This window comes from Amblyomma americanum, chromosome 4 (genome assembly GCF_052857255.1).
Source record: "Amblyomma americanum isolate KBUSLIRL-KWMA chromosome 4, ASM5285725v1, whole genome shotgun sequence".
Taxonomy (NCBI): Eukaryota; Metazoa; Arthropoda; class Arachnida; order Ixodida; family Ixodidae; genus Amblyomma; species Amblyomma americanum.
The window spans coordinates 76,360,661-76,432,163 of record NC_135500.1 but is presented as its reverse complement, the minus strand read 5'-3'; the positions used below and the strand labels follow the sequence as shown (position 1 = coordinate 76,432,163).

At 48.0% G+C, this 71,503-nt stretch overlaps 3 protein-coding genes and 1 non-coding gene across 4 annotated transcripts in view; all 4 read right to left on the bottom strand.

Annotated features, from left to right (window-relative positions):
• Nucleotides 1-10,000, bottom strand: part of LOC144128051 (uncharacterized protein KIAA0930) — a 19,368-nt gene extending 9,368 nt beyond the window's left edge. The window contains exons 1-4 of the mRNA XM_077661097.1: nucleotides 9,836-10,000; nucleotides 6,628-6,779; nucleotides 4,731-4,910; nucleotides 1,116-1,217 (exon numbers count right to left, since the gene is read on the bottom strand). Of these exons, the coding sequence (XP_077517223.1) occupies nucleotides 1,116-1,217; nucleotides 4,731-4,910; nucleotides 6,628-6,779; nucleotides 9,836-9,962 (561 nt within the window). The 5' untranslated portion in view covers nucleotides 9,963-10,000. The remainder of the gene's footprint in view (nucleotides 1-1,115; nucleotides 1,218-4,730; nucleotides 4,911-6,627; nucleotides 6,780-9,835) is intronic.
• A 1,437-nt stretch (nucleotides 10,001-11,437) lies between these two features.
• On the bottom strand, nucleotides 11,438-53,003 carry LOC144128050 (uncharacterized). The gene is made up of 8 exons (XM_077661096.1): nucleotides 52,812-53,003; nucleotides 52,238-52,300; nucleotides 47,424-47,510; nucleotides 45,825-46,152; nucleotides 37,486-37,724; nucleotides 33,103-33,775; nucleotides 25,697-25,804; nucleotides 11,438-12,073 (listed from the first exon to the last, which is right to left on the bottom strand). Exons 1-8 carry the CDS (start codon nucleotides 52,923-52,925, stop codon nucleotides 12,000-12,002), a joined length of 1,686 nt encoding a protein of 561 aa, XP_077517222.1. The 5' UTR covers nucleotides 52,926-53,003; the 3' UTR covers nucleotides 11,438-11,999.
• Nucleotides 40,917-42,982, bottom strand: LOC144128049 (uncharacterized). Its single transcript, XM_077661095.1, has one exon. The coding sequence runs from the start codon at nucleotides 42,928-42,930 to the stop codon at nucleotides 41,068-41,070; it is 1,863 nt and encodes a 620-aa protein (XP_077517221.1). The 5' UTR covers nucleotides 42,931-42,982; the 3' UTR covers nucleotides 40,917-41,067.
• Nucleotides 53,004-59,485: 6,482 nt separating the features above from the next.
• Nucleotides 59,486-59,556, bottom strand: TRNAG-GCC (transfer RNA glycine (anticodon GCC)). Its single transcript has one exon. It is a non-coding gene; the product is annotated as a tRNA-Gly (tRNA).
• Between the last annotated feature and the right edge of the window lie 11,947 nt (nucleotides 59,557-71,503).

Genomic DNA, 71,503 nt, shown 5'->3' with positions numbered 1-71,503 from the left:
CAGGTTGTCTACTGATGTGCTGCAAAGCACACAGCAGAAGCTGTGCAGTTTGCACAGGAAGTGGCAAAACAGACTCGATAGTTGCAGCTGAGCATCATCCCGAATTGTCCATCTTTGCAGGAGCTACGAATAAAGAGGCTCGCACTATCCATGGTTCAAACCTGGCTTAGCCCTCGCAGGCAGCTTTTGAAGCATATTTTGGTGCAAGGTCTAAAGCTTTATGCCGGCTTTAAGCCAGCTTGAGTCCGCAGATGTATGTTTTGAAGGAAAGGCTATAAATTACGCCTCAAAACAAAGAGCCAATGCCACAGAATAACCCACCTAATTAATATGATCAGCTGCTGTTTAATTAATGCTGCATAATTAACTTCATTCACTAGAACCTGAATAACAGTGCCAGCACAGAGACAATCACCAGAAGAATCATAAATGACAGACAGCAACAATGCAGCAGGAATCTACTCTTTGCATTTAATCACATGCTTAAAGGTGAACTAAAGAGGAATCTGAACTCATCTTATTACCGCGGGAACTCAAACTACACGTTCCGAGCATTCTTAGCAACTTCAAATTATTTCCCTGTGCGGCCGATTTCTCTAATTTAAATCAGATTAAATGTCCCTGCTCCCGCCTTTTTTTTAACTCAACACTCAAGGTAGGAGGAGTCGACGAACACGTGGAGCACCTTTCAGCCAGTGCAGTGGTGGCTCCGCTTTCACTTTTATTTTGTTTTTTAGGTTTCTGTGAATAAATAGTTTCAGTTGCAGACAATATAGCCGCAAATTAGGCCCACAGAAATAAAAATACACGTGGACTGTTCGATTTACGTATCGCTCCGCCGATGGCAGAGCGGCAAGCCACCACGGGACTGGCCGGAAGGCACTCCATGCGTTGGTTGACTCCTCCTACTTTCAGCATTGAGTTAAAGAAAAGATGGGAGCCAGGACGTTTACTCTGATTTAAATTAGAGAAATCGGCCGCACAGGACAATAATTCGAAGTTTCTAAGAATGCTCGGAACAAGGTCGAGCTCCCGCGGTAAAAAATCGAGTTCAGATTCCTCTTTAGTGCCCCTTTAAAACACAGGCCGATGCCTTCCAGTGCGAGGATGCCCACCTCCTCATAGTTGTCGACAGCAAAAAAGATGTCTGGATAGGCCACTTCCTCTGTGTCCCCTTTGTCCTCCATGCTGTGCCGCGTAGGAGAGGCGTACACCCGCTGCAAGGCACGCACCATCAACATAGTGCATCAACCCATTCACGACACAGCACCACTCAATGAACATGGCGCACCACCGCCCTTCTTCCCTGCCACCTCACTATTCGCACCACAGGCAGGGAATACATACACTGAAATGGCACACCGATGCACTTTAGAATGGTGCCCCCTTTTCTCTCTCAAGTTCTGACCAGCATGAAAGGGCTTGTCCGGCAGTCCAGAATAGTTAAACGCTTTTCTACTTTTACTGAATGGGCTTGTACCTAAATGTACTGCAATTCTTTGGGTCGTACAATATCATTAATGCCTAACTGTGATTGTATGTATTGAAGTCAGACTCACTGTAATGTCAGCAGGATACTGTTCAGTGAATGAAGGACGTTTACTGAGTCGAGCAAACGCTTCACTGGTGATTGGGTGAAGCCCATAAGTGAGGGCCCCTACAGAGACTGCAGAAGCTCTCGCCCGGTCCACCAGGCATCACTAGTCTTCCAGGTTTGAACTGGACAAAGTTTCTCACTGATCATGCGGTGCATTTTGTATATTAGTGTGAAAGCACTAATCTCCAAGCAAGAGCATAATGTGACTAAAAAAATAATAAATAAAATAAATATTGCCGCAACTGGGATTTGACCCCGTGGCAGCGTGAACAGATCAGCTTCGCTGGCCAGTGCACGAGAGCACCATGCTATCGCCACAGCCGATCACGCCTCGTGTTAAACTGCAACACACTCTCACGCTGTGCATTGCACACCGTCGTCTTCATTAACTTCCATCTGCGGTGCAAACATATCAGATCAGCTTAACCTTGATCAGAGCTTAACCTGAGTCTAAAATCGTCACCAGAAGTGCCGACGACCCAGCAAAACCATGAGCCAACAAGACTAAACACATGCTTTCGCACATCTACTCGGTTTGGCTACATTAAAACCCTACCATTTTTTGGAGACTGTCATGTTGCATGGCAGCCCACAATACCGTTGAAGGCTCAGGATTCCCACTCACAAAACTGTGTAGCCTTTTTCATTATTCTTATCTTTAAAATATTAGTGCTGTCTCCGCCACATAAATAAAGGCTACTTGATGCCCGTCATACTTTGTCTTTCATCAGGGTCAGTAAACTGCTGACATCAATGCGTTTACGGCTTCATGACACTCGTTTCCCCACAGCAAATTATACTCAACTTTCAATGAACTCAACCGAGCCCACTTCATTTACAGTTTGATGTAGCACCTAAAATCCTCACCTCATTCTGAGCCTGCCAGAAGTGCATCCCAGTAGACCACGATGCTATAGTCTATCATGTAAGTCAAAAAACAAACAATAGGAGCAGGCAGAATGCTCCAAGAATCAACACATGGCTGCCAACAGTCATTTCAAGTGCCTGATCATCATATCCACCAATCAGCATTTTCATGAGCGCATTTATTTTAATAAAAGCATTTTTCTCCAAAAAAGAAATGGAGCTTTTGGTTTGGTTCCTGGGGTTTAACATCCCAAAATGACTCATGTTATGAGGGACGCCATAGTGGCGGGCTCCGGACAATTTTGACCATTTGGGGTTTTTTAACATGCACTGATATTGCACTGACATTGCACACAGTACATGGGCCTCTAACTTTTTGCCTCCATCAAAATGCAACCGCCGTGGTCGGGATCGAACCCTCGTTTTTTGGGTCGGCAGCCAAGCACCGTACCCAATGAGCCACCGCGGCAGCTTAAGTGGAGCTTTTGCTCTATAAACAGGGTGTCTACCAAGTTGACGTTTCCAAATTCCCCGTGTTTTCCAGGCTTTCCCCTCAGTGCATTTGTAAAATTTCCTGAGTGACACAGTACTTTGCTTTATGCGAAAACAAGCTGACACAAATGCCTGGTGGTATCACTATCCAGTAAAATAAAAACAACGATTTAATCCTTTGAATAGTATGGAGTAGTGCTTATTTCATTTAAAAAAAGGGGAGAGATTAGCAAAATACATAACAAATCGAATATCTTCAAAAGAATGCTAAAACAAACATGCGAATAGAATTGAATATTTTCAAATACAAACTAAAAGGAAGATGCATGCGGAAACGAACATTTCCAAATGTGAGATATTTTTATCTACTGATAGTAACCACAATGGTGTGGGACCTGAACATTAGCGTCACAAGTGCGATTCTCTCTCAGCAAGTCTATTCAGACGAACTGCAGATTATAAAAACCGTAGTTTGTAGAAGTGAAAGTGCTATGAAGTGAAAAACTTCATAGGATAAATGTTGCTCCCGTTTATGCGTGCGTATTCAGCGTGTCAGGCAGGTACACATTTGAATAAGATGTACAAAGCATGAAGAAATTGCATGAGTTGCCAACCTGTTGCTGCGTGTCCGGTTTTGAAAGCACCGTTCACAACATGAAAGCCACAGCTGCCAACTTTGAGAATATGACGGCCGTCGCAGGATTCACAAAGTTCTTGTTTGATCTCACGGAGAAATTTTATATTTACATTTGGCCCATCCATTGAGATCTGAAGAATTTTTGATCGGGAGAGTCCATCTGTGGAAGTTTTAAAAGCGGACACCAATTCTTCCGCCCGCGTACACCACAGAAAGCATGACGTCAAGTAGCGCATTTTCACACTCTGCTCTGCATCCGACCAAAAGCGGACAAACACGACCATTTCCTCTTTTTGTGCAACTTTGTTTATTGATTCATCAAACGTCACGACGAGGTGGGCGGCTTGGCTTACTTCCGACACGAGGTTCTCCTTGAAGAAATTAAGGTGTGAGGCCACAGAGAATAGCATATCCTACCTTGTCTTTACACATAAGGACACATAACGCATAAGGACACATAAGGACACATAACGCCGCACTGGACAGTCCGTGCAATGCCAGTCTGCATTGTTTACACGAGGCAGCATTATCGCAATTTTAGTTCCTTTTATGTAAAACTGCAGCTAATTTTCCCTGATATAAGCACAAATCCCCTAAGTTTTCCCTGAGTTTTTTCCAGATTATCCAGATTCCCTGAGAATTCCCGGTTTTCACGGTTTTCCCGGTTGGCAGACACCCTGATAAATATGGCACACGTGTTGACTGAAATGTCTGCACGAAACTACCAGCCACATCACAAATAACTTCCACAGCAGAACTTACAAATGCGCACAAGAAATGTAATTTATGGGTGCTCTATTTTCTGCAAGGTCAGCCATCTACCCGAGAATGTTGCAAAGCATGATGCAAACACCCCAGTGTATATGGAGCGATTGCAATACCACAGCAGTGCCTCTGCAGCCTCTGTTTTAAGTTTATTAACTATGAGAAGTAAATGGGAGTCGAAAAAAAAGTAAAAAAAAACACCAGAAAAGGCAAAAAGCTTTTGAAAAAACAAGCTTTTCATGCCTTCTGTTTTCACACATCCTATTCCCCACACTGAAGAATCAACTCTGTCCTCAAATCAGAATCTAATGCTCTATGTTTCTGTGGACAGCAACAGAAAAAAAGTCTCCCTATGTGGAAACAGGGAATCACCTGCGAGCGTCGCCGCAACACCTGCAGATGTTGGTTCCCTGTGCGGAGGCATGCGGCTGCCGTGAGCGTGTACTCAAGCTGCTGCACTATGAGGTTGAGGTAGACGGTCTCCTCCCAGTGCAGGTCCAGGTCCGCTATGGGCAGCTTCTTGGAGTTGCGACGAAACACCTGCACGGTCGTCTGCACGTGCACAGCAGTGGGGTACGTGTTCACACCTTGGCAGGACAACCCACAGCACTTCAATTCATCATCGTCTTTGTCATCGTCAGTCTAAATTGCTTTCACTGCAGTACAAAGGCCTTTCCCATATCTCTACAATTAACCCTGTCCTGTGCTAGCTGCGGCCACCTTATCCCTGGAAACTTCCTAATGTTTTCCTCCCACTTGACTTTCTGCTGCCCCCTGCTACGCTTGCAATCTCCGGGAATCCACTCCGTCACCTTAAAGAATGACAACCGGTTATGTTGCCTTCGCATTACACGCCCTGCCCATGCCTATTTTTTCTTCTTCATTTCGAATAGGATGGCCGTAACTCGCATCTGTTCCATGACCCCCACTGCTCTCTTCCTCCCTATTAATGTTACACCTATCATTTGCCATTCCTTATCTCACTGCACCACCCTCAGTTCAATATCTAGCCTCTTCATAAGCTTCCAAATTTCTGTCCCATAAATGAGCCCTGACATGATACGATCAGGCACTCTTAAAATTCTGGCATAAAAATTTGGTCATTTTTGACATACAGTTTTGAGAGGATAGCCAACAGATGGAACAATCAGCAGTTTTGGCATCAGCTACTGGCAGTGACTCTCGCCACCTCTGGGCAGTCCTGAATGATTTGTTTCATAACCACAGATGCCGCAATAACCCGCAGGCCTCCATATTTTGGGCCAAATGGCATGACATATTTTCAAACACAGCCTAGGGGGAGATCAGCAATTCTTATGACAAAAAACCTCCGCATGCCGCTGCCAAAATAATGCCATAAACAGGAACCTTACTCAGGTTGCTCACAAGCAACAGAACTGACCGACTTCAGATTTATTCACAACTGTGCGCAAAAAATTCCAGTCAATTTCATACACAAAAATCCTACAGCTGAGATAAAATGAGTACACTATTGTTACAGATGCAATGTGTCTTTGTCCTGACATGTGTCCTCCAAGAGACAAAATAAGTGACTGGAATTCATAGAATTCTCTAAATTTAACTCAATATAATCTGAAGAAATTTTGATATATGAAACAATTATTGCACCATCAGTAAAGCTTGTATCTTAGCAGTGACGTAAGTCACATTTGTAAACATTCATAGCAGATGCACTTAAATTATAAGCTAGAAAACTTTGCTATTAAAAAAGGAATACTACCACACTCCCCAGATTCACTTTGCTATAACAATGCAACTATCTCTGCAAGCAAGCACCTGAGAGGTTAACTAAGAAGCACTATCTGAGCTTAACCGACAAGAAAAAACTAGCATAATTTAAAGATGCTTCACCCAGCATAGGATCATAATCAGCTTAATTGTAATTTTGTTTCTATTGTTTATATACGGTTTGTTGTGCCTTCTTCATTAAATTTTTCCTTCGATGATATAATATGTCTCTCCCACATATAAACAATGTCTTTTTATTGCATTCCTGCATTTAAATTAGATGGTATATTTTGTACTGTTTCTGTGTTGACAAAACAGGAATGCTGTCACAGTTCTTGCAACAGAAAATTAAGTTCTAATTCATAAAATTCAGCTGCGAAGCACACGCAGAAAAGCTGCTAAAGAAAGCAGAAGCGAAGTTCAGGAATCCTGCATCTCTGTTTGAGTCCTTGACTACACCTCAGTGATGAACATGACACGATGTTCAATAACACAGACCCCATATGCCTGTTTCCCTCACCTCCAGACGTGGGACATAGCGGCGAGTCGCCTTGCTGGTTGTCTTCTTAACAAAGAACACGAGGTCATCGTGCTGGTCTGAACATTCAGCACACAAAAAGTGTCGGATGAAGATGTCCATCCAGAAACTGGCACTCGTCACAACAACAAAGCCTGCACAGAGAGAAAAAAAAATGAAGCAAGGCACAATCACAGCTCTCCGGAACTTTCCCTCGAAGCTCGTCACAAATGCAGTGCCACTCAGCTCTTGTGTCTCATGTGCTGACACTGGCCATACAGGATTAGGAGCTACAATGTGGACACACTGCTCTAAGTATGGCCACACAAGAGAAAACAAGTGAATATGAGCTTATTCACATGCAAAAACGCTGCTCAGTGCAATGTGGCAAGGGAAGCACAAGAAAGCAGATTGGTATTCTGCCCATAGCTAGAAATGTTACAGTGTCTCACCATGCACAAAAATGTTCAACTCAGTGCAGTCCCACTTAGCTGTGGGACACTCCCCCAGTATAATATAACACCAATTCTGCTACTTCACCATCGTGAGTAGTACCTGGCCTTGACTCAGTCTCCCAGACTAGGGCATGGAAAGAAACTTTTTCGTTGCAAAGGCTCCTAACCTGGCAAAGGCACGCAATGACTGCACCACACAAGGACCACTTCCTGCATGTTACTTGGCATTTGACGTCAGCTGCATAAACTAAGCAGCAAAGCAAGTTGGTCATGCATCCCTATTTCGAACATTAGGCGAGGCAGATCGACAAACAAAAAGTGTCAGAAAAAGTGCATACCAGACATAACTCAGACTGACTTCACTTTCTCGCAGGTATAATCACCCATGCTCGCTCACCCAAATGACTCACTCAGGGTTTAAAAAAAAAAGTTCTAGGGTACACTTAACCTCCGCCTTAAGGGTATGGCGCGATAGCGTTAATGGGTTAATGCCCATATACGCGGAGTTGGCCATTCTTTACTTTGCATTCACTGATTGCTGGGAGTCCGTTACTCCTCCTGGTACAGTGGTGCAACGGTTAAGCAGTGCACCACAGCCCTGCGATGGCAGGTGCTGCCACAGGTGGGGCTTGTGTGACCCAGGTTGGTCTTCCCGAGCAACCTCTCATGACCAATCATTAATTTAACTGCCACTTGCCACAGCGGGCAGTTTTCTCACAATACAATGGGCAGGTTGTGATGTCACAAGGTTACGTGACCTAGATGACCCACCTAGGCTGCTTCCGTGGGGATTTTTCATGGTTTTTTTTCCTCACGGTCAACGACGCCGACATCTGCTTTTCTGCGGAACGTGCTCCTTAACACTATCACATGAATAATGTGAAGTATTAGCATCAGCCTGCAGGTCGCAGTCCCTAACTGTAAATTCCACAAGTTGATCTAGGTCATCGCAACGCCCTCTATGCTAGACTGCCAAGAATGCACATTTGTAAGGTTCACTTAGCACCAAATGCATTTCTCACCAACTGATTAAAAGAAAGTCCCTCATATCCACCAGAGACATGTAATCTTGCACTCAACAGAGAAACTGCAACGAGGATGATGTTGAGCAGCTACAGCGGCACAGTCTCAGCTAAAATGGAACTGCAAATCTACACCCAAAATTTCCCTGATAGCAAACCCAGCCATTTTGCTCAGTTCGGACAGTATATACTGCCCATTTTAGCATGCTGCGTTGCACTTTTGCACCTACAACCATGAAAAAGACTTGCACCCCGCAACAACTCTAGAGAAATTTAACAATTAAGCAGCAGTTCACATCACCCTCTCTTGCATTTGCTAAACTGGTGTAAAATACTACTTTGTTTCGCCAAGAAAAGAGCTGGCCAAATGAACTCAAGCTAAATTTTCATGAACAACTGTATGCTAAGGTGCTGGCAAACTCTCTGCATTCCAAAATGATAACTAAAAATACTACTGCAACATTAGCATGCGGGTGCAGACATTGCTGTTGATATAGGTGCGCATAAAAGCACAGGTGTATATCTAGTCATTAATAAGGCACGTACTACCTTAAGATCCTGTAAATCTATTCCCAATTAGCCAAACAATGTGTCTTAATACTTGAGTGTGAAATGTGACAGAATTGTAACAAGCACGCATGACCAAAGCGCATATTGTTGCACCTGTATGTGTTCTCTAACATCCAGCCTAGGATGGAAGAAGCAAAGCACTTGGGGGCACTGCACGTGTTGCACTGCAAGATATGAGAATGCACGGTAATTCTGTGTGATATCGGCTACACTGCTGCAAGCAGAAATGAGACACCAGGTTTCGCAATGATCGATGCAGAATCGGTGCACAGTTCGTCTTTTTTTTTTTCTAGTAAATACAGATGAAAACATTAACAAACTAAAACTCTTATGGTGAAACTCCTCTTTCCTTTCGGCTCAAAAGGAGCCTTCAACCAGGAATTGCAATATGGAATATGCACTTGGCCATCCTACTTTAACGTTTTTGATAACCCTGTGTGTGCACCACGGTATCTAAATGATTTTCCCAATTACTGAACAGAAGCGAAAACTCAGCTCGCAATAAATTGTCATGTTTCGCGAAAACTTTAGTCATGTGTTTGAAAACATGTCGCGTACGCTTTGGCGATGCATGCGCATTCTGCGCCAGTTAATTAGCTTCGGAGCTACTGCTTGCTTTATACCATTACAATAATTTCCTTCATAGCAAATTTCATATTCGAGGACCTATAGCAGCACCGATTACATAAGAACGCTGTTTTCAATTTTCGATCACGAGCTCCTGCTACCGCTCCGAACAATTTCGTCCGGACTACATGAGACGCTCGAGCGCCTTCCCTGGCTGCCGCGGAAAATAAGTTGAACTAATCGCCAGGAAAAACACAAAGCTGGTTTCGACATCGAATCTGCCTCCACAACAGCGATTGTGCAATCAAGCATGCAACTCGATCATTTCGCTTCCGATCCCATTCTTCACAAGAGCGCCGCGCAGTGGTTTCAGCTACAAGACCACTGCGGCGACCCTAGTTTGAAGGAACCTCGGCCCGGCACATGGACCCTGCAGCCTCCCACCAGCACAGCGGCAGTGCTGCACTCGAGCCGCGGCATGCGCGAGGCAGCGTCATCGCAGCAAGCCCCCTCAGTCATCGCGGCGGAAGGCGGGATGCTCGCGACGGGAGACGCCCACTTGTAGAACAACGACGCGTTTCTCAAGTTCATGCTTACCGGAAGGTGTGATGTCCGTGGCTTCCCGCGTGCGCAGCTGAGATATTTCTGCAAACACGCTCGACATCGCGGAGGAGCTGGACTTCCCATCTCGGGCGTCGTCTGCCATGACATTTGAAATGCTCATGTTTTGGCTTGTCTTGGATTCGTTCTCGACTTGATGTCCCAAAGACCGACGCCACAGCCAGGGTAGTAAAAAGCGTTGCCGGGCTCATAAAGTTCATATCACGAACGGCTGCGATTAGATGCGGACTCTTTAGTGGTCTGCAGCGATTGGAAATTACAGACGTCAAGGCAGTTGTGTCTTGGCCCAACATGCCCATGGTGCGGAGAGAGAGCCACACACTAATGAGGAAGCCAACACAACTTAGCAGTCCCAGACATACACAATGCCGCGCCGGAGCAGTGCGAGGTAGCGCTGTCCAGCTGGGAACCCGGAGATCAGCTTTCACGGGTCGAGCGGGCCCCAAGCTGCCGCAGGAGTCCTGGACTTGGGACTCCACGCATGACTGCCAAGACACACGCTATGGGCAATGTATAAAAGTTTTCTCTTTCTTGCCCGGCGTCCCCCAGCGCTGCACATATCAAAATGGCAACGGATAGTGTCCCCACACCCCCGCGCTTTCTCTGCACATGGCGTCACGGGCGCCATCTTTGGGCACCAGCTTCCACAGTGTACGCGGGTACTGATTGGCGATAAGCGGACTAAGAAACCGGCCAGGCTTCGGATGCACTTCCTAGCGGCAGCTCAGACGCTGGTGAAAACTATGCAAGGCGCAGACTCTTCTCTGCTCTTGCCTTCTGCGCAGGCAGTAGCAGCCGCCTTACAACTCTCTCTAGTGATACGCTTCTGGATGCTCCAAAACAACGGACTGATTTTCCCATCCGCACCGGAACGGAGATCTTGCCAACTAGATGAGTAGACACCAATCAGTCTAGAATCAACCATCGAGCCACACATTTAAAAATCGCTCCTACACAGCTCTCTCGCATGCCAACACTCGCTATGGTGGTCACAGCACTCGGCTGCCAGGTGGAAGGCCACTGGACTATTTCAGCCACGGCGGCCAAACGAAATTCCCGTATTGTGCGCGACGCCAGGGTCCCTAGACAAAATTGCCATTCTACGCTATGGCTCACTCCCCTCTCCTAAATAATTTCCCCCATTTGGCACAGGTGTCCACAAAACTCTCACCTTTTCCTTTCCACTTTGTTTATTTTTCATGCCAACTGCAGTTTTCCTGCAGTTTTCAAGTCTTGTCACCGAAGGAGTAAAAATTAAGCATCACGATTCCACGCAGACAACATATTTCACCCGACCATCCATCCCTACCCCACAGATGTCCAAGAGATGTCCTCTTGGGGCACAGTATCACCTTTTCCTTTCCTCTGACTAGTCAAATGCACATAATGTTAAAAGAATGAGAAAGTAAACAGTTAAGGCATTAAAACGTGCCTGTAAAAAAAAAGTGCGTACATGGAAACTTCGCAAGTTGAAATTTCCTGCTCTGGAGCACTATCCAAAATTTTTCAGAGGCGTCCAACGCCAACACCAAAAAATATTGCAAGGACTAAGCCAACAGAAATGACAGAACACATGAGCATTTTAAAACTAGAAGATCCACCTCGGCTCTTCTCTTTATTTGCCTCGGCACAATCTATCTTGCCTTGCAAGTGTATGCCACATATGCCACATGCAGCACAGTCTCCAGTGTCCATCTCAGCGCCGAAACAGGGAAAGAAAACAGGCAGGGAGAGGGGAAGAACCAACATTTTTATGCAGAAACTGTTGGGGGAGACGGGAGTGAGTGGGGGCTGCTTTTGGTCCGGGCACGCACGCCTGAGAGATGACCTTGTATTACTTGGATGGAGTGCCTCCCCCACCCATCCAGAACAACAACAGACGCCCAGCACTGCCCCGGGCAGGCTACAGGCAAAAGAAGAAAGACAGGGTGGAGGGGGAAGGGAGTGAACAAAATGTGCAGACACAGCCTGAGAGTAACCGCCTTTAACAAGAGGGTGAGAAAAGAAACACGAGGGCATGAGAGAGAGGCAGCGGCAGAAGGAAGTTGGAACAGAGTCAGACTCCCAGAAAAGGAGTCGACCATTTCCACAGCTGGCAGTGCCCTCCTGGGGCAGCTGGGCGAAATGATGTCACCAGCTGTTACTGGGCGTAGGCAGCGGCTGGAACTCCAGAGTTACGTGGGGGACCACGGTTTCCTGCAGGGCGCCCGCGTCCTGCGAAAAGGGTAATGAAAGAACCCAGTGAAGATTGGAAAGCAACAAGTTTAGAAAAGCACTCCGCACTGCCTAGCCAGAAGCTTGTACGGCACAATGCTAATAATACAGTGTGGTATGCCAAGAGTACCAACACATCTGGCAGCAGCCACCAAAACCGCAGTTTACCCACCTTGAACAACAAGAGTGGCTGCTTGCACTGTATTTCAAGGAGAGCAGAGGGTCTTGAAATTTTTTTCAATTAATTAAGTCACAATTGCAATATCTTCACATCTTCTCACACTTGTGAGGGGGTTCCGTCACTACAGTGTTGTACAGTGAAGGATGCCGCGAGGCCCTAATCAATTTGACACATGATGGTGACTGGCTGTCCATGACTGAAGGGTAGACAGGTTTTCCACAAGCTGTTCCACTCCTGGCAAAGTGCAGATTATAAAGCGTTGATGGAAATGCAAAGAACAGTCCCTGTTGCACAGTGCCCACGTCAAACACAGACACCCAATGTGCAGCGCTTTTAACCATATTTAATGTAATGAAAGCAGTTCTTTTGCATTTATTTGGTGGCATTAGATAATTTAAACTTCATAACATTTTTTTTGCTCCCTTGATGTCAGAATTAATGAGCTTTCACTGTACTAATTTTATTCCAGTTTCTGAAGTGGCAACTTCAAAACCCTGCAACTCAACTTCCATGACAGGCAATGGAAATTTTACCCTTACTGCCTTTTGTCCAGAGAAACCAATTTCTTAAAAGCTATAGAAAGATAACATTAAATGAAGTTAAACGACATATTTCGAGTAGACACAAAAGTGAACGTTTCCTGAAGATCTAATAATTGCAATTTCATTGGTAAAATTTTTTTGCCAAGACCCTCTTGTCCTGATGCTAATTTGACACGAAAAACATTTACACTGAAGTTTGCCTGTATCAATAGATTGCCGCATTACCGCAAAATGAAGCTTTAATAAGGTAGGTAGGTAGGTCAACTTTAATGATTAAAATCAGGGGAATGTTTCTTGCGGCTTGTGGGTGGGGTGCTCATTCCAGGGCTCCAGTGGCCTAGACAGGAAAAGCCAAGGAATTAAATACACTGCTGTCACTACCACTGGCCATTTTTGAAAGCAATCTGCCATGCGTCAAGACAGTTTACCACGTTTTTCCAAGGCTAGACTAAATCACCATTACCTCCTAAACGGTAATCACGATGGAATCATTTTTGATCTTGAAATGACACACGAATGGCAGGAAAATTTATGGATTAACCTGTTCCTGCGTTCTTTGCAGCTGAACATACAACACAGCCGGAAAGAGCCCCCAAACTGATACAGACTATCATGAATATATCAAATTTGAAGGGATGTTGCAAAGTAGCTCGGTATATAAAACATGGCATCAGATAAGCTTATTTGGAACACAGAAGAGTAAGAATACATTGTGCTCAAAGTAGTGGCACACTTCCTGCAGAGACATGACACCCGCCAGCCAAGTGGAAATGCGCCACTCATTGGTTTTTTCTTGCTTCTGTTTATGGATTTTTACGGCACAAGGGCATCCATGGCCAAAGAGCACCACGGCACAAGGTACCGTATTTACTCGAATGTAATGAGTTTTTTACCGAAAGTAGAAAGGAAATGTCACCCCCCGCGTTACAATCGAATACTAGGTTTAAAAACGCTATGAAGAGCACCAAACACACACTATTAAAATCATTGCATGTGTCAAACGTGTGCGCTGATCGTACTGGTCATTCGAAATCACGCACTCCAACTCGCCAGTCAACCAGTACGCGAACCACAGGTCACAACTACTAGGACAAAGCGGCAACCTAATCGCAGACGCAAAAAAAAAAAAAAGATGCCAGTGAAAACAAGCCAACAAGAGTCGACGTCAGCAAGAGTCACTGGCGCGATGAGAGGGCGCCACCTCTTGACGAATGCTCGCAGCCTGTAGCGAGGTTGTGTGGCCTCTGTGAGCGCAAAATGAAACAGCCATCTCGGAGGCACCGAGCGCTCACAATCGCCGCCAAGACGCCAACAAAGGAGCGAGCGATCCCACCGCCATCTGTCTGTTAGTCCTTGTAACTGATGCAAAAACGTGGCCACATGACTAACAGGCAGCAGGGCATGGAGCAGCGCGCTTTGTCCGCTCTTTCTCGTGTTTGGTGCCAGTGCGTGTAGCTGTGCGTTCCGTGCTTCCAGTCTTAGGCCTATCCCATCAAACGGTCGAGTTGTCTTCAAGCGGAATTGCGCTCAGTATACAGCTGGCTTCAACACAACGCTATTCTGCTTGCTGAGAAAGTGAAGAATTCAGCGGCTGCAAGACGTCTGGACGTCAACGAATCGACGATCAGGGGATGGAGGAAACATCACGAGGAATTGTTTAACTGCAACAGCCTGCGAAAAGGCTTTCGGGGGCCCAAGAAAGGCCGCTTTTCGGAGTTGGAGCGTCGCCTTGTAGAGCTCATTAGCAAGCAACGTTCGCGACTACTTGGAGTGAGCATTGAACTGCTTCAGTGCAAAGCACAGGAGCTTGCGCGGGACATGGGTTTGACCCAAAACCAGTTTAAGGCATCACGAGGCTGGGTGCAGAAGTTTATGTGAAGGGCCGGGTTCTCCCTTCGACACACGAGTTCTATTTGCCAGAAGCTGCCCGGGGACTTCGAATCAAAACTTCGAGAGTTCCAACGCTGCGTCATCGATCTTCGTCGCTCTACCAACATGCCACTTGGACATATCGGCAATGCCGACCAGATTCCCGTGTATCTGGACATGCCTATGTCCAGAACAGTGCACCAGTCTGGTGAGCATGAAGTTCGCCTTAGAAGCACAGGCAACGGAAAAAATCGGATTACCATTATGCTGGCATGTTTGGCTGACGGCCGCAAGCTCCCTCCATTCATCATTTTTCGCCGGAAGACGATCCCGAAGGAAACTTTCCCGAAAGACGTTATCGTGCGCTGTCACGAAAAAGGTTGGATGGACTCTAATCTTGTCATAGATTGGATTCAAAGCGTGTGGGACCAAGGCCAGGCGTATTGCTGCATCCGGAAGCAATATTGGTTCTGGACTCTTTCCGAGGTCACCTGACACCCGGCGTCAAACAAAAGCTACAGCGTGACCGAACGCGTCTCGTTACACCGGGTGGCATGACCTCCATTCTCCACCCTCTGGACGTTTGCATGAACAAGCCCTTCAACGATCGCTTGCGACAATTATACTGGGAGTGGATTGAAAGCGGATCAACAACAACACCTGCAGGTAGGCTGAAATGCCCAAGCACCTCTATCGTTGCCCACTGGGTTTCAGCAGCCTGGTATGGGCTGCCTCATGATTTGGGCTACCGCGCATTTAAGAAATGCTCAATTTCAAATGCTCTGGACGGAAGCGAGGACGACCTGCTGTGGGAGGCAGCTAGTGACAAAGAAGAGTCAAGCTGTGATGATGACAGTGATGGCGACAACTGCCGTGAGGATGAGGGTGTATAGGAATGCGTGTTTGGCTTGTATTTCAATAGTTGTCTTTGACCCTCAGAACTGTGCGATGTCAGTTCCTCGCGTCACATTCGGGTTCTTTCGGTTTTTCTGTCGCACGCCCGAAGTCTACCCTCGCGTTACAATCGTAGTCTTTTTTTTCCCCTTTTCACACCCGAAAATTCAACACTCGCGTTACAATCGTGGTCCCGTTACATTCGAATAAATACGGTATTTTCCGACTTATAAAGGTGGGGTCGAAGACCCATTTCCCAAGCATTTCACCCTACATAAGCCTAGCACCAGACCAGGGGAAAACTTGTACCCACTGTACCACTGGTGAGTACCCGGCGGCACTGAGGATCAAAGCCCGCACGAAAGGCAGATGCTCAACTACTTCACTGGGTGTTTCTCCTCCACATCAAGGCCTCAGTGGATGGTGATTTAGTTGGTAATAGCCACTGCCTATCAGAAGAGGCATAAACCTGTCACCAGTACACTACAAACAGAATAAGATCCTATTAAAAAGGATACAAGACCCAAAGCCAACTCCAACCTTAGCCCATGCTCCCTCCATCAGTCCATTTTGCAGCATTAGCACAGCCAGGAGGCGTTCAAGGCCCTGCAGCAGATTCAGCTACACATGCAACAGGTAATCGCAGAAACGCCATTAGAGGAAGCGCCACTCGCAGGGGCACAGTGCGCTGTTTGTGTCAAATCTTCCACTGAACTGCAGTTTTATAAAAGTGAACACTCAGTAGTGCTATTCTTTTGCATGGGACTTTCAAGGGCATGTTCAATATACACAATAATCTGTTACAGTAAAACCTCGTTACTACGAACATCAGATTAACGAAATTTTCAGATTTACGAATCTTTTTAAAATCCCCGCCAAAATGCCTATATTTTAAATGTAAAAAACTTTCACCACTACGAATTTCAAATTAGCGAATATTTCAGAATAACGTATGTAATTTAATCTTGCAATCATCGCAAGACGCTTCGTTATTGCGAAGTTCCATCAATGTTTCGTACCAAATCCTGAAGCTGACGCCTATCATCATCATCCGAAGCAGCAGCTATGCGCTGGGGAACCCGTTGCAACAGATACAGCCCCAGCGGCGTCGGCATCAACGCTAGTGTCGCGTTGAATGAATGTAGGCTAGGCGGCGCAAGCTGCCGCCCGATACAAAGGGTAAGGTCATTATCCATCCAGCGTGTGGTCGCATACTGCGCCGTAGTCTTAAGGGGGGATGTGGGGATCGGAACAAACTTTTTCATTTTTTAACTTAGAGTGATGAAATTTGGCAGACAGGTTTGAAATAGCATCAAACAGACAGCTACAAAGTTTCACAATAATATCTTCAGTAGTTTTTATTTTATCATTATTTATATATTGCTCACATGTTGCTTGCTTGTGGAAAGCCTAGCGTGACAGGAAAAAGGGTTATGGGTCTGTAAATGTTTTTAATAGTTACTAAGAAGTATAGTCTAAGTCAAGATTCTCTTGATTTCTTTTTAAATTTCTCTGCTCTTCTTCTAGACAACATAGTATGCACCTTCCCTTTATGTTTAGAATGTATCATGCTCCAATTATTGTGTAATAAAAAATGGTGAGCCTAAATGGTAAATCTGAGACTGTCTTGACATAAGGCACACTTCAGCAATTGCAACAAAACAAACAGGATTAAAATCCGTGCTCCCATTGCCGTGCTATGCTTTCCATGAGTGAGGTGATAAGCCCAAAACAAACTTTTGAGAAAACAAGCCTCAAAGTTCCATACTGGCACACACTGTCTAGAATGCTCCTGCATTGTAAAATTTGGTGTCCTTGGCAGCAGGTGACTTCTTAGCCCTCTTAGCAACTTGAACAAGCATAAACTCCTCTTCTGGAGGTGCGGGAATGGCATTTTCCTGTGAGCCAGTCAGCCCGAGCTTGCGCTCCATTGCTGAAACCGCGCGAAGCGATTTGCGAACTCTCGACGCTTGCAGTTCTGCAGTTTCCGCGAACACAAATCGTGTTTTCAGGTGAGCTTAAATAGTGTGACGTTCACTGGGTGAACAGTCAACACTGCGATGAGCGGCAAGGACGGCCGCCGGTGCATCCGCGGCAGCGAGCGTGCGCCCGCGTTGCAGCTCCGTCGAAGCGCCGAAACTCGTCAATGGCATGGGACTGCCTTCACTGGCGGTTGTTGGCTGCGGAACACAAGAGAAGGAAAGGCCAGAAAGGTTTCCCAGCAACGGACGAAAGCAGACGCTCCTTGCCTCAGCCGCCATTATGCCGCGGCGTCGGCCAATGAGGAGACGCCTTACAACGCGCCGCGGCGCAGAGCCAATCGGGGCGCGGCAGCCATTGGCTGCTCTGTGATCCCACCCTCCGGTTTTTATTTTTTTGTGCGCTTGCTGGCTGGCAGGGGAGGAAGGGAAGGGCTGGGACAAAGAGTCAAAGAGTCGGGCTTTCCAATGATACCAAAATGGCGGCGCTCCGTGGCGGGAAATTCGAGCAGTCGCGCCTTGAACTTCGCGGCTTTTTCGCGATTTCGGGCGGATGTGTGGACACCGGCACCGACAAATATATTTATTTTTAGTGCTTAGAGTTTGTTTTTCAGTGAAATATTTCAGTACAAGATAGAAATGATGCTGTAGTTTCTGGAAAGTGTACTTTTCAAAAATCGCGATCTGATCCCCGCTTCCCCCCTTAAGGGCACAGGGTAAGGTAAAATTAGAAAAAAAATCGTTTTTTTTCTTTTGGAATTTTAGAAGTTCAATTCTTTCTACACATGTTCCATGATCGCACTTTCCTCAGAAAGCCATATTTACGGCTGAAAAACGCTTTTTCCGAAACCAAGTAGTGAGCGGCCACGCCCCCTTTCAGGATTAACGTCAATTTTTTCAACCAAAAAGTCCACCACCTGATTTCAAAACTTGTCTAAAATCAGCTACATATAATTGTCTGGCAACTATTGTACAGCTCCTCTTTTTTAGCCAAGACAATCCTGAGACGCTTTGCACGTTTTTTCCACGTTTCTGCAACCTTCATGCAGCTGCGTCCGAGTGCTATCCCTTTCGATCAGTATTGTAAATTGTGCCGGTGTTGGTTGCTGCTGATAAGTTGAGATGCCCAGGGCAAAGAAGACCTTCGTCAGGCGTGAATTTCACGGCAACCGCTACGCTCATCGTGAAAAAGCAAAAGGATGTCCACGACCGAATGAGATCCCGAACGCCGAACGCGCCAGCTCCTCGACATCGAAGCTTTCAAGATTTTCTCTGTGCTTCCAGGAAGAGGATGTGCTACAGAGCAGCAGCCAATATGCCTTAATGGACATGGACGGCATTTGTGCCGCAATTACACAGATTTGTGTGTGCAGAGAGTGCGGTGGAAGTGTTGAGCTCATCGAAATTGTGACAAAACGGGTAGGTGTTGCAAGCGTTTACAGTTTGAACTGTGAAGTGTGTAGTGCCGCACAACGATTTGAGACGTCGAAGAAAACTACTTCTGGCCTCTATGAAGCCAACCTCAGGTTAGTGTATGCCTTGAGGTCCATTGGTAAGGGAATGACTGCAGGAAATATACTCTGTGCTATGCTAAACCTTCCTAAGCCGCCGACAAAGTTTGCGAAATACAATCAAGAGCTTCTAGGTCACATCGAAGCTGCTGCTCAGGAGTCGATGAAAAGGGCAGCTGACGAAGCTGTGCAGCTGAATGAGGGGGATAAAGACATCGCAGTTGCTCTTGATGGAAGCTGGCAGAAGCGAGGCCATACTTCCAATAACGGCATAGTCTCTGCGACCAGTGTAGACTCTGGAAAAGTGCTGGATGTGGAGGTTTTGTCTAAACGTTGTCCAAAGTGCAGCATCAAGGGTACAAACAGTGACCCCCTTCATAGAGAGGTGTGCCAAAGCAACTACCAAGGCACCAGCAGTGGAATGGAAGTCGCAGGAGCACTGAAAATTTTCGGCAGGAGTGAGGAGCTTCACGGCGTTCGATACGTCAAATACCTTGGGGATGGTGACAGCAAGGCTTTTATGGCTGTGAAGGCACAAATGCCATATGGTGATTCCGTTGAAATATCCAAGGTTGAGTGCATAGGGCACGTGCAAAAAAGGATGGGCACAAGGTTACGAAGGCTAAAAAAAGGAAACAAAGCAGGAAAACTCTCTGATGGAAAGAGCCTCTCGGGCCGAGGCCGTCAGACTGATGCAGTAATAGACAAGCTCCAGACGTACTATGGTTTGGCCATCAGAAGAAATGTAGGAAACCTGGATGAAATGAGAAAGGCCGTTTGGGCAACCTTCTTCCACTTATCGGCCACAGACGATGACCCATGCCATGGACTTTGCCCAAAGGGACCTGATACGTGGTGTGCCTTCAACAGAAGTCAGTCAGAGGGCAAGCCATTTTTCCACAAGGAGAGTTTGCCTGCATCTGTCTTGGAGGCTATCAAACCCATTTATAGGGAGCTATCGAAGGCTGAGCTCCTAGAGAAGTGCCTGCATGGGCGAACTCAAAATGCAAATGAGTCGTTCAACCATGTTGTTTGGGAACGCGCGCCAAAGAATGTGTTTGTTAGGCTTTGGACCCTACGGATGGCAACACTGGATGCTGTTCTTTCATTTAATGATGGTAGCATCGCACGGGCCAACGTTTTGAAGGCGTGTGGATTGAACCCAGGGAGCAACACCATCAAGTGGCTGAAGGAAGCTGACCATAAGCGCATGTACTTTGCGGACCGAGCAACACGACAGCTTACAAAAGAGGCCCGACAGTCAAAACGACAACCCGAAAAGCGAAAAAATGACGGCGACAGTGGCTACGAAGCAGGGGGCTATGAAACCAATTACTATGGAGGCGTTTCTGCGAATAAAAAATGGTTTTTCATATCTTTTTTCTCTTTACGCTCTATTATCTCAAAACAGTGTTTTTTCTTACAAAGGTACCATTATTTCCAATGCCTTTCAAGACAGACGGCTGATTTTTTTTTTTTGCAATCATCTACATAAGTGTTGCCAACTACTGAACTAGAATTAAGCAATTTCACTGAGCAGTTATTCTGTTATGAATTTTGAAATGCGCAAAGAAAGGCCAGATTTGTGTACTACCGGAAAAAATTTTATTAAAAATCGAATTTTCAACACATTTCAAATATTCTAGTTCAGTAAAGAGAGCACAAAATTTGGCAAACAATGATATACGTATTATTAGGCTACTGTTATTAGTTAGTGAGAAACATGTACCTCAACATGGCCTAAAATGCACGGGAAGTATAGGGCTTACCCTGTGCCCTTAAGCCTATTCAGCGCAGTGTCACCACGTCGACAGCGAACGGTAGGATCTGCAAAGTTATCGGCGCTGTGATTGTGTTGTGCATTAGCTTTGCTGGGCAACTACCGTGGACAGCGACTTTCGAATTATGTGGACAGCGACAGCGTGGCGGCTACATCCGCGGAGCTCACCACCGAAGACATCGTGAATCAAGTGCATGAGCAAGAATGTAGTAGCGACGAAGACGATGCCGACACTGGATCAGCGCACGAAGAGGAAGAGATTGTTTCCGGCTGGGATGTCCTAGTCTTTCTAGAAAAGACCCGATCATTCCTCGGGCGCTGAAAAGATGTCCCCGATGACGTGCACAGGAAGGTCGAGGATGTGGAGGCGTTCGTCCTGCAGCGCTTGTCGTCTACTAGCCAGAAGAAGATAACAAACTTCTTCCAAGCAATAAATTGTAGTTAAACTGTGCCCAGTGTTATCGTTTATTATTTACTTACCAATACATAAATCTGCTGCAAAGGTACGTAATTTTAGTTCTTGTGATGCATTACTGACATGAAAATTAAGGTTTTTCAGTACTACGATATTTCAAAATACCAAATTAAATTCGGCGGTCCCGTGAAGTTCGTTGTAACGAGATTCTACTGTATATCTGGGTTTGCTATATCCACTACTGACTGTTTACCAAGATCAAAAGTTTGATAGAGTTGCTCTTAGTGCCGCCTACCTTCGACATACACTTATATTCTAGCTTGCAATTGCTAAGAGGAATTTCTACTTTTAACAGCAGTACCCACGGCTACTGGACACATTAACAGTTCACTACCGCTATATGCAGCAGCAGTTTTTTTCCCTCCCTAGCGCCAAAGGCCCCAAGTCGCAGAAAAACCAGTATCGGCATTCACCAGCGGCATGGCCGAAAAAGGCCTAACCGACAGGGTCGTGACGTCGTCACAACCACATAGCCTCGCACCGGCAATTCAAACACCCCAGTGCGATCACTCTTGATTCCCACATATATGTGCTGCTCTGCCCATGTGCGGAACCGGCACGGTGAAAGATAAATTGGTGCTAGCGTGCTCAGATCAGTCGCAAACATCTTAAGGTCATTTATGTAGCCAAAGTGAAAAAATTGTGGTGAAAAGATAACAAGGGTTAAGTAGGCGGGATTCGAACCCATGACCGTTGGATTATGAGACAGGCCACAAATGCTTGTCAGTTTAAGCGGGATAGAGGTGGACCTGGCAAATGCGTGTGGTCTGACTTGGTGTAGCGTCTCAAAAGACATGTACTAATGATGCCTGAGTGGCGAATTATGAATGTGCTAATTAATGATTAGGTAATTCAACCAGTTTAATTCGGTTTCTGAGCAAGTTCATTGTACTTGAACAGTTTGATGCGTGTGTATCCGTAATGTACCGACGCGCAAGGTGTGACTAAGGCATCACTAACTGGCGATAGAGAGGGATACACAGTATTCTGCATTTTTATCGTGAATACTCAATAATTTCCCCGCCTCAACCGCTGGCTCATTTGCGGTGAAACTGCACACAGAGCTTGCGCATTATGCTAACTTTTGTATCGTAGCAAGTTTGACGATACTTAGCTGAGCCGTGCATAATGCAAAAAAACAAAACATAATCGTCTGCGTCGAGATCGGCGAACCGAAACACGCAAATGACGTTTTTTCGCTGAAGGGCGGCAGTGGCGCCATCTGTTTTCTGCAGCGGAAAGCATCACAAGGCGCCGAGGCGAGCGTTGCAAGAAGCACAGGCTCTTTGATTACACAGTTCCGGCCGTTTCGTATGGTTCAACTGAGGTGCTTCCAACATTTTCGGCTAACTCATCGGAAAAAAATATCACAGCAACTGATTTAACGAGCCTTTACCTTACAAAGAATATTGTTTGATTTCTTTTTCTGCGGAATGACTTTATCCAATTCAGCTCATATCGTCCGCTTTCGTGACTCTCTGAAAGCATCGAAGGGCGACAGCAGAAAACAGATGGCGCCACTACCGCCCTTCAGCGAAAAAACTGCGTTTGCTGGCTTCTGTTCGCCAATCTCGACGTAGACGATTACGTTTTTGCATCATGCACGGCTCAACTAAGTAAGTACCGTTGTAAAACTTGCTACGGTACAAAAGTCACCATAATACGCAAGCTCTGTGTGCAGTTTCACCGCAAATAAGCTAGCGGTTGAGGCGGGAAAATTTTTGAAAGTCTTCACGATAAAAATGCACAATACTGTATAAACAACCTGCGAGGCTACCGAGTGTGCCGTCACGCGGTGATGTGATAGTGCTTTGACATTAAGTTTTGTCTGCACCTCTCTGCCGCGTGGCTGCAGGTAGCGGCGGCGGTTCAATAATGCTACAGTAATATTAGTTAATTCGAACTCGAAGGGATCCGGAAAATTGTTATAATTAAGCAAAGTTTGAATATTCGAATGCGCGCTAGAATGAGCGGTCATTGTGCCCTGCCCCGTGGGCAAAATCCTAAGCAGTCACATCTAGACTAGTTATCGCGAGCTAGGCGCTACTACACGTTTGTGGCAGGCAATTCTGAGAATTAAATTCATACGGTACTAATAGCAAATGAAATAAACTGATCGGCCAGTATGCACCAGAAACATGTACTGGAACACATTTGCGCGAGCTTTAGTGCTGGAATATAGGACACTATTTATGCTCCAAAACATGTTTATTTACGGGGAAGGAGTGATGTGCATTCGCTTGCGTTTCTTCTGCAGAGACTCCATCAGCATCATCTGCAGCTTGCCCAAGAGCTCCAGCGCAACGTCCGAGTTCTCACAATGGCACAAAAGTAGCGTGCTGCAACATCGAGCGCCGAAGCTACTTTACGTGCATTTGGCAGTGGCATAGTCTCATCGCCGCAGTCAGACTCATCACTGTCGGCTGTGCTCACTGCACGTGAGCCCTGTGTCGTCTGCTGATAACATGCAGCCTCAATTATATCGGCGTCACTCAAGGGCTCAGTCTTCACACTGTCGTCCACGTAGCTCGCAGCACCAACAAAAAACATCACGGCGGCACCCAAACCGCCATTGCCGCCATACTGCGTTGTGTACACCACGTGACCACAACTCAGCAACCACGGCACAACGAAAACCTGGAACGGCTTGCGCCGAAGCATCGGCGGCGCGGCCGAGTGCTCCGGCAGTGAAAACCTGCGTTGGCATGCACCGGGGCGCGGGCTCCACCAGCATCGTGCACTCGTTTTTTTTTTGTCTATTGCTTTACATCTCTAGTAAATTTGCACCGCGTTGTACTCGCTATGGGTCAACTTTTACGTACGAGGAGCGGCGTCAACCAGGGGCTCCTAGTTAGAATTAACCATAGCGGATGCAGACTTGTTCGAATTATCGGGAGTTTTCCCCCACTGAAATACACAGGGCTGTGTCGGGACCCGGGCATCAGTTCGAATTAACAACCTTTTACTGTATTGCATCGCGGTGTCGGAGGCGGGATAATCTGATTTTTTGGAATGATAGATAGTGGGCCAGGGGCATGTAAGCTGGCAAGTTGCTTGCAGCATGGCCTAGCGAAATGGAACACTGCTTCAGCCCCTGCCCCCAGTCTGAGCTATTTTTTTCCTCAGTTCAAACTGCATGTGAAATGAATTATCCAGTCACCCTGTGCCATTCAGAATTCACACGGATTTTTGAACCCAACTATGGAGAGTAATATCCTTCCTGCCATTCTCTTGATGCCTGAAAGACAGCTCTAACATTCTGTATGAAATATCGCTGACAACCATAGGGGCACTAAGAAAACTCTTGGAAAAAACCCTTGGATGCTTGGGCAATCATGTGACAATATGCTTGATAGCTGTTGCAGACACACCGTCAATCAACAGTGAAAGAGCAGGAACTATGCTTTTTTTATAGAAGGCTCCTTTCCACAGTCAAGAAGCGCAACACAAAACTATGATAGATGAAAATAAAGGACACTTTTTTCTCCTAAACCACAGTGCAAACAAGGAACTAAAAAACATGGGCCACAACTCCAACAAACCACGTGCAAGCTATTACATGTGTAGTTTTTCCACACACATCCTGGCTTGGAAGTCAAATGTTTTGCAAGGATTTCACATGCAACTGTCATTTGTGAGACATTACAGTGGAACCTCATTGAATCGACTCGTTAATTCAGACACTAGGTGTATATAGCAGAACCTTGGTGATACAAATCTCACGGGGTCACGGAAAAATTGGTTTCATCCGAAATTTTGTACCATCCAAACGAACAAAATTCGTATGCAGAAGCACAGAAAATGCGTTCACACAGATCTATTTACGGATGACGGGATTTATTCACTGCTGTGTAGCCACAGCTCGCTACTCGCGATGTGTACCGTGTGATTAGTGATCGCGACTCTGGAGACGTGGGGGCCGTGCACCGGCACTCACTACGCGCGGTGCAGACCGTGCGATTAGCGACTTAGGCGATGTGTGGGCAGTGCTTAGTGCTTAGTGCTCGAGGGTGCGGTCGTGGTTCGCGCGTTGTGCGTTCGTATCATCGGTAGAGGCGAGGGAGAGATTTCGGACCATCCGAAATTCCACACATTGTACACAATGCACTCTGACCGGATAATTTTGCTAATTCGTATATTAATTACGAAATTCGTATCAACCGGGTTCATATCACACAGATTCTACTGTATTGGTTCCATCAACATCAGGCCTGTAAGAAATGCTCCACTTAATTCGAAGACATTTAACAACCCCTCGAGATGGAGTCATTGCCAAAATGAAATTTCACAGACAGGACCACTTGTATTACGATAAACTTCGCAAGAACACCATTCATCTGCAGAGAAAGCACAGTGCAACTGGGCCACTTGGTGCAGGAGCAGTGTCCTTACCCTGGTGCTGTCCTCCCCTGGGACCAGACCCTGCCTGCCTTGGAGGTCCCCGGTGCCCCTCTGGTCGATCGTGACCGCTGCCATTGGATTGCCACTGAGGGCCCGACCCTGTTGACGAGAAAAAGAGCATGCTTACAACTCTAGCTGCTCCTTGAATACAATATGTCAATCGTCACAAAAAACACTCACTTTACTCAAAGAATAAGCAAAATTTTTAGAGGACCATGGCCTTCTGGAACAGTGGTGAAAACGTAATCTCTTAAATCATAATCAATCGTTCGACGAAAATTCATCTGGTCAGGCACTGGATTAAAGAAAACGGAATGCTGTCACTGACCAAGTCATGAAATTCAAGACGTTCCGGAACCTCGTACGGGTTCCTCAGTGACTAAGGCAGGGCAACTGCCGACAGGCCACTGTAAGGCTAATCTCGCTCGTACATTACCATAACCACCAACAAACACGCACACTTTACCCAAAGAATGAACAAAATTTGAGCATGTCTTCACTATGCACAGGAATACATCAGATTAAGTTTACTCTAACAAATCAAACAAGTGCCCCCCTTTGCAAGTGCGTCATGGCAAGAGGCAACTTGGCCATCTCTTGGTGCTACCCAATGAAGCCGAGATGCAACTATACTTCCACATTCTTGCACATTTTTGTAGCAAAAGCTGCATTGGCCCCGAACTCGCAGTCTCACCGTGCTCGCATTCCCACCATGGCCGCACAGCACCAAGTGATCAACCATGTGACAACAACTAGCCAGACAACCAGGCTAACCTGAACTTGCAATCAAGATTAACCAAGGCTAACCAAGCTATGCCTTAGCTTTCGCTACATATCTCCTGGCATAGTCGAGCTAAGCCACTGCCAATTTTTCTACTCTTGGAATTAAACTTCTCTGACCGCTTCTGAAGTGGCAACTTCAAAACCCCATAACTAAGTTATATGATAGGCAGGATGATTTTTTCCTTATTATATTCCTTGAAGCCAAGACAAAACCAAAACCATAGATTCCGGCAAGTTCAACGCATCAAAATACCTCGAAAGCTATTGACAAAAAACTTTCATAGCACAAGTGCACAAGGACTTGTAGAACATGAAATAAAACACACATTTGGAATTTGCACAGAAAAATTTCCAATTCAGACTTCATAAATAAAAATTTATGAGACCCTATTTCAGTCTTAAAAATAATTTGAAGAGTTGACTGTGCAAGTTTCAATTTTTTTTGCCCCCTCAGAACAATTACGAGTAAGGCAGTAAGGTCTTTCAAGTTTAAAACAAGTTCCAGAGAAATAAATAATACAGTGCATTTTTGTAAATTTGTGTTCTCCATATACGAGTACACTTGGACTTGCCCACAGATTTGTTTACACAAATTTATGTGTGCCTTCAAAAAATGTTGCGTCGTAACAAAAGCAAATTTTACTTCATTGAAAAGAGGTTCAGCCGCAGAAACTCTGAACTTTAAGCAAACTTTCCATAAAAATTCACGTTGCAAAATGGAAAATCCTGAGAAAATGAGGAAACGCTGTGCCAAGTAGAGTATCAACTGCAATTCACGCATGGAACAAAACCATCTACTTCACTACAATAGTGTAGGCACAGTGCAATCCGCTAAAAACTGAGCTGTTGCCTGGATAACTTTAAGGAGTGCAGTAAAATTACAATACAATGAATGGGTGCAGGATAATTCCTCGCTTTGCACGCCATTTTACTATGACTACATGCTTGTGCGGATATACGAACGTTTCAAATATAGAAGCAAATAGCAATATTCAGAAACCTCGAATATTTCGAAGTTCGAGAATTAAGGAAAATAAGCTGTTTGATGAATCCGCCCACAGACTTAGGTACGCTTTGACACTTCCACGCGATCGCACCGCACCGCTCACAAAGTCAGCAAGCGTTGTTTCCATGGTGCAGCGGCTGTGAAGCTTTTCATCTGATCAGTTTCCACTTCAAAGAGCACCGCCATTTTCTTGTGTTCACGATCTCAGTGCAGGGGTACGCCTCCACCACGCTTCTATGCTACCCAAAGGTGGGCAACCTCGAGATTTCGACCTCACGAGGTCAACCTCACTGAGTGATGTAAGGTCTGAGACAGCTATAAATTTTTTGAGTGAGGTCAGAAAATCAGACCTCAACCTCACGCAGGAGTTTGAGGTCGAGGCTTTCAGCACTTTACCCAGATGAGCGCCCCTTCCAAGGCGCAGTTTAAGCGCCCCGCAGTTGTGCACACTGCCGTGCCGCTTGGTGTTCGGTTGCCCCGCTTGGAAAAACAGATGCTGCAACCCTCTCCTTGCTTTCTGGGAGTGCACCATAATGTATTTTCAGTCGCTACGCACCCTTCTAGTCTTCTTGGAAGGAGTGAGCCCCGCCTCCGTTGTACAGCTGCTGGAGTGTTCGCACCCTCCTCGCGGCGACCCCTGCACCCTTCCCTACTCGAGGTGACTGTGGATGGCCACAAACAGGCGCTGAGTTTACGTAGCTGAGAGCTCAGTGCCACGAGAGCATCACCGCATGCATTCGTACCATCTTGTTGATTTCAAAAGTGTGCCATCAGCATTCTCAGTCGAACCAAGGAACGAGCCCATCAGTCTGTCGCCTGGGGATGGCTTCGCTATTGCAGTAGATTATCTGCCTGGACAAGTCTGGAATACACTGTAAGCCGCTTTTAGCAGGCCAGGAGACGACCTAACGGCTTGCTGCCTTTGAATACCCGCGCCTTGTTCTCTCTAGCCTCCCTTCCGCTTGTAATGGCAGTGACCGGAGAACAGAGCACTGGCGAGGCAGGTCTCCTTGACGAGCTGCTGATGGCTGCAGAGTCGCGGCCGGGCGGTAGTGGTGTGCTTCGAGGGCTCCAGATCCGTGGACCGTGCGGGTAACCCGAGCCGCTCAGACAGCCCTGCTGCACTGTTGATACTTATGACTGAGGCAAGTGCTGTCTCGCTTTTCGAAAAAATGTATTCCGAGCGCTTCTCCCGAGGTTTGCATGCAGTAGAGTGCAAAACCAAAGTCCGAGTTTCATGTCTAGCCCGACAAGAAAACCTTTTCATAAAGACCGCTATTGAGACGAATACCAATCGAAATGAAATTTCCTCTTAAAAACAAAGATTCTGTACACTCCAGTATCAAGCATGGTTCATTATAGCGAAAAAAAATATTAAAAACCACTATTTTTCCCGTCAGCAGCAAAGTGGAAAACCTGCTCATAAAGGTTGGGTGCACCCTGCACCTAAAGCAGCGGTGCATTAGCAATACAAGAGGGCATGCTCTTACCTCCTCAGGCATCCGTCCGGAGTAGCGCAACGTTGGCCTACGCAAGGACCCTTTCCAAAAATCCCGAGTAACTGCGTCCTCCGACTGGTATACAGCGGCATGCCGCATTACATTTCCGATGTGTCTGTGCTGCCTTCGCAGACATCTTTAGATTTTCGCGTAACGGACGACTCGGAACATAGCCTCCTCCAGCAGCACAAAAAACATGACATTTTCATTATGGTCACGTGACTATATGCCATGCGAGTGAGGCAGGAGAAATTGCGGCATCAGATGCAACACGTCCAAAAAATCTCCACAACTTTTATATTCAAAATCAGCAGCATGCAAAAGATCGTATGGTAAGGGCTTGAGGCTATGACGCTTAGTGAACTTTGGCTTGTTGCTGTTTGAACAACGCCTAATGCAAGTTTGAAAGCATTTATTTTTTGTTTCATGATTATCTTCGTCGATTAAACCACTTGCAGACGAAACAGAATCCCGAGATTTGCGATGTTTTAGAATGTGTGGCTCGCATGCAGAGGCTGCCAAAAGACTGACGTAACCGAATGTTCGGAGCACGTTCAAGAAATGCCAATTTGCAAGGGGTTTGAAAAAAATTGCATCAGAAACAAAACTTCGGCTCTCCAACTACAAGCTAGACGTGCATCGTGCCTGTAAGCAACGCGGAAGGCGCTGAAGTCGAGTAGCGATGTCATTAGTGGGCAACATGGCAGGTAATGAGTGCAGTTCCGCGTCTTCGAGTCTCCGCAGTGCACTAAAAAGTGGCCCCTCGCAGCACAAAAAAACAAACATCAAAAACAAAACTGGTTCTTAGGCAACAAGCTATATCCACAGCGTGGTCATAAGCGATGCGGAAGGTTCCAAAATCTGAGCACGAAATGATCGTTAGCAGGCTAATGATACTCAATCTTAGGCAACAAGCTATATCCACAGCGTGGTCATAAGCAATGCGGAAGGTTCCAAAATCTGAGCACGAAATGATCGTTAGCAGGCTAATGATACTCAATGGGAGCGGTAAGGAAAGAGTCAATGGGTTGAAGCCTATATATGAAAAATTGGTCATTCTCTATTTAAGAGATGCTACTCGAAAAATTTTTTTTTTTAATAATTGACCCAGAACAACGAAACTGTGTGTTTATGCTATTTTTCCTGCTCTCTTCAGAAAAATAATTAGTCTTTTTGTAGCATGCATACTTTTTGCGCACATTCTTTTGAATAGAAATTTCTCACTGTGAACGAAGAGCAATACACACATACTGCAGCTTGCTAACTGTAGAATGCAGATAACTAACCAAAATTTGTTCATGAAATTTTGAAGTATGAAAAAAAATATGATCATTTGTGCCGCTATTTTCCTCGGGCTCATTACTGTTGTATCAAATCTTTGTAATGTAAACTTGCATCAAAGATATTAAAATTCTGAATAGATACCTGCAAGCTACACATTCTAAAGAGTATACGTGCCAAGTTTCATTGCAATATGAAAAGTGGAAGTACAAAAAACCCTGTGCGCAAACCTGAAAATTTGCTTATAATTGCAAAAGGAGAAAAATTCATTTAAAAGTTTGAAAACTCTGTATTCAACCACAAGATGCTGAAACTGCATGAAATTTGGCAGGGAGAGGCAGGGCCTATACAGCAGTCATATCCCATTACTAGAACTCCCCAGCACCATAGGTCACTCCCTCATGGGCCTTGCGAGTAGTCCTCAACCCGAGCCTTCTTCGCCATGCTGCGGCGATGAGCTCGTGCTGCAGCAGTCTGCCGTTCAAACATCTTTTGGATGCGCACCTTGTCTTTACACTCACTGAGCACCAGGAGTTCCTTAGGTGGAACAACTCCAAGCTCTTCCAATACTTGTTCGAAGCTTGTGTGTCCCCTATTGAACCACAAGACCGCAAGGGCTGTGGCTGTCTCGACAGCAGTCCGAGATGCAAACCTCGTCTCCGGGCACAGCAACCAAATTTTGCTGTTCAGACTGCTGCATTTGGAGTTTTCCTTCGAGTGCAACGAGCCAGCAGCTTGTCCTCTGTAGGCTGCTTGTATATAGGGAACAGCGCCTTCCCTTAAGCTTTCGTCAAGAGGGGTGTGTGGGCAGGTGGAAGCTGTCCAAGAGCTTCCGCTCGCTTGTGTTTGCACCCTGATGATGTGCCCTCCTGACAGAACTTGTGGCTACCAGCCCCAGCACTACAGCAAGAATGCAAATACGAAGCCCAAATACTGCAGTACATTGCACGAAGATCACCCCTGTTGTGAGTTATTGCTATCTGATAGTAGGTCTGCTGCTTTTGCATTGTCGGGTCCTTTAGCTTTTCTCCGTGTACAAGTGGAGTCCTCAGTTGTCGAAGGGTTGTTCCTAGGCGCTTCGCAACGTGATTTGTGCAGTCCTCTTTCTCTATGGTTGTAGCACCATACACTTGAGCCTCGAAGGCAGCTGTATATGCCTTACTACCTCCATCACTCAAAAACTTTGTGAAACGCAGTGGCGTCTCACATGACAGCGTTCACTGCCAAATACGATGTGCTGCCTCCTCCTCCATTCCATGAGATGAGCATTCCACATTTTTTCTGCACACGGGGCGATGGAACGCTTGCCAAATCTCTTCTTCACTGCTCAGTACCTTGTGCCGACTGCATGCAAGGCAAAAATTAGTACTTCAAAATCGAGGCACAGGCCACTGTCAAGGGCCACAACAGTGCCCACACCATTGCGAGTTTTATGGTCCCTTTTCTGCCAAGTGCAGTCGTACATAACAGCGGCGTCTGCACCGCCAATTTGAGCCTCGATTTCTCGGGCCTTGTCAAGATTTTTTGCGGCAGCGTTCACGGCGCCGAAATGCACCTTCTTTGCTATTGCATGGAAGGACTTCTGGTGCATCGGTTTTGGAAGGCCGATGATCGTGCACAACCGCTCGAGTTGATCGTAGCCAGCACCAATTGCGCAAGCGGCTACGACAGCCTTCACATTTACAGCAAAGCTGTCGTGCGAGCTCCCGCTCACATAACTTCACCGCGCGCTTGTGTCTCCACTTGCCGCCACATCCGCGCTGATGTTTCCGCTTGCCGCTGCATGCCTCGAGGTGTATGACGACGATAGAACTGATTCAGGGCACTGACTGTTTCCGCAGCAGAGTTCTAGGTACGACGAAACTCCCTTGCGCTTTCGGGGCAACTCCCAGACGCACAGTTGGCACTCTCAACAAACGGGGCACTCCGTGCCTTTCATGAGCACCTTTAGCGCATCAATGTCACAAATGACAGGGCTGGCCGAGCTGTCACATATTCTTTCTTCATTTTTGAAAAGACCAATCTTCTTCTCAGATGCACTAACAAAGTGCACGGCGGAGTCGATCTCGTCGGAGCGGTTGCCGTCGTTAGGCCTAGGAGGTTTCGGGACGCTCTTCTCGCAAATCATTTTCGGCGTCGACTTGCGCCTCCTCCCTTTGAATTTATATTTGGTAGCACGCGAACATTGTCCTTTTTCGGACTGACCACGATTACACCGAAAAAAACGCAGAAATGATCGTGGCAGTCTCGCGAAGCTCGCAACAGGGAAAGAAACAGCAGAACCTGTACATAGGCTTCGCTGCACAAACCGGCCGCCCTGAGCCAATGGCGGCATCGGAATCGCACCACGTGATCAAAGAGAGGCTTGAAAGCAAGGGCAAAATGAGCTTTTATTATTATTTTTTACCGAAAATACGAAACTGGCAGCCGTTTCATCGGCGAGAATAAGGCTCGGCCTATCTCTATCTCCGCCAAGCGATCGCCATGGTGTGCGGCGAAGGTGCTTTGCATGGCAGGCGCGCAAATATGGGCAACTTTCGGGGATATTTTCAGTTTCTCCGCAGACCATCACTCATTCAGACACATTTACGAATTTCTGGTGCGAATATCGCTTCCGTTTTTCGAGACAAGGTAGCTGAATGCCTAAAAATTATAAAATAAAAAACAGAAAAATGAAAATAAAAAAATCGCATTTTTTCATCCGCACCTCCCCTTAAGCGTGTGCTGTGGTGTAAGGGGAGTTAGGCATTTTCAATCCAGATCTCGATCTCGAGCCACAAGGAAAGAATTTTCCCGGAGGAAGGAAATAGGAGCGGACAACACCTCACCTTTGCCATTGGCATAGCCACCGTGTCTGGGCCCTCTTGGAGGGCCACCAGGACCACCTCCCCTTCGGGGCCTTCGGTCTCCATCGTGGTTACCACTGCGCAGACTCTGGTTGGTGAACGTCACTGTGGGGATGGGCATGTGTTCCGCATAGTCCATGGTCATAGGAGGCAGCTGCTGCTGAGGTTGGTGTGGAGGCTGGTGAGTCTGCACCATTTGCTGGGGAGGGACGGCGTGGTGGGTGGTGACCGGTGGCTGGTGGGGTTGGGGAGCACTGTGGTGAGGGGGCACCGGTGCCACTGCCGGAAGGTGGTGTGGTGCAGCAGCGGCCAACACAAAGCCCGTGGTAGCCTGCTGTGCCACCACCATAGGTGGCGGAGGGGGTACTCCTGCAGTGGGCACAGACGGAAGCGCTGCAACCACCACCGCGGGGTCCATGTGTGGCGACTCGAGGTCAATCTGGGACTCCTGGAAGAAGTCCAGTCGACCAGCAACTGCTGCAGACTCCGCGATGACATCACCAGGCAGTAGGGGAGGAGGCACCGTCGCCGCAACAACCGCTGCCACGGGGATGGGTGTTGGCTCAGCATCTCTGAGAGGGCTGGGCAAGGTGGCTGGTGGTGGGGGGAGCTGTGACTGCTGCTGATGAAGGGGCTCTGCTATGGGCTCGGGTACCTGGTCACACAATGCATGGCCTGGGGTTTTACTTCCCAGCACATGACAAATCTTGGTGCAACTTGACCTGCCTACCACACAGTGCAATTGGGCCACCTACTGCCAGTGTTTCAGAAAGCAGTTTCACCAAAAATGCCATGGACACACAGCTAAATTTAAGGAATTCAGTAACAGCACAGTATTTAGGCATTACAATTTGCAGACAAAAACAAACGTATCAGGATTGCTAAAAACGCATACATTAAACGTAAATTAGGTACAGTTGCAGACAGATTTCTCTGACTCTTTGGGACCCAGAATATTGTACGAATCGTCAAACAGGCCAAAAAATCCGTGAACTTCAGAAAAGTAATCTCTGTGGAAAACAGGCTTTAAAAATCACGAGCTTCGCCACTCCCCCGTTCCGCTTGCAAGATAGATAATAGACTGTCTTGGCCAGTCATGCTATCGTCATGTCCACACCACCTCATGTAGCGATACTTGACAGTGCAACACAGCTGCATGTCATGTTGCGAACTAATGCACATGCTGCGCAAAGCAAGAAGTCTGTTTCCATGGGCAATGATGCTCTCAAAGACAGAGGTAACTCACAGGTCATTTACGAGATGATGCGAGCACCTCAATATCAATATTCAGAAATATAACATTTATTTAATATTTCGAGAGATCAGGTTAAGGGGGAATTCTGAAACCAACTTTTTTGCTTTCTTACCTATTTTTACGAATCAAATACACTTGTACAGCTTTTTATCGCTGATTTCTAATATGCATCCAGTTTTTGCATAGACCAATTAGTTTTTGAGAGAGTCAGAAATTAATTACCATTGTATTCAGCCTTAATTGTGAGAAATTGGATGAATAAAAATTTCATTTTAACACATGGTTAGATAGCCCAAAAGCTGAAGAATGCAATGTTGGAAGTGGATTTTTAATTTGACTAGAATTACTTAATTTATGCTGCATCAAATTTTAGTTCTGAAATGTGGAAATCAAGTGTCAAAAACAGTTAAACATAATTGAATTTCAGGGAGAAAATTTAAAAACCTGCTTCCAGCATTTCATGCAACACACATGCAGCTTCCTATTGCAAAAAAAAATTTTGATGTATCTGCTCTGGATGCTGAGATATTGCAATTGCAAGGTCAGCGCACACAAGAAAATTGCAAAAATCGCGTCACATAATTTATTATATTAAGACATGATTAAAAAGCACCAGGAATGTAATCATGTTGTTGATCACCGTAGTGGTGCTTCAGTGCTTTCTGCACATTTTCGGCTGCTGAGTGCTTGCAAGGAGACTGAGTCTGCCGCAGCTTGTCCTTTTCCTCTAGTCGTCTGGCCCTTTTTGAGCCAGGATTCATGGAGAGTTGCTTCAAAATATTTCCACATGTCCTCAAATTGCCTGCATTAGAACGCATCACTGCCTCAGCCACAGCAGCCTGAACACTGAAAAGTGAAGCATGACGATGTTTTAGAGCCAGGGACCATATATGAGAGCATGCAAACTCTCATTACTGTTCTGTGTTTTGCCCCTTTGGCAACACTCGATAAGCTTCTTGACTGAGAGCCGTTCATACACAGAAAGCAGAGCTTTGCACACATGAGGCGGAAGGTTATAGCGATGCTGCAACACGGGGTCTCCTCTTGCTGTGGCGGCATTCTGGCGGCACCACGAGTTTGCCCCTGTTGGACAGAAACTATGATTCAAGGCTGTGTCATTAGACGTGATATGGTGGTAGGTGGCCATTACTGCCTTACGAGTTGCCTCCACATTACCTATATGGGATTTTAGCGCCCAGCCATAGTACGATGTCGGTTTGGAGACGAGGTCCGCAGTCAACTTCTTGTTACAAAGGCTTTCTTCACTTCCTCTGTGCTTGGAAAACAAGGTGCGCAAAGCTGATCCCATTCGCTTTTGTATGCGACTGACACAGTCCTCCTCCTCAATTTTTACATAGCCGTACACATCTGCCTCTTGCAGTGCAAGAAAGGTATGGCTACCGCCGTCACGGAGAACTGTGGTGTAGTGCAAGCCATATTTCCTCAGTGACCTTTCAAACAGCATGATCCCTGCCTGCACTTCCATCTCTCCTGCTTTTTTGTCAGTATTTTTCTGACATAAATGGCTGGTCCTCCTAGCTTGGTAGGACGGGTCACCTTCCTTCAGCCGAAAAGTTCGATCACCGTGCCTACGCCGATACGAGATTTATGACCGCGCGTCATCCACGACCCGTCAAAGGGCACTGCTATGTTTCCAAAGTTTCCGAGGTGCAGTTCATCGTACAGATTCTTGACAGACTGTGTGCTTTCCGCTGTTAGTTCCTCAACAGCACGGGTTGCCGCAGGCATCAGCTTTTCTTTGACGTAGCCCTGCCACGTACTCTTGTGCAGCCCGCGATGCGAAATGTTCATCGCTGCAAAAATGCAATTGAGTGCAGTCTGCCGGTTACCTGTACACAACATAGCATGCGCAGCCAGAACATTTACGATAAAGGGTTTTTTTTTTTTTTCCACCGCCGTTGACGCGCGGTGAGCTCCACCCTGCCGATTTCTCACCGCAAACAAGCTTCAGGGCGAGGCCAAATTCTCGCTCACCCTTGGTTAAACTAATGTCGCCGCCGCAGGTTTTGCATTTTGCAGCAAGCTTCAGTAGTTCATTTACAGAATCCAAGGTGACGACAGAGAAGCACGTCTCGTCAAAGGCGCAGTCCATCGCGTCGTTGCCACCACTGAAGAAGTCAGATTTTCGCTTCGTCGACGAAGTTGTCGCGAGCTCCTGCAGCCTCTTTTCGGCTTTGGCCTTGTTTCGCTGAATATCTGATGGCTGCAGCATCACAGTGTCCCGCTGAACGCGGCCGCTGTCGGTGCGATCCTCGGAAGCTGGTGGAACCGCTGGGCCTTTGTTCTTCACGGCGTCGCTGGCTTGGTAGTTCGAAGTGGTATTTCCGTTGTCATCGGTGCATTCCAACACAGATGCCCTCTTGAAGCTACCCACTAGTGACTTCTTACTCTTTTTTGCGTACTTGTGCCGCATATGAAACTTTCCGACAGATCCGGACATCGCCACGTACTTCTCCGTTGGCGATGACAAAGCAAAATGCGCGTCGCCAACGTGGTGGCTGCGGCCTTGCAGATGACTCCGTCCAGTTGCGTCAATCAGCTGGCTTCCTGAGGTCACATGCACGCGACAACCAATAGAATTGCGACGAATCGCCAGACAGGGTTGGTTGCGGCGGGAAATTCAAGACCAAGGATCGCTGTTTCAAACGAGACCGCGATGGCTCCGATCGGAGCCGCGAAACGACCGCTGCGCATCGCTGAAAAATACTGTTTTGGCGTCTGATTCTGCATGAATCCGATTCGTGCAGGCGTTTAAATTAAATATCGGCTTCTAGTGGAAGAAAACTGGTGAAATGATAGAAAAATAGGTGTGGATTTCAATTATCACTTTTTCAAAAAGTCTTTTTCAGCAATCAGAACCTGGCTTCCCCCTTAATGAGGGTTTCCCGTATAATTCGATATTCAGTCTTGCATTCTGTCCCAAAAGTGGCTGCCATGGTGGCTGCCAGTAACCACAAATTCAACTTCAGCAGCTGCTCTCGAACACTCTGCAAACTGTAGAAGACAAGGCGCAGAGTGGCGCCACCCTAGGAAAGGGTCGGCAAGGCTTGCTGCAAACACGACCTTGAAACGCCAACCAACCAACTCACCTCGTTAATGGGAGGCTCGTCCTCCACAGTTGTCAGGGGCCCCTCCTGCTGCGGCTGCTGTTCCTCGTCCTCGGTGCCTGCCGCCTCCTCTTCCGAACCGGGCGCAGCAACTGCGGCAGGAGAAGCAGCAGCAGCAGCAGCGTCTTCGGCAGCAAGTGCCGCCGCATCCCCTTCTCCCGATTTCCCCGAGAAGTAGGCACAGTGCTGCACCTCCAGCAGCACCTCCCGCAATGCCTTGTCTGGGGGCCACAGTCAAGGAGTCCAACTACGGTGGCGCAAGGTTCACACCACCACAAATGCACCCACACCCAAACAGACACATGCCGTTGCCTCTGTGCTTACGACAGTCACGTCACGGCACATCATGTAAAAGACTACAAGACGCCAGCAGCTGCTATTGAACGGAAATGCACCAAGTAATTCTGTAACTGGCCCCGTTTAACATGAGCTATACTGCAAGAACACACAGGACAATGAGACATCACTGGCAGCAACTTCCAAACAATTCACCGTAACGACCTGGGGGTAGATTAACCCTTACGCTGCCGGGTTTTTTTCTCACCACTGCATACTCCCTGCCGGGTTTTTTTTTTTGCATACTACTTTCGTGGAAATTTTATGCTAGCAAGGCATTAAGATGCTCTGAAGGTCATGGAAACATCTTATTCATGATTAACATATAAATATTAGTTGTACTGAATACAAAAAATTGGCACTTAACTAATTAGCAAAATGAGCATCTGCTAATTAGGATGTCCATGTGTTTAGAGAACTTTTTTGGTGTGGTATTCTTCAAAACAAGGTACCACACGAAGTGGCACCTCGCAGCTGGAACACAGTTAGCGAGACTCTCTCGCTGCTTTGCTCGATGCTGCGCGTTAGCACAGACGCGGCAGGCTCGTGTTGGGTTCTGCTTCGCGATAGTCGGGGGTATTAGAGATAGGAAGTGGCGCGCTGTCAACCGTGTTGGATCTTCACCCTTCGAAGGGCGTCCTCCCTTTGGCTTCGACTGTCCCTCATGGCACTTCTCGATTAGCTGGCGGACAAGTTCAAGTCGAAAGTCTGCCATGCTTCTTTTTTTACCAGATGCTGTGATTTGCAGTAAATGGCTGTTTAGAATGGTAATGTCCAAGAGGTGAAAGAAGTACTTCTTGTACCACTTCATGGACTTCCTTGTGACAGTACCGGTCACGGTCAACCATATCGACCTTGTCCACAGCACCCATGCATAAGTTGTACTTGGACACGCACAGGGGAATCTTTCTGCTCTCGCCCGTTTTCTTGTCCACTTTCCCGGACTCTACCATGCCACCCTTATGCTTCGTTGTCAGCATGAGCACCTCACGTTTGTCTTTCCAGCGGACTAAGAGAAGCTGATGGTTGCACAGCTCGCTGGCTTCCCCTTCTTTCAGTCTTTTCTCCTCACGTGGGATACCCTTCCTGTTCCTCCGGACTGTACTGCAAGCATTAGTCTTTTTTTCAAGAAGGTAGGTGAAGAGGGCGGGACTGGTGTACCAGTTGCCCACCCAGAGAACGTGACCCTTGCCCAGGTACTTGTCCAGTAACGTGAGGACAACTGATGCTCCATATCCCATCTCAGAGTCGTGGATCTCAGTAGAGGATCCGGTGTACAACACGATGTCTAGCGCTAAGCCTGTTTTCACATCACAGAGCACGAATGATTTCAGGCCGAACCTGCTTCGTTTGGATGGGATATATTGTTTGAACGCCAATCGGCCTTTGAAAAGGAGCAGGCTTTCGTCAATACAAAGATCTTGATATGGTGATAGCACCCCTTGAAAGTTCTTCCGAAGCGTCAGGAAAACAGAGCGCACTTTGTGCAGCCTGTCACCACGGATCTGATCTTCATTATTGGAAAAATGAAGAAACCTCAAAATAAGCAGGAAGCGGTTGCGACTCATCCACTTCGAGAATGCAGGTGTGCTCAAGAGGGGATCTGTGGTCCAATACTGGGCAATACCACCTTTTCTTGAATGAGCCATGAGCATTACGACAGCAATACACAAAACTCACGCGAAGTCATATCTTTCCACTGGTGTATGCGGGATCCGGCCGTCGGTGTGAGTGCGGCATGTACTTGGTGTTGGAAAATGTTAGTTTGATCTGCAATTCCTTCCACAATGTCCGGCGTAAACAAACTTTCAAAAACCTCGAGCTCACTGGATGCTGCTGTGATGTCATTGCAGATTCCTGAAGAAGATCGAACACATAGTCCTGAGGCTTGAACTCCTTCCAGGAGAAATCCCGCTCGTCGCATTGCCTCTTGTTACGCGGATTTCTTTGTGGAAGGGGCTCTTCATCGCTGTTATCACTCGACAAGGCACTTAGACGGGCTGCTTCCTCACTGTCATCGGAGTCCGAATTCATGAGCAATTCTTGAATTTCTTCGTCGGTCAAACCGCGGACGCACGACACACGCTGCCTTGCCATGGCTGTTCTGCCGAGGCGATTACAAAGCGATGCGGGTGAAGGAACATGCGCTCCACCTATTGGAAAGTCATCCTACAAGTTCTGTGTTATTTATGAGGCCTCTCCATAGATGGCGCTACATGCTTGCATTATTTTGCACGAGTATTATCGGGAGCAGCAGGGAGAGAGTTAAAAAACCAAAACGAGTATACTCGTGAGAAGCAGGGAGTGCATATGTGTGGTCGCCCGAGTGTCTCGGGAGAGGCAGTAAAAGGGTTAATTAACATCAGTGTTGTGTGCATGTGCTCCGTTTGTCTGTTTCTGTACGACGTACAGCCGATCCCAAACATAGTGAAGGGGATCACAATAACTAGATATAAAAACATGGCAATAGGCAAGATTATGCACTACCTAAACATGAGAATACAGGAACCTAGACTAGGGGAGCAATTTTTGGAACGTGCTGCCCGCAGACGCACATAGCGTACTGCTCACTGGGTGTCACTAAGCCTAGCCTGCTTCATGCTCAATTAAGGGGAGAGGCTCCTCGAAACAACTTTTTTTTTATTATTTGTACCAGAGACTTCAAAATTCAGCCAACTAGACAGTTTTTTATGCAGATTTCAAATATGCAATTAGTTTTTATGTAGCTGCTACAGTTCTAAAGTTATATTATACTTAATGACAAATTATAACGATTTTATGGGCACTTTTTTATGCACTAAACTTTCACAAAAGGTATTGTGCTATAGCTTATTTAGCTCTTTGTAGATCACAGAGTGCCAATATCTAGTCAAAAAACGTGTTCAGTTATTGGAAGTTAGACAAAAAAATTGACACTTCAACCATTGCTTTCTTCAGTTCCCTGAAACATAGCTTCGTTATATTGTAATTACTGACGACCGATAATGAAATTTCAAGTAGATATCGGCATTCTACATACCTTCAAGAATATGTATGCCAAATTTCGTTAGTATACACCAATTCTAAGAGTACAAAAGGCTTCCCGGAAGACACGAAAATATAAAAAAATTTCAAAATGAGAAAAACAGGTTTGAAAGTTTCAAAACATTCTATTCTTCAAAATGCGATTGTTTTCCGATGAATCTTGGTCACACCCAAGAGCAGCTTTACAGAAAGCACACACAGTTTCTAGAAGGCTCCTGCGCTGTAGCTTGGCCCTTCCCGGCTCCTACGGTTGGTCTCCTCGGTGCGAGCCCTTTTCACTGCGCTCCGACGGTGCGCCCTTGCTTCTGCGGTTCGCTTCAAGTTCATCTTCTTTATCCGCATGCAATCAGAATGGTCGCTGCGTGCAACCAACTCTTCTGGGGGAAGTACCCCAATCTCTTGAAGGACTTCTTCAAAGCCGGCATGGCCTTTGTTGTACCACAGCACGGCAATAGCCGTGGCTGTCTCCACAGATGTCCGAGAAGCAAATTTTGTTTTTGGACACAGCAGCCATATTTTACTATTGAGCGACTCCGCTGCGTTTTGCGTCTTGCCATGAAGGCACCGAGCCAGGAGCTTCTCATCAGTAAGGCGCTTATATATAGGCATAATTGCCAAGCCCTGAGCTTTTGTCAACAAAGGGGTATGGCGTGGTGTAGGCTCCCCCAGTGCTTCAGCACGCCTATGTTTGCACCAGGAATCTGGTTCAGCAGGGCAAAATTTGTGGCTGCTGGCCCCATCACTGGAGCAACAATGAAAATAGGAGGCCCATATAGCAGTGTACATGCTGCGCACGCTGCCTTTGTTATTTGTTATGGCTATTTGATAATATGTCTGCAGTTTCTGGATGGCTGTGACAGATAGCTTTTGACCTCGTGGCAGTGGTGTTGTCATTTTTCGCAGAGCAGTGCCTAGGCGTTTTGCAACGTGGTTAGTGCACTCTTCTTTTTCGATGACAGTGTCACCGTACACCTCAGCCCCACAGACGGCAGTATAGGCTTTGCTGTCACCGTCGCTCAAGAAAGTTGTGAACCGCAGTGGGGTCTCATATGACAAAGTCCTCTGCCATATGCGCACTGCTGCCTCAGGTTCCATTGCATGAGATGAACATTCAGTGTTCTTTTCGCATACAGGGCGATGAAAGGCTTGCCATACCTCATCATCATCACCCATGGGCTTGTGGATACTGCAAGCAAGACAGTAATTTGAAAGCACTTCAAAGTCCAAGCAAAGGCCTGTGTCCAGGGACACAGCTGTGCCCACTCCGTTGTGGCTTTTATGGCCCCTTTTTTGCCACGTGCCGTCAAACATGACCGGCACATCGCCGCCGCCAACGGCGTCCTTTGCCACCTTTCGTGCCTGTTCCAAGTTTTGGCGAACAGCTTCCATTGCAGCACCATGGAGCTTCTTGGAAATAGCATGGAATGTCTTGTGATGCAGTGGTTTTCGAAGGCCGATGATTGCGCAAAATCGCGAAAGCTGGTCATATCCAGCACCTATAGCACGCGCTGCCAAAACAGCCTTCACGTTTACGGCGAAGCCGTCGCGCGAGCTCCCGCTGTCGTAGCGAGTGTTCGCCCCGGGGTCACCGCACTCACCGGCCGAAATGATCCGCTTCGACGTGTGCGTGAATGAAAGCACAGACTCTGGGCAGTCGGGATTTTCGCAGCGTAGCTCTAAGTACGACGAAAGCCCTTTGCGCTTCTCAGCTGCTTCTCGGACGGCGAGTTTCCGTTCGCGGCAAGTAGGGCATGCCGATCCTGCCACCAGTGCCGTCAATGCGCCGATCTCGCACAACACCGTGCTAGCAGCAGGGGCACCGACCGACCTTGAGTCACTTTTGAAGAATCCCATCTTTTTCTGCGATGCACTGACGAAATCCATAGCAGCGTCGATTTCACAACTGTCGCGGTGACCGGTGTCGGCGGTAGGCCTAACCGACGCCGGAGCGTCGCGGGCGTCATTCCCGGCTGTCGTTTTTTTAACAGTCTTACGCCGTTTCCCTCGGTACTTGTGCCGAGTTCGATACTTCCGGGCGTCGGAACTGCACTTTTTCGGGCTAGTCATCACGAAAACGCGGAAAGAACACGGGAAACTGTGCGGCTTTCGAGAACACGCAGCAGCGTTGGTTCGGCTTTACTGCACAAAAGGAGCACCGCCGTCCAATGGCGGCACCGCGCTGCATGGCGCGCAATTCAAAACACGCGACAGTCTCGTCTTCTTTCTCGTTTTTCTTTTATTCTCCGTGAACATACGAGACTGACAGCCATTGAACCTTGGAGGAAAGGGCTGACGCTGCACGCCCCGATGATTGCAAATGGCGGGCGGTGAGGCTGGATTGCGTGAGAACGATGCAAACGGCGCGGACTTTCTAAACTTTCGGTGGATTATAGAGTTACCGCCGCTCACTTAGGCGCATTTTTTGGTAACTTCTCGTGCGAATTTCGGCTTGATATTTACAGAAATAAAAGCTTATACACCAAAGATGACAATGCAGCTTAAAACGAAAAAGTGATTTTTTTTTAGAAAACCGCGACTTTTCGACCCGCGTCTCCCCTTAAGGGGGAAGAGGGTCTTAGAGAAAAAATTTTTAATATTGGACTAAGCAAAGTGAAAACTTCAGCTATTATGTATTTTAGTGTGCTAATTTCAAATATGGTGTCCATTTTTGTGTATATTATGTTGTTTCTTATTAATTCAGGAATTTCTGTAAAATTATTCTGACAAATTTTTGAAAAAATTGGCTACTTTTTATCCCAGTGGATTCTACTATTAACAACACTTGCAATAAGGGTACTTTTGGTGTTCTAGTCCTTCTGTAACCAAAGTTACAATGTATTGAAGTTCACATAAAAGTGGCGAGGAAAAAGGTGATTTTTATTTATGCTGTTTAATATTTTCACATTTTATTAAGAGTGCTGTTAATAGTTTTATTGCAAGGTCCAATCATTCAGCTTTCAAATAAAACAAGAATGGTGAAAATCGAGTGAACCAAAGCCGGGAAAAGCTTGTCAGCAGTATGTAGGGTGGTGCAGAAAATGAAACTGAGAAAAACGCAAAAAACGAAATGAAACATTTTGAAGCGGTTAAAGCACATTACAGTGCTTCATTTTCCAAAACAAACAGCCTAGAAGGCCCCTAGTGAATAGTCTGAATCACATTTTTGCCGTTGCCGCCGCTTAGCAAGCTGCAGAAATGAGGTCGAGGGTGCACACTGTATTGTGAAGCAGTCTGACGATCTTTGCCAAATCTATGACCACGTCGGTGGCTCCGCAGACAATGGCGGGTTGGCGTCTACATGCACGTTCGCTAGCGTCCACATCTTGCGCTAGATTGCAGAAATTGCTGCCAAACTAGCGATTTTATCTTCGGCGTGCTTCACAACTCCTCGTGATCAGCACTAGGCAGAAACGTGTCTACTCTGACCCGCTGCTGCCAATCTCGCCCGCGATTTGCTCTGCGTCGAAGCACTGAAGCTAGTAAAGAAGCGCTTATCACGACAGCCGAATTGCACTCCTGTGCCACGTTGTTCGCTCTTCCGGTCACTGATTGTGAAGTAAAACCATCCTCTGGCTCTTGTCATCCCGTGCTGCCGCAATGTGCACCGCGCTCAGAATAACGCCGGAGCGGCTGCCAAGGTCGCGTCATCCGCCAGTCTATGCTCACGCACTCCGCTGCTACCAGCTGACAACACTAACGACAAACTTGAGTCTTCCGCTTGCTTTCTGCGGCCTTTTTTACGTTTTTTCCAAACTTATGCACGCTGCGAACTTCCGATACGTTTCTGCCGGCCAATGAGGCGTTTGAATTTTGCCACGTGACGTCCAACAGCCAATAGCATTGCCGCATTTTATATTTTGTTTTGTCTTTTTTTCAGCTACCAATCGCAGGAGACCTTTCGTACTGGCGGGAAAGAGAACTGAGGTGTCACTCTTTCAAACGAGACCAAAGTCTCCACGCTGCGCCGGCTACTTTTGACGCGACATGCAACGCAACACGGGCATTTCCTAACCAATTTTTGCGAGCTCCCTTGTCAAAATTGCATCTTTGCGTGTCGATTTCTCGTAAACTCTGTGGTATTCAGCCATGAAATTTGAAAATAACATGGAAAATGATGAGACATATCCAACTATGACAAAGTTGAAAAGTCGATTTTTTTTCGATATTTTTTGGTCCCAAAGACCCGTCCCCCCTTAACTACAGCATGGCATGACACTCCCCACAGCAACACAGTGATGCCAATCTGGAGACCATCCAAGAGGACCCCTGCTCCAATTCAAACACATCACTCCGCCACCACTAGCGACATCAGCAAAACTTCTGAAGTGAATACTAGACAACACTGCCACCCGCTTGTCCATACTCAGAAGCCAGCCTTGAGAAAGTAAGTGACCTTGCAGCCAGTAACCTCATCACAGCTGGCAAGGCACTGCCGATCACAAAAAGAATTGCCATGAACCTCAAATCACACAGGAGGCACCAGCTGGTGTGGGGCTAAGAGAAAATAAACATGCAGCTTCCCACGCTATGCTAGCCATAAACAGACTATCACCTGTGAACTTCCAAGAAGCACTGCTCCAGCTGCTGAGGTGGCAATGACAGCCTATCAGATGGCCCCTGTGCTTGGGCTTCCCCACAAGAACAGTCGGGGGGGAGGGCACAAGCAGGGCGCCCACACGGTGGGCCCCCACACCCTCAAAGCACGTCCTCATCACGCAGGTGTGCCTTGCCACCCATGCCCCTACATGTGCCAAATGAATGGACCCTACCTATGTGCTCATCACGCTTCTCAAACTCCCTTTATCCATTCATTTCACCAGCAAGTCACTCCTACTTTCACAGAGACCCTAAAAGACACTAACTCTACTCACACCTTACAGTGCTAACGTGGTGAAATGCAACAAAGATGCGTAAGACCTCTAAGAGGATGTCTTTCCCTGTTCAATACAAAACAAGGATACAGGTTGTGCCCAGCAGGGGCCGAGGCCGCGCATCAAGCAGGGCCACCAGGTGGTCGGCAGCTTGAGCCACTATGCCGGGGAAGGCAGCTTCCCCACACTCCTCCCGGTCGGGGCTCACCAGCCGGTACAGCTGGTCCAATTGGTCGAGGGTCTCGGCAGAGAGGCGTGGTGCCCCGGCCTCCCCGTCCAAGAAGCACTGGCGCACCGCAGGCGAGCCCAGGGCCACCAGCACTTCTTGCACCTCTAGCAACTCCCGCACACGCTGGGCATCCCGTGCCTGCCGCTCCAGTTGCTCCCGCCGGGCCTGGCGCTTGCTCTGCCGGAGGTGCTGCACATGCACACACACAGTCAGATCCCAGTGCAACGAAATTGCAGTGCCTTCACCTTTTCTACACAGCAACACTGACGTGAACGCTGCACTTCACAAGTTCCCTGACACGCCACTAAACCAGCACTCCTTTCACACAAAAAAAGCGCCTTCACCAGATTACCTTGTGTGTACAGTGCTACACTGGCAAGTCACCACACAGCAACGACAGAAAATAACGGGTCTGTTTGAACTGTGAGACTCTGCACCAGCTCCATAAAGGCTGTGCAGCGCCAGTACAGTCAATTCAAGTGCCCCTTGGAACTGGCTCCTTCCAAAATGAATGGTACAGTGCAGCCCTGGTTGTCGGCTTGCCTTGGCATCACCACCAAATTGCAGCCAAGCTGTGTGCCACCCGCATCAATGTTGCCACCACCCTATGTCTCGTTCAGAGTTTTCTAACACTGAATCGCAATTGCCATAAAAGAGCCGCACGAAATAGTATTTTCCTGAAAAATGTCGTATTACACACACAATTTACCGATATGTGCTGAAATGCTGCCCAGAGGGCTCTACATGACCACTTGTTTATAATCCCGATGCCACAAACAGCTATTCAGGAAAGAAGTGGCCCCATTTCATTAGGACTGTGGTTACATCTACAACCCACACATGGGTCCCACCAAATGTAAGTCAGCCAAGAACACGTGCTACATTAGGCAGATACTTTTGCAAAACAAATACAGAAGTGCATCAGGCAAGAGCTGCGCAGGCAAAACAAATGCAAAAGTGATGCAGCACTCCTTAAACTGGTGCAGTGAGTGCAGTGAAACGGCACCATATTGTTGACACAGTCAATAAAAAGCTCAGGGGCCAGGTGCTGAATCAGTGTTCCACTTCACCAGGCCATGCTGCAAGCAACTACCCAGCGTACATGCCACTGCCCAATATTTTATCATTCCAAAAGATCAGATTATCCCGCCTCCGACACAGCAATGCAATACAGTAAAAGCTCGTTAATTCAAACTGATGCCCGATTCCCGACACAGAGCCCTGTGTATTTCAATGGGGGAAAACTCCCGATAATTCTAACAAGTCTGCATCTGCTACGCTTAATTGGAACTAGGAGCCACTGGCTGACACCGCTCTTCGTAGATTAAAAGTTGACCCAGAGCGAGTAAAGTTATGACTAGGCCCCTGTCACATCTGCACAAACTGCCCAGCAGCTGCCCTGTACACAGTTTTTTTGTGCAGTTCAACAGTCCCGCTAAGTGGCAGGGAAGGTGACAAACCTCTTGAACGACAGCCGTGACACTTTTCTGCAGTTCCCGCGTCAACTCCAGAGTCTCCAGCACCTGGTCATACTTGCCAACCGCTGCCTGCAAATCACAAGCACAGCGACAGGTCAGGACTGGACATCCCCCAACTAGACACCATACCTGACCTCGTAGTCTCCACTTTTGCAGTTAAAAATTGTGGAGATGCAAGCGTGAGAACAAATGCAATGAGTGCGATAGTCTGATACAAGTAAAGAAAAAAGCGGCTTTTCCCCCGTCAAAGGACCCCCTTCCAGAAAAAGGCATCAGCCGATTTCTAATAAACGTGCTAGTGTGACAATGCATGGAGTGGTAGATGAACAGGGATAGTTCCCTCCCTGCACTGTCAGGGACCTGTCCCTGCATAGTCATGCTACCCGCACTAGCACTTTCATGAGCACTGCTGATGCCATTGGCTGGGTGTCCTTTAACAAACCGCTGTTTTCTTGACTTGTATTAGACTATAGCAGCGAGTGCTGCCAGGGTGGGGTAAGAAGGCCCTGTGGAACTCGTTCGGCCAGTCTGTGCTTGTCATGTCGCAATGTTCAAACACAAAATGCGTAGCAGTTGGAGTAGGGTACTAAGTTACTCTTAAACTGGCATGCTGTGCTTGCATAACAGAGCATGCAGAGAAATTTTCTTCACGCAAGCGATACAGAGGTCGAGATAAGTGCACTAAATACGGGCTTTGGATTTACGATGCCTATGCAACAATACTGAAGACAACGGTACAATTTTAAGGTACAACTTTAGCAAGGCAGCTAACTCCAATGAGGGCAATTAAATGGAGTTTCGACAGGCTTTGGTACGGGCGTTGACCCCACATTTGCATTAACCTACTTTTTCTTTTGTAGCGGGCGCTACACTGGGCTACTAGTCGGGCATTTCGCAGTACATGGGAAAGGCCAGTTGTGCACATGCGCAGTTACCATGGCCACCAAAGAGGAGCAAGATGCGGCGTGCGCTTCGCCTTCGCTGCGCCCGCGTGCCCACTCCACCGCCGACGCCGAGCGCGATGTCGCGCGGATGAGCAGTTGTGCGCATGCGCCGATACCATGGTAACCAGACAGACCCCACAGCTGCGCCGAGTTCTTAGTCGCCGCCTTGCCGCACACCGCTCTATCACCCGAACCGCGCATCGCATGTGGAGTATTGCGTATAAAAGGTAGATATGTGGTGGAGGTCTGTATCAACGCTTGACATAATTGCAGAGAACGACAGTCCGCCACTGCTAAACGGCAGTATAGACAAGAGAAGATTAACTCTTCCGATCCTGAAGTTGTCGCCGGGCACTTGGCTACTCAACAAAGAGAATGAGCGTAAGAAGGCGAATAGAGCAGCGGAGACGCTCGAGCAAAGAGAGGAACGCCTTGCCAAACGGAGACGCCAGACTACCGACCGTAATAGACGCCATATAGCCGCCAAGATGGAGCCTATGGAAGGCGTCAGTCAACGGGAACCAACCGAGGCCCGTCGTGTGACTGATCACAGCATTCGAGTTTCCGAAAAACAAGCTCAGCCAGGGAAAGGTACCTCTCGCCATGTATATCCTGGCATAGCAGAGCTAAGCCACTGGCATTTTTTTTTAAAATACAGGCATATTTCAACAGGTTTTACAACATATTGTCCTAATTCTAACATTACTTCTAAGCTGAAGTGTAATCTTTAAAGCTGCAATACTCTTGAACTGTATTGCACACGATTCAGTTAATAAAATAAAATTTCTCAATTTAAACTTATAATCGAGATCATTAGTGAAAGAAGAGATACCAAAAAGACAAGAAAAAAAAGTAACTGCCACCGAATTTTAATGTGATCAATGCACAAAGAAAAAGTTTTGCCCACAAAAAATTTAGACCCTAACCACTAAGGAAATTGAGTCAGCTGTGCCCATTTGCAGAAAAAACTTGCTTTAAACCCTTGAAGTTTGCTGCTACCACTTCAAACCACTTGAGAAATAAAAGTCCCAATATTAAACTGCCATCATGAAAGTTCAATGTTAACATGGACTATAACCACAAGAGTTAACGCAATTCCTAAAATATCTTCTGCCAGCTCTCAGAAATGGTCAAGGTACTTACTGTGTGCAAATATTAAAACTTCTTAACAGTGCGCGAATATATCTGCTACCTGATTCGCCAGGCATCTTCAAAGCTTGAGTTATCCAAATCTCGTGAACATAAAAAATTTGCGCAATTTTCTGCTGATCTGAACTAGCAGCCACACATCGCGCCGTTTCTCTGAGGCACAACATCTGGAACTTATCGCAACAATTAGGTAGCTTTTCCGTTGCAGACCCGACAGCCAAACCGCACGCGCGGTTACAACGCTAGGCCTTGCATGAAAGCGACGCGCCGACGGCCACCGAGAGCCGCTTCTGCGCGCTCGCGGCATGCAAAAAAAACAAACGCACACCCCACGCAGAACGTCATGCTAAACGCGCTTGTGAACGCGATCGAGCGCCAGCCCCGATATCGCCTTCAATCACTACGATAACAGACGCGGCGATAACAAGGTCGCCCGCGTGCACGTTTTGAGGCGACCGCTTTCCGCTCCGCAAACTTTTTGGCCAGCACATTTTTGGCCAGCACAATCTACAACTGCATGTGCTAAGCCACAGGAGCAAGTGCAAAAAAAAAAAACCGAAACAAAAGCCCCGGAGCCAGAGTACGCGACGCGCGGCCCGCGTGGTTTCGATTTCGCGCACTTCCGCTCGCAACGCCCAGAGGCTGATAATAATAATAATAATTGTTTTTTTTTGGGGAAAGGAAATGGCGCAGTATCTGTCTCATATATCTTTGGACACCTGAACCGCGCCGTAAGGGAAGGGATAAAGGAGGGAGTGAAAGAAGAAAGGAAGAATAGGTGCCGTAGTGGAGGGCTCCGGAATAATTTCGACCACCTGGGGATCTTTAACGTGCACTGACATCGCACAGCACACGGGCGCCTTAGCGTTTTTCCTCCATAAAAACGCAGCCGCCGCGGTCGGGTTCGAACCCGGGAACTCCGGATCAGTAGTCGAGCGCCCTAACCACTGAGCAGAGGCTGATACGCGAGTGCTAAAACGGTGCTACGTCTCGACCAAAACGGAAGTACAGGGCGCGTAAGCGCTGCAGACAAGTTTGTTTCGATCTCGCTGCGTTTTTTGCAAGCAGCGCGCCAACCTCTAACGTCAATCTGCCGGTAGTACGAATGCCCAGCCACCATCCAATGCTTCATGACAACTACGCTGCTCTGTCAAGCGAGTATTGCCATATTATATATATTCTTTTCATTCACCACAGCTACATCATTAAAAAGACTGCACTAAAATTTGTGTCAACTGGCACGCCCTTTCCCCCTTGTTAGGCCTCATGAGTACGATGAAATAATCTCAAGATTACCAAAATACATCCGTCTTTCACAGGTATGCATTCTGAAAAAGAATCTGCTTTTATTCAACTACCGCCACTCATAAAAGAACTATTCCATTCAATCTGCAACCAAGTTAATATTAGTATGACTTCACAAAAAAAATTTAATATTTGCACACTCTAACTTTGACTTAAAAATTGAAGCTCAAATAATCGTACAGCCTGACACACAAGCAAGGCATCCTAGCAGCATGATTATATGCCAATGCATGTAACCCTACTGAGACAAAAAGTGCATATAGCAATGCTGTCTTCGAATACAGATTCAGAAATCTGGATAAGTGGGAGCCCAAAAACCACGACAGTGAACCCGACTGCTTTTGTACACATGCATGTGTACAAGGAGCATTATATAAATGCCTGTGCATTAGCAGTGGTAATGTCACAGTGCAGAAAGCGTGCACCTAGCTGACAATGCAATGGTCTTGGTGGGCTAACTATATGTTCAAGTATTTCTGGCAACAGCCTAGAAAAACTAGCACGCTGACAAACTTTTAAAGTTAAAGCTTTACAGGTCACATTTACTTTTGTTGAACAGGATGGTCAGGCCTCTACTCAGCCCTTTTCAAACACTTCCTGCTGTCCATAAAGAACAATGACCTTATTGGCCTTGTGCATATGGCTCACGCAATGAGGCCCTGCCCATCCATGTGGACATACACCCCAAAATATCTGTCCAGACGAGAGCAATTTGTACAGTGGTGATGTGTCATTCAGTGCTGAAGCAGAACAGATAGCCTGGAGGCTAGAACCAGCACTGCCATTGCACCTCTTTTCTGCAACCTTCTGGGACAGATGAGAAGTTCTGAGAACAGATGGCAGCAGCCTGCAGCTTTCTCAAGACAGGAATGAGGTCAAGAAAGAGTCGACATTTCGCTGGTCATTGCAGAGCGGGTTTGTCATGCCTGCTAACAATTAAGGGGCAACGTCGAAAGCAAAGCAGCACATAGGCATTCGTATGCTACTTTTAGTGGACGGCAAACGCATCGTGGAAGAAAAAGTTTCCGTACCATGAAGTGAGAAATGCGAGTAGGACGTGACTTATAAACGAGAAGTCCCGCAAATGAACTGCCAGCGCCTGTGGCTAAAAATGCCACATGCGCCATTCAGGTGTGAAGCCAAACCAAGCTCAGAGAATCTGTCGACAACACTTAGGCGGTAGGACGAACGGCCTTTCCGCCCTCGCCACTACGATGGGCACAAATATCCAGGGGAAAGTGAACACACAATGATCACAACGTCGCCGCGGCACCACACAAGGCGGACGAGGCCAAACACCATGGTCATCGCCACATTCTCAAGTGTCACACAGAAGAAAGGGCGTTTCAGTGGAAAGCCATACTTCGGCAGCAGCACAAACAACGAGCAGACACTCACCTTTTGGTCCTCGTTAAGTTCCTTCCCTTGTTCCAGTTCCTTCTTCAGGTGGTCCAGTCGTGTCTGCGAGGCACGCAGGAAACGGGTTACGCATGCCTTCTCTGCTTTATTCGAGCCCGGCGCCGACGAGAACGTGGGCGCCCGGGCGTGCTACTTCGAAGCAACCTCGGGGGCGAAATTCGCACCCGCGGCACGACGACAAACCGTTACACGTCTCGCAAACGTTTAGATCCCGTCACGTGCCCCAACCACGTTGCGGATAGCCCGGCATCCTGGCCAGTTTCTTTTTGGGCGGCGCCAGGCGATTGACTGGCGGCAGCCCAACAAAAGCATTCTTCCAAGCACTTCCCCGGTTTAGGCTTAAAATCAAGTCTCCCCAGCAGACAACCGCCTCGAGTCAGCCCCAAGACAACCGTCGACACACATGGCCACTTCGCAGACGCACTGCACGCCGCGACCGCGCGTGTGGTCCAGGCGAAAAAAGGGCTGCGCAACCAGCGTAGGCTTAGCGTGACGTGTAGGACCGCGCTCGGCTACGCGGGTGAGGAAAAAACGGAAACGCTATGGGACGCACCTTGCGCTTCTCGAGATTCCTGGTTTTCTTCTCGAAAATGGTCACGATGCTCTTAAGGGAATCCTGGCCCTCCAAAGAGGCCGGCTTCTCGATCTTGGCAGCGGCCGACGGCATGCTTCCCCAAAAACAGCGTCAAGATCGGCGTGCGTGCCAGTGCGCCAGTCCCTCTGCTCAGAGACTGCGATACTGCGGCCCTATGGTGAGTGGCTGAAGCCACTCGCGACGCCACCTATGAGCTATACGAGAATGCGGCCTCGCCAAAACGACAACCCAGAAACCGAAACTCATTTTTGGTCCTTTTTTTTTGTTTCAGGCAAATTTTAAATTTCGAATCAAAATGCACTGAGTTTCTCATAAAGTATAGGCTATTGAAACGAAAATATTTGAAACCAACGCTGAAACTTACCTTGCGCTGCATTACTTCACTAAAAAGAAAGGCAGTAGCCGCGTCGTTGAAAAGCATTCTATCCGCAGCGCAGGCGATGGTCCAGATTAATTCACCCAATAATAATAATAATAATAATAATAATAATAATAATAATAATAATAATAATAATAATAATAAAGGAAATGGCGCAATATCTGTCTCATATATCGTTGTACACCTGAACCGCGCCGTACGGGAAAGGATAAAGGAGGGAGTGAAAGCAGAAAGGAAGAAATAGGTGCCGTAGTGGAGGGCTCCGGAATAATTTCGACCACCTTTGGATCTTTAACGTGCACTGACATCGCACAACACACGGGTGCCTTAGCATTTTGCCTCCATAAAAACGCTGCAGCCGCGGTCGGATTCGAACCCGGGAACAACAGATCAGTAGCCGAGCGCTCTAACCACAGAGTCACCGCGGCGGGGAAATTCACCCCATCCGAATAAGGTTTTGGCCCAAATACATCGCCCGACTAACACATGAATTGTAGGTGTCTATTCTCAAATTACTATCGTTAAAAAGGAAGAGAGGAAGATAAAGCACGGAACGCGCTTTATCTTCCAGAATTATCTTGTTCGAAACGTGAGGAATTTGAATGGGCTTCAAACTGAATTAATCTATCGCGGGATATTCGTTGGCAAACCACGATCCAAGAATGAAATAACAGAACATTAACAGTTCACGTGGAGAGAATGCATCATTAAATAGCTGACATATATATCATACTAAAATAATGTGAATTAAATCATTGAAGAACCTTCTACAACAAGAATAACAGAAAAATTGGACAGCAATTAAGTCATGTGTAGGGTTAAAAACAGCGGGTATCACATATCGTTGCGGGGGGGGGGGGGGGGGGGGCAGTAAGAGAAGAGCGGCATAAACTAAGCTTATAGTGTTATAGTGCCAAACAAAAACTTCGAACCAGCTGCACCTGATCGAGAAACAGACGCGGAACAAAATGGCACAAATGAAGACCCCAACGAAATTTGCAGGCACACCGCGGGGACATGTGCATAAAGAGTAGTTTATAAATGATAAGGAAATAACGCTCCCATTAGAAACACCTGTCTCGTAAACCTATTTCTCCGAGAAAGAAACAATAGGCCTCTGACACTCCGCGTATTAACCTAAAATGCAGGTTATACCCCTGTCACACGGCCAGTTTCAATCACCCTCGAGTCGAGGGTCTTCGAGATTCTCAATCGCCATCGAACTCGCCGCTGCTACACGGCAAATCTCAATGGCCATTGAAATGGTTCTCGTGTCTTACACCACGGATGTGTGGCGCCACAATCGCTACGTTGGATTTTGCAAAAATAACAAAATTATTTGATAAATGTATACTAAATGCTGAAATACAGGCATACGCGAAAGTCGTTCAAAACCCTTTTAATTGCACGTACGCGAGAGACATATGCTTACACTGCTGTAGCCACTCTAATACAAGACGAGCCAAAACCAAGCCAGTCCAACTTTGTCGGAGCGCTGCTTCGTTATGGTGGCTAGACGGGGAGGTGAGAGCAACGCGGTGGGCGGCGCATTGCGCCCGCCGACGCAGTAGTTCATCCTAGCGACAGGTGGCGCTCGTGTGGCTTGTTAGATGCCTGTTTTGCCCGTTTTCAGCAGCAGCACTGCGAGCAGCGGAAGAATCTCGGTCGTGTGTTGTGCCAGCTTGCTCGAAGACGTGTTCCTGGATTTCTGTCGTTACTGTTCTTGTTAACGTTGAATTGTTGTCATGACATGATCGACGATGGATAGGCCTTCGAAGCGCCAGACTCATTGCTTTGCACCGGGATGCGCGAGTGGGTACGTTTCCTCGAGGAAGAAAGACAAGAAAGCATCAGTTTTCAGTGCACCAATTGATGAAGAAAGGTTCAAGGCGTGGCAGCGAGCAATTCCACGAGCGGACAGACCTCTCGAGAAAACTTCAGTGCTGTGTGAGTTGCACTTTGAACCGAGATTTATCGTGCGGGACTATACGCATATCGTGAATGGTGGTGTTGTCAAGATTCTCCGCGGCCGACCGTGTCTCAGCGAAGATGCTGTACCTACAATCTTTCCCAACACGCCTCATTACTTATCAAAGAAGCTCCCGCAAAAGCGTCTGTCAAGGACGTCAAGAGGAGAGGTAGTGGGAAAAAAAAGGAAGGTAGACGACGGCGCGCAGCGTGACATGGCTTTGTCAAGTGACGAAGGCACCAGCGACGCAACAGCGGACGACGCAGTAGACTACGATAAATGCTCCCTGGACAAACTGGACTACCTACTTAGCGAGAAGCTACCCAGCAAGTACTGGTCCAAAAGTCATCTCGAAGGAGCCCCGAGGACTGTGGCATTTAGCGTTTTCGCGCAGGCTAGAGAAGGTGCGTGCTTCAAGAAGCTGGTGTTATGTTCTGCAGAGGACACTCATTACCACTGTTCAGTATTTGTGCAAGGTGTGTGCTTGAAAAAAGAGGACCTGCCAGATGCCGAGTCTGTAGAAAAGCTGCTCTACTCAGTAGATAACATGAACGCATGCTGCGGTTTTGAGAAAAACCTTGTGGAGGAAAAATATCAAAGCTTGTCTCAAGCAAAGTACAGAATGCACGGGAATAATGTCCACAGCAAAACCTGCTCAGGCGCATCGCTGGATGAAAGGGCGTGCATTCAGTGCAGATACCTGAGGAAGCTGCTTTTGAATCAGGCATCGTATAAAAGAAGGAACGCAAAAGTGACCCCTGCCTTCAGCGCTGCAAAAAAGCTGATGAGACGTGACCAGCAGTTACGGCGTGAAAGGGGAAAGGTGGGTAGCCTAGAGGGAGTTCTTTCAAGGATGAAAGACGAAAATGCTGCCATTTCGTCATCAAAAATCGAAGACAGGCTCATTGGACTGCCTGAAAAGCAGCAAGAACAAGTGCAAGCATGCTTCAAAGCATCAAATAGGAAGGGGACCCAAGGCATGCGCTACAGCCAACAGTGGATACTTGAGTGTATTTTGATGCGGCTCAAAAGCCCGAAGCTCTATGAGCATATTCGGAGGCACAAAATAATGGTGCTTCCTAGCAAGAGCTGCTTGCTTAAATACATGAAGAACTATAAAAGCAGCTTTGGATTCAATGAAAATGTGCTTGCCGCAGTTTTGGAGAAAACCAAAACTATGGATGAATATGAGAGGCACGGAGGAATCCTGATAGATGAGATGAAGCTCTCTGAGAATCTGAAGGTCACCAGCAGTGGGTTAATTGAGGGCTTCGTTGATTTGGGGGCCTACACTTCTCCAGACCAAACCATGGAGAGATGTGATCATGGCTTAGTCGTACTTTTTCAGCCATTTTCCGGCCAGTTCCAGCAAATACTGGGAGTATTTGGTTCTCGCAGCAACGTGAAGGCTGATATCCTTTCAAAGATTATTTTGGATGCAACATTAGCTGCTGAGAAAGCTGGCCTGTTTGTTAATTTTGTGACAACAGATGGTGCTTCGTGGAACCGAAGTATGTGGAGGCAGTTCGGCATCAAAGGAAGCCAGAAAAAAACTGTGTGCAAAGTCAAGCACCCAGTAGATGACAGTAGAAGCCTACATTTCCTGTCGGATTTTCCGCACTTGGTGAAATGTGTCAGAAGCAGCGTTGTGAAGACCGGCCTTCAGATACCAGAAGGAAGAGTGAGGCCCGATGTGGTGAAAGAGGCGTGGAAGTGCGACAACAGAAATGTTGTGAGACTACAAGCAATGCCTCACGTGACAAAGGCGGTCATAGAACCCAATGGGTTCGAAAAAATGAAAGTAAATTATGCCTTCACTTTTTTCAGTGATGAGGTCCTAAGGGGGCTGTCGGCATACAAAAATGACATTGAAAGTATGTGTGGCAAAGGCTGCAGTGAACCAACAGTATCGTTTATACGTAGGATGTCTAAGCTCATCTCTGCAATGACATCAAGGTGGAGCCGCGATGCTATGCGTCCAAAATCGCAAGCTCTTGGTGAGGTGGAGAATTTTCTTCGCTACCTAAATGCTTGGGAAGCAGAAGTAAAGCTAGGCTTTATCAGTCAAGGAACTGCAGAGGGGCTACGTGTCACATTAAGCAGTACAATATCAATCCTTGACTATATCACAGGAAAGTTGGGTTATAAATATTTGCTAACGGCACGTTTGAGCCAAGACCCGCTAGAAAATATTTTTGGCATTTTAAGACAAATGTCCGGAAGTAACGACCACCCGACCCCCACCCAATTCCTGCTTTCAGCAAACTGTCTCTCTTTTTGCAGTTTAGCAAAAGCACCAGGCAACGGAAATGTGTCACCAGCCGTAATCAAAAGCCTCTTAGGGAAATCCAAAAATTCAAAGGAAGCCCAGTCAAAGCTTGATCAGCTGATGGACATTGGATGCCTTAATGAGGTACATGAACTCCTTAATTCATGCGATATGATTTCTGACCACACTTCAACAGCTACTGCCAGAAGTGACTCAAGAATAACTTATTGTGTCACTGGCTATGTTGCCCGCAAGATGCTTAGCAAGACAAAATGTGAAGAGTGCTCAAGAGCACTGCTGCTCCCTGCTGGGTGTGAGGCACCTAAAGAAGCCTGCCTCACGAAGGAAGTTGACAGGGGCGGATTACTTTACCCCTCTGAAGACCTCCAAGCCTTTGTTGCGAAGGTTGAAGACTCGTTCACTTATTGTTTTAGTCACAACAAGCTAAAAGCAAACAGCTACCTTGATCTGATCTCTTGCCTGACACGAAACAGCCTAAACTTTGTCGGCTACCCTCAACACAGGGAAGATGTGACAAACAGTCTAATTAAGTTTTATACACTAACAAGGCTGCACTTCCTTGTTAAAGCTCAAAACCGGGCAATGCAGGCAAGGAGACAGAGGATGCACTTCCTCAAGATGCGACGTGTTACTTGAGCTTATAATCTTATTTTATGAGTATCTGTTGCTTGTTTGCAAAATCTTCACGTGGTTTGCCGCATGTTTCCGAAACTAAAATAAATTCTTTTCTGCCTAAATGCGATGTTTTCTTTTTTTTTCGGAAAGCTTTGAAGCCTCAAACATAACGTGCTAAATTGCGCTTGACTTTGATTAGAATCGACCATACTACTGGGAGCAAGCTGGTCATAACAGTAGGTGATAAAAAGCATTAATTAGCACATGTTCGACAGAACATTTCGGATCCACTCTGGCGCGTGTGATCTAAGGGCAGTGAGCCCCACTCGACAGCTAATTAGAAACGTCAGCGTCTCACTGCTAATAACGATGTTGCGAGTTCGATCCTCGCCGCGGCGGCTGCCTATGGGTAGAGACGAAATACAAACGCTCCCCTACGCTGTTATCGGCGGTCGTCTGCAACGGCGCACGTAGCCCATACTAGCCACCGTACAGTACGTCGTTTCACCTCAATTTACCATGAATAGATTTAAAGAGTCATCGTCAACCGCTCATTTTGGAGTGACTATATTTATATAACTTTTCTTTCTGCAAAACCCGCGGATGCATGCGCTCGGCAGCGAGCATTGCAGCCGCTCCCCGCGTCCCGCCGTGAGCGAAGCGATCTAAGTGACGACAGCAGCGCCGCCGCTGCTGGCATGATTGCCTGCTTCGCTCCGCGGCCGCCGATGCTCTCACCTCCCCCTCTAGCCACCATAGCTTCGTCAGGCTTAAGACCTGGGAAATCGCCACGATATCTGAAAAGCAAGAGCTATTTGTCTCTGGAAACCTTATGCGAGGGTAAGAATGGACAAATCGAAGGCGAATACAACAGCTTAGAACACGATATTGCTTTGAGGGATTAGCGACGAAGCTGTTATCGCTGTGAAGCGGGCGGGCAGGGTGCCGCTATGTTGTCAACATTAAGTACGCAAGCAACGCAAAGACTGCAACGCAAAATCAATGCGCTTAAAACCAGTCTAATATAATTTTAAAATAATTTTACAGACTGCTTGCATTAAATTTTATGCGAATAATGTTTGTTCGTGTTTTTGCACCGTGAATGTGTCGTGTACGAAAGTGCGCTTGGCGCCGCTCGAAGCAACGCTCGAAGGCCCTCGAAATCTCGATGGAGTTCTGCGCTACTCCGTTGACTCGATAGGCTATTGACTCGATCGCCATTGAAACTGCCCGTGTGGCAGCGCTCGATCGCCTTTGAGTCGATAGACTATCGGTTCGAGGGCCCTCGAAATGCCCGTGTGACAGGGGTATTATACTGTCAGCGAACATCATGAGTAGTGGTACTCATTGATATAGTGCAAAGAAAAATAAAAAGAGCGTGCGTCGGCCGGGAATCGAACCCGGGCCACCCGCGTGGCAGGCGAGTATTCTACCACTGAACCACCGACGCCGACATGACTGTGTCTTATGTTAACTGCGTTATAAAGTACTGTGCGTTTTTATCGCTGACACTCAAAAATTTCCCCGCTTCAACCGCTGGCTCGTTTGCGGTGAAACTGCACACAGAGCTTGCGTATTATGGTAACTTTTGTATCGTAGCAAGTTTGACAATGGTACTTCCTTAGTTCAGCCGCTGGCTCGTTTGCGGTGAAACTGCACACGGAGCTTGCGTATTATGGTAACTTTTGTATCGTAGCCAGTTTGACAATGATACTTACTTAGTTCAGGCGCACATGATGCGAAAACGTAAGCGTCTACGAGAGATCGACGAGCCACAACCCGCAGACGACGCTTTTTCGCTAAATGGCGGCGGTGAGGCCATCTGTTTTCGACAGTATAAAGCGTTCCAACAAGGCCGCCGAGACGAGCGTTGCAAACAACGTTCTTTGAAAGGTAAAGCTTCGTTAAATCAGCTGTTCTGATATTTTTCCCGCTCAGTTAGCCGAAAATGTTGTAAGCGCTTCAGTTGAAGCAGACGAAACGGCCGGAACGGCATATTCAAAGGGTCCGCGCTCCTTGCAACGCTCACCTCGGCGGCCTAGTCCGGACGTTTTCTGCTGCCGAAAACAGATGACGCCACCGCCGCCCTTTAGCGAAAAAGCGTCGTCTGCGGGTTTTGGTTCGCCGATCTCTCGTAGACGCTTATGTTTTCGCATCATGTGCGCCTGAACTAAGTAAGTACCGTTGTCAAACTTGCTACGATACAAAAGTTACCATAATACGCAAGCTCGGTGTGCAGTTTCACCGCAAATGAGCCAGCGGTTGAGGCGGAGAAATTTTTAAATGTGTCAGCGATAAAAACGCACAATATATAGTGATTTCTTACGCAAGAGAGTATTTCGCCGGCCGGTGTTTGTAAACATATGCAGAGAGCACGCAGCGACAGAGAAAAAACTTTGATAGGACGAAGGCGTTCGGGACACGCTCCCGGGTCCCCGCACAAACCCATTGCACTCAAGTGTTTATGTTCCTAAGGCCTGTAACAACGGGCGGCCCGGCCGGCGGCGATGATGTCATCAGGGTCTCTAGTCCTCCCAGCTGTTGAGGAACTCTAGGCCACTCGGGGGAGGGTCCGCCAGGCAGAGGGAGATGTGGAGGGAAGAGGCCACAACACGATCGGCTCTAGCCGGGGGTAGCCGGGGGTGGTGGCTTACCGGCCCGTAAGGCCGGGATCTTTAGCTGCTCTCGGCATGTGGAGATGGCTATTGTAACCGGGCGAATCTTTTGCTAAACTGTCGTAATCACTTCAGATGACGCGGTTGTTGCGACGCGCGTCCTTTCTTTCAATTTTTGCTCTCACATCTCTTTTAACTCTCCTACCGTCTGCACGTGGCAGAGATTACGGCTCAGCTTGAGCCAGTGGACAGGCCCGGCCATGCACTTTCCTTTTCATTCTTCATTCAGTCGCAACAACAACAACAACGATCGGCTCAGCCGCACTGGGTCCAGTCTCACCGCTTCTACGCTCAAAACGGACGTCCGCCACAAAGCATGTGATCTCCTCAAATGTCCAGCATTTCGCTGCCGCTTTGTCCTTCGCCTTCTTAAACCAGCTCGCGCGAAGGTGAGTTTCGTAGGGTTACCAAAAGATGCCCATGTGCTGTGTGCAATGTCAGTGCGCTTTAATGAGCATCTGGTACGGAAAGGAACACACATATGATGACAGAAACAACAATAATATGGACCCTTGAACACGAGACCCTCCGAGGCACACCGCCGCCCTTCAGTTACTCTACGCTGCCCGAGATCCCGATGATTAGCAGGCCGGACGCTGCGAGAGGGGCACTCGAATGCCAGGGGCGATGATCACATATAGGCCATGATATGCTATAGCCACCGTAACGATATATTACAATACTCCAGATTAGCGAGTAGGAAATGTCCACAGCAGTGGCGTCGCGAGAGGGGTGCGGTTCGCGCCGGGTTATATGCACCGGCATAATGGTTTATTGTGCGAAAACGCGAAAAGGCGCGGGATGGTGCCGCTGAAACGCAGAGTGGCGAGACTGATCTTTATGTAGAACGAATTATTCTGTTTTGGAGGACTGCTGTAAAACGCATGCCTTAGCTTATGCCAGAGACACTACGCCATTGTCTTAGCTTCGGCCCAGGAATGTGTTCGTACATGTACCCTGGAAACGCGAGCATTAACCCGATACTCATCGGAGGCGCCTGCGCGCGCCTCTTTTGTGTGCGTACAGTTCACTCTCCTTTCCCGAGCGAAACCCGCTGGCAGTATCTATCCTGCAGTCTTTAGTTTCTTTTTAATTCATTTACCGCCTGTGCCTTTCTCGGCCCTTGGTCCAGCCCCGCGTCCGCCTCAAACTTTGGAAAAGCAAAAAGGCGTTGAATGCCTGTAGCTTACAGGAAGAATGACAGTCTCTCTTATCACTAGGCGCTGACTAAAAAAAAAGTAGGAGCGTGCCCTTAGCAAGATGGGGTGCTTTAGAACGGGGAATTGAGAGAACATATACCCAACGGTATTCACATACTGCATTACGTGGTTCTCACCTTTGTCTCTCTCTGAACAAGACGGTTTGCGACTGATAAAATGAGAAATACAACTGAATACGATAAAAAAAAAACCGAGCCTGGGACGCCCATCGTCCTCCAGCACCAAAAAGGCGGTTTCGCGCTTAACGTTTTCGCCCCGCCGCGGTGGCTCACTGGTTAGGGCGCTCGACTACTGATCCGGAGTTCCCGGGTTCGAACCCGACCGCGGCGGCTGCGTTTTTATGGAGGAAAAACGCTAAGGCGCCCGTGTGCTGTGCGATGTCAGTGCACGTTAAAGATCCCCAGGTGGTCGAAATTATTCCGGAGCCCTCCATTACGGCACCTATTCTTCCTTTCTTCTTTCACTCCCTCCTTTATCCCTTCCCTTACGGCGCGGTTCAGGTGTCCAAAGATATATGAGACAGATACTGCGCCATTTCCTTTCCCCCAAAACCAATTATAATTATATATATAACGTTTTCTGTTGGTTCAATGCGCGTTGGTAACTTAGCAGTCTGGATGCGGAAGTCAACATGCACCGTTTGGAGGAAAGGAGAGGTGAAAAGTGCAATGTAGAGAATGCAAAGTTGAGTACTTTCACCTGTGCATACGGCATGTGAAAAGATCTGCTTGAAACCTAACTACAACGCCGTGGGATTGAGAGTATTTGAGGAAAGGGTTCGAGTATAGAAACACCTGAAAGGCTGCTTCGCTGTGGACTCCCATTATGAGACCGCGCTTGCCACCATCGCCCTCTTGGTACCAACGCATGCAGCCCAAAACCCCAGCCACCGTGACCCCAAGCCTGTTAGCTGCAATAGGACGAGGACTTCTGGTTGCGACATTTGAGAGGCCCTTTCATTTTCGATACATGCCTGAGAAATAGCCAACAGCGCTGAGCAAAGGACTAACGTAATGGCAGTAAGGTCTGTGTTTCCAGGGGTCGGATCTTACTCTAGCTTATGGGCCTCGAAGCACGCCCAGAGCGGGAGCAGTTAGGAATTCTCTTCCAAAATATGACTAAGGACACGTATGAGGCTCTGTTGTGGGCTTAGAGAGCTCGCCCTGCGAGCGAAGCGAGGGAAGAGAGTAACATGTTTGAAGATTGACCCGCGTGACGTTGATGAAACTGCTCTAGAAATAATGTACTGGATTAGTTTATTGCCAAAAAATTCTGCGATATATTTTTGCGTAATCCGGCACTAGAATTTATCACGTTATTTAATTAATTATTTATTTATACAAGTAATTTCAGCACCCGCCTACTAGCCTGCCTGCTACTTGTGGCTCGTCTTCATTTTCATCTAAATTTTTACTTCCGGTCTTCTTCCAACCTCACTTCGACAATGCGGACAACTTACTTTGCTACATACGCAGCCACCTAACATGCAACGTAATCTTACAAAGGTGCTCTTTATTTATATCCAAGTAAGCATCATTGTTATACATGTCAGCTGCAGTGCGGACGGATCCGCTGCACAAGCCCACGAACGTAATGCTGCACTGAAAACACAAAAGCCGCCGCGTTGGCTCAATGGTTATAGCGCTCGGCAACTGACCCAGAAGACGCGCTTCGATCCTTGCCTTGGCGGTCGAATTTTCATGGAGGCGAAACGCTAGAGGCCAGTGTACTGTGTGATGTCAGTGCACGTTAAAGAACCGCATGTGGTCGAAATTTCCGGATCCCTTCGCTACAGTGTCTCTCATAGCCCGAGTCGCTTTGGGACGTTAAACCCCCATAAACCACGAAAAACACACCAAAACAATTGAGTGGGCACGGCCCCATGCAAGGGTGTGCAAGGGCCTGCATTGGCGCCGCTCGGCTGAACCGTTTGGCCGTCTCGATGTGCGACAGTCGGCAAGGCAACTGAAGGGCTTTTGAACGGCAACCACAGGCGACATGCGAGACGATTCCTATGCGACCGTTCGCTCGACCGGATGTTGGTATTCAACACTCGGGAATCGGGCCGTCGGATGGTTCTGGTTCGGCAGCCTGAGAAGTTACTTGAGATGACTAGGAACGGCGCACATCAAGCCGTTCACAACACAGGTCACATGTTTCTCATCGCCACGGAGACCTGCGAGCGCCTCGTGGAGGACAGCGACCAGCGTTTTCATCACTGCAGAACGCAGTTTGGAACTTCGCCTGCACTTGCTGCTCCTATATACTGCAACGCATCAAGAGCTGAACGCAGAACTCCTCAGCGGGAAGGGCCACCTCCATGAATTGACGAGGTAAGGCTGAGAGTGCGACTGCTATGCCCGGCGTGCCTTCCAGCCTAAATAGACAAAGACGCGGACTCCTCGACCAGGATTCCTAGAAAACCAAAGTGAAGGCGAATGAGACTTCTGAAGAAACGCTGCCTGGACTGGCGTTCGCGGAAGCAGTGGCGACAATGGCGGCGCTACGTGGCCGAGTATGCCATCGGATTGCCGGACGGAGGGTTGCTTTCATCAGACACGCTGGGGATGACAACTGGAGGACGGCTGCGTCTTCGACAGGGTCCCCGCGTTGCGGACAACAGGCGAGGAATTGAAAGGTCGTTGACCCCACTGCTGGGAAACGGCTTGATAATCCTGACCCACGTGGGCAGCCACCTGGCAGCTGTGTTGGCATCAACTTGACAGTGTTCGGGGAATGACTTTTACCCTTTCCATCGACGAGCTGTGAGAGCATCAGCGCCGCCTCATGTCCTGGGCTGTACCACCAGTGTCTTCGTCTGCTCGTTTGACTGGATATCGTTTTCCGAACTGGATTCCCCAGTCAGAGATGTGGGGAATACGAAGGGCATTTAACGACCTACTGGTTTGGTACCGAGAGGCCCGTTTGCAAAGAGACTCGCTTCCTAAGAGACTCCCGTCTGCTAAGAAGCTCCGTTTTACTGAGAGGCATCCTCAGTTGCCCCTTCTTGAAAATTATGCAGTCTGTGTAAAGTTTTCTTTCCCTTTTCCTTCGTAACCACATGCCCGATCCTCCTCATTCTTTCTCGGGCGGAGGAGGTGACAGTCGAGGAGGCAGACGAAGCGTGGGAGACGATTTTAGAACAAAGAGTTGAGCAAGAAAAGCGAAGGCTCCATGAGGAGAAAGAGAGGCGTGAATTGCTTGAGGAACAGGAAAGGCGAAGGCTGCGCGAGGAGAAAGAGAAGCGAGAGCTTCTTGAGCAGCAAGAAAGGCAAAGGCTTCGTGAGGAAGCAGAAAAGGAATGGGGGGCGAATGAGGCGGAGCTAGAGGAACAACGCAGAAGAGAGCTGCAGAAGGTCACGCGTCTAGTTCAGTGGCGAAGAGTTCGAGATAGTTTGCGGACTTTCCGAAGAGGCAAGAGCTTCAGAACTTATCTGAGAAATTTCAAGCGGATCTGTACGGAAGAGGAGCTAGACCAGGGTGAATGGGCAATGATGTTGGTGGCTATCCTCCCTTGTGAGGTCGGCGCCGTGTTAGCGCGGCTGTCCGACGAGGACACCGCGGCAACTACGAAAAAGCGAAAGGTGCTCTCTACTGCTTTTCAGCATTCACATAGAGACCCACTACAAATGTCGAAGTGATGGCAAAGGGCAGCGCTCCCATCAGTGTGTCAGCGACCAGCCTAAGAACCCCGCGTGGTCAGCTAGGGACACAATTGTTGCTCACACGAGCAGAGACAGGGCCAGTTGCGGCCCTGACAGAGATGCCGCTATGGGGAACCTGCGCTGCCAAGGTGGCACTGTAATTGTTCCATTCGGCGACTCAAAACTGCTTTTGTCAGCCGCTTGGGCAGCTGCAAACGCGAAAACACACCTTGCGCGATTAGATACACGCGTTCGGCTGGCAGCATTCACTGCTTAACTTCTCTCGGCGTAGCCCAGATAGCTGACGCTCGGCACGTGCACCTTCGATAGAGCGCGGAGGCTCACGCCAATAAGCGCCTGAAGGTGGCGCGGAAAAGTAATAAGAGTACTACCCAAAACTGCTTGCTCTTCTCGCTAGGCAGTGTGCTATGGCGGTGTAATCGGCACCGCAAACCTCAGTCAAGTTCCCCCATGAGGCGGAGGTTCCGTGTCAGAAGGCCTGCGGTGAACTTGTATGCCATTGCACAGAAGGACAGCTTTCCGGGGAGGAGCGTCACGGAGAGCCACCTGATAATAGCGTTGAAGTGCCAAGACAGAGCGCAGTGTTGAAAATTGGCAGTGGTTCAGCTCTAGTTAAACCTGGAGTTACGCGATAGCTACAGCTGGCCGAGCGGAATTTGCTCAGTTGAATTGCAAAGTCAGTCTTTCGCCGCTCTGTTTCTCTGGGCGTTCCTTCTTCATCTTCGTCCCACTTGACGCGGCGCATGAGCACAGCTGTTGCAGATCGGTTTCGCCGGCGCGCCGCGCCACCGGCAGCGGCAGCTGCTCCGCGCCACGTGACCAACCAGATGACAACGCGCCGCCACCGCCACGGCGCCGCCGCGCTGAAGGCTCGAAATGCTACCGTATTGTAGCTACCGCTACAAAAGTGCGATGTCACACTGATTGTCGCTGTAACTCGGGATGGCAATGACGCTGCTCCAAAATCCAGAATTCTGGACAGAGACCTGTTACGCTCTGCGGAGATTCAAATGCGGGCAGATTGTTTTGAGTTGCCGACGGGCAGTGGCCCACGGATAGCGCCCGCTGACAGTTCGTTTGTAAGCGCAGAATGCTGCTCAGCGCTGCATCGAAACAGAGAGCAGCCCAGTGAGTGCAAAGTCACCGCGGCTGGAGACAGACCGCAGGAAAATAAACCACCGTGCTCGGAGGAAATAGCAGCGAACGGTTCGTCAGGTGAGCCTTCGCCTGGTACTGAGAGCAAAGCGCAAGTAGCTTCGCTGCGCGAGAAAAATAGAGAACGCGACTAGCATTTGCCTAATGCTATTCGGTGCGGCGGCAGTGCGACATGGCGGACGAGACGGTGATGGCGCCGATGGCATAGCGTGGGTCTCTATATAGAAGCAAAGCGGCTTCTTGACGTTGTGGCACCTTTGGTGTGATTTTTTAGAGTCTAGATAAGCAGCAGTAAATTATTCTTGGTTATTAATAAGATCCTATGCTTGAGTTTGGCTGCATTAAAGGCTGAAAATAAATTTTTATCGATATGAACATGGAATCGCTAGTTCGCAAGTTCCGAGCGCGCAAAAAGCCCGTCGGCGTTGAAACTTGAGAACTCAGCATAGTGAAGAGCCCGTCCTGTGTACTTCTTCCTGTGTCCTTGTTTTTTCTTTTGTAGCGCTATAAAGAACTTCGAGAAACTATGCTTCACCAACTAGCCCCACAACGTGCTTTGTTAAGTCAGCATGGTGAAGTGCGACGAACACTTTAAAGTGTAATTTGTTGCGCGTTCACTTTCTTCTTCTTTCGGCACTCACCCGAAATCGCAAATAAACTACTTTAATGACAAGACAGTCTGACGCTATTGTGACATTCCTTGTGTGCTACGAGGTTCCGCGTTCGACGGCTGTGGCGTAGACGGAGACCCAGATGACAGCGGCATCATCAATTACCCAGCCATGCTCTTTGAGTGACGACCAGAACGAAGGGGTTTAAGCCCAACCGGACCCAACCGGACCCGCCGCCGCCGCCGTGGGGAAACGGGCTTTGTCCTCCCCAATTGGCGTGGTGGTTCCAGGGGCGGCCCTCCCGGGCACATTCCAGGACAAGGGAACTGTCAGCGGGCCAGAGCGCGCCTTACCTTGAGGAGCGAGTGTCAGTTGATGGATGGAGAATGGAGGCCGGTGACCCGCGGGAACTGTCAGCGGGCCAGAGCGCGCCTTACCACAGCCGACGCTATGCGCTACCTCGAAGACAACCTTCTTTCCCTCGGACTCAACACGTGAGGGGGCGAGACCAGAAGTGCGGTGGTATGTTTGTGCGCCCAAGTGAAAGCCCTAGCCCCCTCCTTCCCCTCCGGCGTGGGCGTCCTCACCCTAGGGAGTGTGGGGAGAAGAGGATATAAAAATCGACAAGCAGTACGGAAGAAGGACGCTCAGGACGACATCGTTCGCCAAGAAGGCCTTCAGCGCCGAAACCCGACGGCGTGCAGCTACCACCAGCAACCGCTCGAGCCCAACTCCGGAGCCACTCCATCGCCCCCATGAAGTCGTCGGCACGTAAGCTCGGACGCCCCAGCCTCTGAATCTTAATCATGTATAATTATTGAATATATCTGTTTGTTTAAACTGAGCTATACGGTGTCTCTTTGCCTCTCCGTCCCGTGTGGACCTGCCCATTATGGGGGTCATCACACTGGTGTCAGAAGTGGGGTTGAGTGCAGCGAAAAGTGTTTTGTCGGACGCACTGTGCGAGGCGATTCAGAAAGACAAGGGGAGCTGCAGGGACTCAAATGTTCGGAGAACATTCTTCTGGAGGGTGAGCGAGTGTGACATTCCTTGTGTGCTACGAGGTTCCGCGTTCGACGGCTGTGGCGTAGACGGAGACCCAGATGACAGCGGCATCATCAATTACCCAGCCATGCTCTTTGAGTGACGACCAGAACGAAGGGGTTTAAGCCCAACCGGACCCAACCGGACCCGCCGCCGCCGCCGCGGGGAAACGGGCTTTATCCTCCCCAATTGGCGTGGCGGTTCCAGGGGCGGCCCTCCCGGGCACATTCCAGGACAAGGGAACTGTCAGCGGGCCAGAGCGCGCCTTACCTTGAGGAGCGAGTGTCAGTTGATGGATGGAGAATGGAGGCCGGTGACCCGCGGGAACTGTCAGCGGGCCAGAGCGCGCCTTACCACAGCCGACGCTATGCGCTACCTCGAAGACAACCTTCTTTCCCTCGGACTCAACACGTGAGGGGGCGAGACCAGAAGTGCGGTGGTATGTTTGTGCGCCCAAGTGAAAGCCCTAGCCCCCCTCCTTCCCCTCCGGCGTGGGCGTCCTCACCCTAGGGAGTGTGGGGAGAAGAGGATATAAAAATCGACAAGCAGTACGGAAGAAGGACGCTCAGGACGACATCGTTCGCCAAGAGGGCCTTCAGCGCCGAAACCCGACGGCGTGCAGCTACCACCAGCAACCGCTCGAGCCCAACTCCGGAGCCACTCCATCGCCCCCATGAAGTCGTCGGCACGTAAGCTCGGACGCCCCAGCCTCTGAATCTTAATCATGTATAATTATTGAATATATCTGTTTGTTTAAACTGAGCCATACGGTGTCTCTTTGCCTCTCCGTCCCGTGTGGACCTGCGCATTATGGGGGTCATCACACTATATATCGCGCCTACACGAGTGCGGCCCTTACTCGCGTAAATACGGTATGTGTATTTATTGCGTGCTGATCTTTTAAGGACACAACTGAAAAAAAAAATCAGCAGTTGGTAACACTGGCCATGGTCCGCAGCGTAATATTACAACACTTACCAATTACAACAGTAATCAAAATGAAATTTTTAATGTTGGACTCCATCAAACAAACCGTCGCTGGAACGACCGACATCGGCTGTTGATGCTGAGGCGAAGGCCGGCCGCTTAGCACCTGATGGCACCGCGAGAACTGATTACAGAAAAGGAAAATCAACAATGGAATTTTCCCGAAGGCAGCTGCGCACGAAGAAATCCAAATTCTGCGGTGTCACAGTAAGGAAAAAAGTACGGGTCATAAAACCCATGAGTTTGCGGACTGGCCATCCCTATGACACTCGGCAGTTATCACCACAGTGCCTATAGGAGTTCGCATGAAAGCCCAGATGATTTATCAGGCGCAAGCAGGGCGAAAGCCTCATGTTCCACTGTGGACTGTTGCCCTAGGAAACGTGACACATGCGGCGTGCTACACAGAAGGGCGCGATGGAGGAACGCCAATGGGAGCCTCCATCTCGGTCGTCATGGCCAATTTAACCATGAAACCCATGTAACAACGAGCCCTCAACTCATTCCACCCGACACCAAAGATTTTCCTCAGGTATGCCGATGGCTGCTTCGCCGTCATCAAAAGATCTGAGATTGAAAATTTCCTTTCTCATTTAAACTCCGTAGAGCCTGATATTCAGTTCACGCTAGGGGTGGAACAAGAAAACTCCCTGTCGTTTTTGGATGTCCTCGTATCCCTAAACCACAGTACCCTTCAATTCTCCGTATACCGCAAACCAACTAAGGCCGGAATCTCCACCTCTCTTCGAAACACCCGACAGTCCATAAAACATCAGTGGTGAAGACGCTGTTCAGAAGAGTTGAGACACACTGCAGCACAGAACTTGACAGAAAAGAAAGAACAGCGCACGATATTCCAAGAACTCATCATGAACGGCTACCCAAAAAACTTTATTCAAAATCTATTCGACGTCAAAAACACGGCAACATGCGCCAAGAAATCAACGCACAAAGGCCAACGCTACCACCAAAATGCGTCACTCTACCTTATGTCGGAGGTGTCAGCGAAACATATCGCCCGAATTTTGAAAAAAAAAGGGTGTCTCCAGGTTGCGCACAAGCCCACAAGCACTGTTGCGCTTTGCCTACCTGTTCCCAATGACCGGCCGCGGAAAGAGCCCAAGGCATTAGACAGTTTTAGCTGTGCGTACGCAAGTGCTTGCGTACGCAAAGCGCTACGGCGCTGCGTGCGGTACACTGTCCGCTCCGAAGTATAGTTTTAGCTGGCCGAGCCGTAGCGTCCTTCAGGCGCATGTAGCGCCATCTAGTGATAAGACGTCAAAGCACATCAACGCTCGGTTGAAGAAAATTTCATCCGTGATTACTGATAACTAGTGTAAGTGCATTGTGAGCCTTTTTTTGTTCCAAGAAGAAGAACTATGCAAACCGAAGAAAATGTAAGAACTGGCTAAAAGCCAGAAAACTGCTTCGCCAGGTGTCGTTGCTACGAGGAAAACGCATTGCATATAGTTAGGCCTATGAGCTTGAAAATCACCAAACTATCTGAAAAACAGGGGCTAGTTATCGCTTATACCACTACGTGTGGGCAAGATTAGGCGAAATAAAAGCGAACCGCTACCATTTGAGCGAGCTATTGCGTCGGAGAATCCAGCGGTGACATGTATTTATTCCGAAGCGGGCGAGCAGGGCGCCGCCATCTTGTCAAAGTTAGCGTACGCAAGCCACGCAAGCGCCGCACCGCAAAGTCCGCTGGCTAGCGTACGCACACAAGACGCAGGGCTTGCGCTTGCGTTCTGCGCATGCGCACTACCGTCCCCGCAAACTCCTTGCGTACGCTAAGCCGTTGCGTACGCACAGCTAAAACTAGACAGTAGACAGTTTTAGTTGTGCGTACGCAAGTGCTTGCGTACGCAAAGAGCTACGGCGCTGCGTGCGTTACGCTGTCCGCTCCGAAGTATAGTTTTAGCTGACCGTGCCGTAGCGTCCCTCAGGCGCACGTGGCGCCATCTAGTGACAAGAAGTCAAACCACATCAACGCTCGGTTGAAGAAAATTTCATCCGTGATTACTGATAACTACT

What these genes read in the sequence shown, in the direction of transcription:
- LOC144128049 (XM_077661095.1), bottom strand. Translation starts at nt 42,930, where the DNA reads ATGACTAGCCCGAAAAAGTGCAGTTCCGACGCCCGGAAGTATCGAACT.
- LOC144128050 (XM_077661096.1), bottom strand. Translation starts at nt 52,925, where the DNA reads ATGCCGTCGGCCGCTGCCAAGATCGAGAAGCCGGCCTCTTTGGAGGGC. An exon ending in GCCCCTGCTGGGCACAACCT is followed by an intron (nt 37,725 to 45,824) that starts GTATCCTTGTTT and finishes TGTGGCCCCCAG; the next exon opens with ACAAGGCATTGCGGGAGGTG. An exon ending in TGGCTATGCCAATGGCAAAG is followed by an intron (nt 25,805 to 33,102) that starts GTGAGGTGTTGT and finishes TCTCGTCAACAG; the next exon opens with GGTCGGGCCCTCAGTGGCAA.